Source organism: Xenopus laevis, chromosome 1L (genome assembly GCF_017654675.1).
Source record: "Xenopus laevis strain J_2021 chromosome 1L, Xenopus_laevis_v10.1, whole genome shotgun sequence".
NCBI lineage: Eukaryota > Metazoa > Chordata > Amphibia > Anura > Pipidae > Xenopus > Xenopus laevis.
Genome location: NC_054371.1, coordinates 215,770,898 through 215,842,986, shown reverse-complemented (window position 1 = coordinate 215,842,986; position 72,089 = coordinate 215,770,898). Strand labels below are relative to the sequence as shown.

Here is a 72,089-nt window from a genome sequence, read left to right as displayed (position 1 = left end):
CATGTTTTGCTCGAGGTAACTGGAATTATGGGTTTCATTTGTGTCCACAGATACATATCTAAAAGCTAAGGTCACATGGTCTTGCTCGCTTCATCAGATAAGGCCAACAGGACAAACTCAAAGATTGACTTCTGCATATTAGCAGATCACAAACTACTTCCAAGGAGTATATCTTGTCCTTAAATTAATTCTTGTATACTTTCCAGGTATATACATGCTCCCACTTTTTGTATTTCTGCCCTACACACACCAGCACACGGCATTGAGCCTTTATATGGTCACAGAATTCCTCACTGCCTTCTAAGTCTTTTAATTTACACAGTTCGATACATTATAGTTGCCTTTGGCCTTCTGCCTTTATATACTGGAACATGTGAGTATATCCATATAATACACAATATACATACATGTGTGATACTCAGAGTTCCCTGTATAACTCAGCCTGCAGCCTTATGCCTTAATATGATCACAGAACCCCCCAGTGACTTCTAATATCCTTATCATTTACAGTGGGGGGTACAATATCCCTTATAATAACGAGTGATACTCAGAGTTCCCTGTATAACCCAGCCTGCAGCCTTGTGCCTTTAAATGGTCACAGAACAACCCCTCAGTGACTTCTAATATCCTTATCATTTACAGTAGGGGGTACATTATCCCTTATAATACATGAGTGATACTCAGAGTTCCCTGTATAACTCAGCCTGCAGCCTTATGCCTTAATATGATCACAGAACAACCCCTCAGTGACTTCTAATATCCTTATCATTTACAGTAGGGGGTACATTATCCATTATAATACATGAGTGATACTCAGAGTTCCCTGTATAACTCAGCCTGCAGCCTTGTGCCTTTATGTGGTCACAGAACCCCTCAATGACTTCTAATATCCTTATCATTTACAGTAGGGGGTACATTATCCATTATAATACATGAGTGATCCCTGTATAACTCAGACTGCAGCCTTGTGGTCACAGAACCCCTCAGGGAAGTCTAATTTTACAGTAACGGGTACAATATTCCCTATGTACATTTAACTGCATTATTGTGTATGTGAGTGAGAATATGTAGATTTAGTGTCTGTGTGTTTATTTAGTCTCTTCCAGCAATAGATGCCATGCAGCAGCAGATGAAAGAACCAATCAATAACAATGACAAGGTTTGGGCGCAGGATTCAGGAAAGGCGAGCGTTACATTGGATGAAGTTGTGAGAGTGTTTAAGCATGCTGCTAGTAAAGATGAAGATAACCATAGGTTTTGCCCAGAGGAAAATGACAGAAACAATATGTATAAGGTAATTTTACTTTTGAATGTATAAAAAATTCTCTGGGGATTCTTTATTAGTTTGTCTTAAAGGGATTCTGTCATGATTTTTATGGTGTCGATTTTATTTCTAAATTACACTGTTTATACTGCAAATAGTTCAATCTACAATATACAATTTCATTCCTGAACCAGCAAGTGTATTTTTTTAATTGCAATATTGGTGTGTAGGCTCCATCATTTTGCCTGGTCATGTGATTTCAGAAAGAGCCAGCACTTTAGGATGGAACTGCTTTCTGGCAGGCTTTTGTTTCTCCTACTCAATGTAACTGAATGTGTCACAATGAGACCTGGATTTTACTATTTAGTGCTGTTCTTATATCTACCAGTGAGCTGTTATCTTGTGTAAAGGTGGCCATAGACGCACAGATAATATCACACAATATTTGGTGCTTGTATGGTGGGAAACAAGCCGACCGATATCGGCAGAAGACTTGGATATCGGCTCTTCGATCGGGCTGGACGGAAAATTTTAATCGTGTGCCTTTGAAGGCACCCAAACATCAGCCATTGTTAGTGCTGAATTGTCAGATACAGGTAGAATTCTATTGTTTCTGTCTGTATATCTGACGATTGAGCTCTACACGTGTGTATTGAAACGAATGATCTTTCCTGGAAACATCTTTTCCCAGAAAGATCGTAATGGTTACACCTATGGCCACCTTTAGGGAACTGTTATCTGGTTACCTTCCCATTGTTCTGTTGTTAGGCTGCCCGAGGGGAAGGGAGGTGGGTGATATCACTCCAACTTACAGTACAGCAGTAAAGAGTGACTGAAGTTTATCAGAGCACAAGTCACATGACTGGGGGCAGCTGGGAAACTGACAATATGTCTAGCCCCATGTCAGATTTCAAAGTACAATATGAAAAAAATCTGTTTGCTCTTTTAAAAACTGGATTTCAGTGCAGAATTAACTGAAGCATTTTGAAAAAAAAAAAACATTTTTCCCATTTAATAAAACCAATCAATATCCTAACAAACTGAGCCCAACCTAGATACTGGGGATCATTCTATTATGCACCATGGGGATATGGGCAAATCTAGCCAGTATGGCTGCAGAATTATTGCACTTATAGGGGACCCTACAGGGCTGATCTCACGAAAAATTGCCCTGTGTGGCCCCTGCCTAATACTCAGATATCAGTTTGCAAATCTTTATATTGAATCCTTCTACTGAAGGTAAATGAACTGTAATGCAAGAAATGAAACTGCCTATGTACACACACATGGTTTATTTTTATCAGCTGTCTGACAGTGCTTATGTATCAGCTCTAGGAATCAGTACAGTTATCAAAATGACTTAAAGGGGAAATCCGCCTCTAAATGATCATGTTTAGAATGTCGTAGACTGGTGACTTCCAAACCAGCTGGTAGCAGTTAGAACTCCAGGCCCACTAACAAAAATAAGTCAATATTTTAAGGACCAGAAGGAACAAGAAACGAATTCCCTTTGCAAATGGTCTAGAATACAACTGTATAGTAAATATGTTATTTTGAAAGGGAAACACCACACTTCTGGTTCACTGATAATGTCTGGTATGTGGGGTAACAAATGATAGGCATGCACCAAATCGAGGATCCACAGAACCTGTATTTGTATTCATCAGATTAGTGATTTGCCAAACTCAAACATCTTTGGATGTATGTGATGTATGATGTCTTTTCCCATTTATTATCGCATCATTTATGTTTCGTTTGCATGAAATCTATGGGATTCCTGTTATTGACTCTGTACCTTGTGTTGTTCTTCAGAGCATCAGTCACATATTTGCAGAACTGGCCGCTGAGAAGCAGCAATGTGTAGCTGTTGCGACTCTTATGAGCCACCCCGCATTCCAAGAGCTTCTCGGCAACTGGCGGATCTACAAATTCCCAGTAAGTTCCTCTGCGCAACTGACGCAATAAGACTCAATTACTTGAACCCCAGATGCAAGTGCAAGAGCACTCAGTGGTGCAAAAAAGCACTTGTTTCTGGGGTCTGACCTTGCTCTGCACTTAGCACCATGATGCACAAGTAAGGGACAGAAGGGGGGATATTATGCACCAAGGGCCAAAATCAACAACATTTTCTGGATCAGGGCACAGCTGAGCCCCCCTTTAGGCCAGGTACAAGTGTACCCCCTGTGCCCCCCTGATGGCGGCCCTGTATGTAGAGTCCTGCGTGGAACTAATTTCTAAGACCCAAACCCGCAGCCCGCGACCCAAACCACAACCCGCATATTTACCCACTTTGATCCGCTACCCGGACCCGCAAATGCCTTATCCGTAACCTGACCCGCAACCTGCCGACCACCACCAAACAGGAAGTGATGGTGCTGCGAACCGGAAGTGACGTCATCAAACGTGGGCAGGGCCAGAAACAGTTTTGTAAAACTTTAAAAGGAGTAAAATATAGACAATATAACATAAGATAAGAAATTTAGATGAGACCCGCAACCAGAAGGAATACCCGCACCTGAAAATCCTCCCTTCATTCCACAGGTTGCCTGCTTTTTTTGCGGGTAAACCCGCAGGTACTGACCCGCTGCAGGACTCTACCTGTATGCACCTCCCCCTGCCCACCCTTCATGAGTACAACACTAGGGCTGAGAAAAACACAGCTCTCTGCTTTGCCTATTTACATGCAAAAGTAACTTATTCTCTTTTCTAGGACATTCATAGAATTCTAAACAAGCAGAAAGCACCGCAGGCGAGTGATGGAGAGAATTTGCCTGCGAGTTCAAGATGAAAATAGTCTGCAAAACTAGAGCATTCTGTAAATTGTTATCTATCACTTTACAAACAGCTGCACTGGGCTCCTATGTCTTAGCAGGATTTTACTATATGGGCCAAAGGCAAAATCTGGAACAAATTCGCTTATTTTAGAGTCAATTTGTTTATAAATGTGAAATAACAGTTATTAATAATTATACATTTCCGTGTTTGATTCATCAATTTATCTAAAGGACGTGGGGAGGGATTGGGTTGTCATTGGTTATTGCAGACAGCACGTGCCCTGGAATGGTTTTTACAGTGGGGCCTGGTGCAGTTTCCAGAATTTGATGTTTCTTCTGACATTTCATAATTCCACATAGGGGACCACTCTATGAAGTTTAAAAAGTAAAGAAGTTAATAGTCTAAAGGGGTGTCTAGGGTTGACTAAACTGGCTACAGGATCGGGTACAGAGGGTGGGTGTTAATGGGACATTCTCTACTTGGAGTAAGGTTCTTAGTGGGGTCCCCCAGGGCTCAGTATTGGGTCCACTTTTATTTAACTTGTTCATTAATGACTTAGGGGAGGGTGTTGTAAGTAATGTATCAGTGTTTGCAGATGACACAAAACTATCAGCCCAATTAATTCCATCCAGCATGGGACATCCTTGCAACGTGATCTTGACAAACTGGCAATCTGGGCAGCTAAGTGGCAAATGAGATTTAATGTTGATAAATCTAAAGTCATGCACCTGGGATGTAAAAATATCCACTTATACCCTTAAATGAGAACTAAAGCTTAACCAAAGGAGAAGGTAGAAATGTTGTAGATGATGTTTTGGGATTCTGTACCAGCCCAAGGCAACCACAGCCCTTTAGCAGTAAAGATCTGTGTCTCCAAAGATGCCCCAGTAGCTCCCCATCTTTTTTTCTGCGGATTCACTGCACATGCTCTGTGCTGCTGTCACTTACTGAGCATAGGGACCCACTCACAATATACAGTACACATAGAATAGAAATGTCACAATATAAGGCTGATTAGTAATTAATACAGATAATTACTACATGGCAGCACAGAAACCAGTGCAATTAGCATCAGAATTTAATAATCAGCCCTGTAGCATCATCTTATATTACAGGGGAAGCTCATTTTCTGCTGGATAATTAGTGACGACCCCTAAGCTTAGCTTCTCAACAGCTGCTCAGAGCCCACTGAGCATGTGAGTGTCACAGACACTTTCCAAGATGGTGACCCCCTGTGACAAGTTTGAAGTCCTGGATCATTGCTGCTATTGATAAGCTGAAACTTTAGGCTGGTGCAATAATGTCATTATATAAAATGTGGCTTTTTTAGCCATATTCATTTTTAGGGTTTAGTTCTCCTTTAATGGGACTGCACTAGGCAAATCTATTATGGAAAAGGACCTTGGAGTCCTTGTAGATGATAAACTTGGCTGTAGCAAGCAATGCCATTCAGCAGCATCAAGGGCAAATAAGGTCTTGAGCTGTATTAAAAGGGGCAGAGAGTCACGGGAGGAGGGGTCATTCTTCCACTGTATAGAGCACTGGTAAGGCCCCATCTAGAATATGTTGTACAGTTTTGGTCTCCATCACTCAAACAGGACATTATTGTATTAGAGAGGGTACAGAGAAGGGCAACTAAGCTGGTAAAAGGTATTGAAAATCTTAGCTATGAGGAAAGACTGGCCAAATTGGGGATGTTCACGCTGGAGAAGAGGCGCTTAAGGGGTGATATGATAACTATGTATAAATATATAAGGGGATCATATAATAATCTCTCTAATGCTTTATTTACCAGTAGGTAAAGTAGGAGGACACATGGGCATCCATTGAGATTATAAGATTTATATAGACTTAAAAGGTTGAACTCAATGGACACATCTTTTTTCAACCAAAGTAACTATGTTACTACATTACATCTGTTCTTACCCACCAATTTATCCTGCAGACATATAATGAGCCACTTTCCTTTCTGTGAGAGACTCTATTCTGTGCTCAATGTGCTGCAGATATTGTTTCAGGAGTATGGGCAGTGTTCCCTCTGATTTGTTTCTTGGCTATGTGAGCAAAAACAGTTATTTTGTGCGCACATTTAAACTTCATTGTGCATTTTTCAGAGGGAACATTGATGGTGAGTCATGTACAATCCAAAAAGGTCATCAATCGTTTTTCTAGCTCATTTGAAAGAGTGCAGCCAGATGCAATAGCCTGAGAGTCGATACCTCAGCTTGGAAGACCCTCCATCGCCATGTGCCATTTCCAACATGAAGCAGTTGGATATATAATAGAGAAAACCCAACAACCAAGTGATTTAGGGCTTCCTGGCCTTCCATTTGTGTGGCCAAACACCAAAGAATCTGGTTAGAGAGTCAGATATGATCAGTGGGCAGTATATTAGACCACCTCCTCCTCTCCTTGTTTTTTTTTACAGCCCCTACAATCCTCTCTGGAGTCAAATTATTCCAGGTCCGGACTGGCAATCTGTGTGTTCTGGCAAATGCCAGAGGGGCTGCTGTAAGTTGCCATAGACAGTCACTATTTATTGGGCTGGTGAGGTGCTGTTTGGACCTCTGTGTAGCTGAAATGCCAGGGCCTATTTTGAATCTCAGTCCAGATCTGAATTATTCTATTCATTTTTATTGTGCGGCTCTAATGTCACTACACTCTGGGACTCAATAGTTCTCCATACTTACTTGTCTGTCCTGCCTTTGAAAAATTGAAGTCATGTTAAAAACATCCCCTTAAATCCATGTGCCTCATCCTCCCCTGTGGATAATACAACAACCCCCCAACACATGATTAAACACCTTAGGGGCCCTTAACAACAATTTGCAAATGCTACCAAACCCCAAGAACAAACCCCTAACAGGCTTACATCTCACAGGTAGCATAGGGCAAGCAGAGAATGGCACACACAAGCAGCACTGGGCAAGCAGAGAATGGCACACACAAGCAGCAATGGGCAAGCAGAGAATGGCACATAGGGAGGCAGGACCGGGCCAAGGTATTTTTGCACCCTAGGCAAAGGCTTTAATCAGTGCCCCCCACCCAGTCCTGCATTAACATTTCCCACCCTACCAGTCATATAGCCCCCTGTACCTGTGCCAGCACCTATCATATTGCCCCCATTTGTACCTATGCCAATGGCAGTCAATCCCTCAGGATTATCCAATGTGTCATGCAACTCCTAGATACAGGTGTTACTTGTGAGAGTTGCATGAATGGAAGTGTGAAGTGTTCTGAATCCGCCGGGGTACAGAAGTTAGAACAGCATTGTATGTAGCAGACAGGTGGTGTCGAAGGCCCCCGCCTCTGTTCTGGGATGGTTTCTCCACCTTGACATGAATCACCTCTTTCACTCCTCGTTCAAACCAGCGGTCTTCTTTATCCAAGATTTTTACAAGGTGGTGGTATTTCCATTGTGTATATTGACAGGGCCCCCAGAAATTGCACTTTACACACTGCACTTACATTAGACAACACATATTAAATTTGCCCAGATGCAGTAACTCATCCCAACAAATGAGATGTTTGCTTTTAAATATTTTTCTCATATGTGAATATACAAACTATGGTCCATAGTCGATTCTGTATTTAGCCAAATATTGGTGGAGGATTTGGTATCTGGCCAAACACAAAAATGATGGATGATGTCTCACAATATGAGGAGAGCTTGGAGCTGAAGGGCAGCTGACCAATATATTAAACCTCCTGGGTTTTTTTCAGGATCTTTGAACATTTAGTGATTGTAATCAAAGCATGTTCGGTAGCTCCCAAATAGACTGAAAAGCCGGAGGCTTCAGATAGGGTTCCAGCGTTCTTCTCAACATGTTCTCCAGACGTCTTGATTTAACCACACAGGAGCACATCAGCTAAAGCTCAGGCTGTCTCAAAAACAGCTATAACCCGATCATGGCCCCACGAGCTGCTCTCAAACCACAACATCCTTCTTTGTTAAACAAACTTGCTAGAACCCTTCTCGTTCATCTCAGATGAATTTCTCATTTACTATAGCTTCTTGTTATTGCTCAACGGCTGTGAGTCTTGTTTGCATGAGCCCAGGAGTAGGGTGGGATGATAGAGAATATATTGTCTAAAGATTTTTTTATCCTGCTCAGATTAATAGCCCTAGCAAACCCCACAATAGATGGTGCCCCTCTGTAACTCTGATCACATCAAGACGCGTTATCTGTAGACCTTCCCAACTCATGATGTTTCTCCTGTTAATCCTTAAAGGGGATGTAAATGTAATGCAAAAAAAATAAAATTCCATTTTTACTTTCTTTAATGAAAAAGAAATCTATCTCCAATATACTTTAAAGGGCACCTATCACAGCCAAAATCAAACACTTATTATCAATCTGACCAGTACAACCAAAAAACGTTTAATCAAACTACATATATCGTTTTTTGAAGTTGTTTTAAAAAATCCCTTACTTTGTCAAATGGGTTCTTTCACTGAGGGAGGCCATACTGAGACTATAACATGCAAATTTCAGGAGCATGCTCAGATTGTAGCACTGCCTTGAATATTCTACCCAGAATGCCTAGCTTTAGTAAACTCCTCCACCAGAAGTATCACGAGATTTCCCTATCTTACACATCTTTTGCACATCTATTTACCTAGTTTTTATTTTTACACTGGACTGTTCCTTTAAGCAACAGATAGTTTATATCAAATTAAGTGGCATATTAAAGAATCTCACCGAACTGGAATATATATTTAAGTAAATCTTGCCCTTTTACATCTCTTACCTTGAACCACCATTCTGTGATGGTCTGTGTGATGCCTCAGAGATGGCAGTTTTCTATTTATGATGACACATACTACTAAAAAAGTATAAAATTATGAAAATGATTTATTTACATAAAGCAGGGTTTCACATATGACCTGTTTTATGCAATATCTTTTTATTGAGACCTACATTGTTCGGGGGGTATAGTTTTCCTTTAAAGGATCAACTGGCAGTTAGACAGGTTATATATAGAGTTAGAAGGCTGAACTTGATGAACGTGTGTCTTTTTTCAACCAAACTTATTATGTTACTATGTATTTTAATCCTGCATCAGATTTACTAGGATAATGAAGTTCTACTTAGACTTATTGGAAGAAGCAGAAAAGAAGGGCAATAAAGAGAATTGAATAGGGACCCCTCAATAAGGAACCCTAAATGGATGAAACAAACCTGTAAAACAACTGAAAGAATGTCCCTCAGTTCCAATAGTCACATCCAATGAATGGGGATTATGTAACAATGGTGGGCCATTTGTAGACCTCAATAAATAGGTGAAGAACATTCAAATAAAGGCAATAGATCACTGCTAGTGACGAGTGCAATGGAGTCAGTGGGAATTTTTTTCTGTCATTTTTTTTTTCCATGCAAAAAAAAACCTCAAATATATTTTCCAACGAAACTAAACACAAGGTGAAATTCTCACGTAGATTTGCAAAAAGATGGAAAACAAACATAAGCCCAGTGGGCTTCGCCGTCCCAGACCCACTCCCGCTGAAACACTGGATGTTGACCCCTTACCCCTTCTCCCCCGGCCCTGATCTGCGAAAAGAGAAACCAGAGTTGTGGCAGCTGTGGACCTCACGACTTACACAGTCGCACCACTATCACTATGAGATCAAGAAGACTGAATAATCCTAATGCCCTGCTTCTCGATTCTTTGCTGACTTAGAACAATTCCAACGACAGCTTCTATCAGGTAAATCCAATATATTGTATTTCTAGAAGTACAGGTCTGCTTGCTTCTTCGGCTCTGTTACAGTTTTGTGGCCCAAACTTGTACCGACACCCAGAGATGTCCCCTTATCCTTAGATTTATAACAATCCCTTCCTGCATTTTTTAAGATCTAATTCCTCGTCATAGTCAATGATAACATGAGAATACAGCCTCGAGTATGTGGATCAATATCAACCTCATGACATTGAGATGGGGCCCTGCTTTGGACACCTCAAAGCTTGCAGTGGGTAAAATTTGCCCCATTTGAGTTATCCATAAAAAAAATGCCAAAAATAAAAATGTTGAGCTTCTTTGAACCAGAGAAAAAACCCACCTGTCACCAGCAGTGACAAGAGGTGCCAATGACAGGAGGAAGGTGTGGATTTGGCTCTTCTTCACCAGCTCAAAGACACGTAGAGAACATGGGGGTAATTAACTAAGGGGCGAATTTTCACCTGCGAACACTTCACGCCACTTCGCCAGGCATAAATTCATTGTCACTGCACTTAACAGTGTCGGACTGGCCCACAGCGATACCAGGAAAACTCCCGGTGGGCCCAGGTGTCAGTGGCCCCTCATGCTGCTAAACTTTTGGCCTATTTCATGGTCATTCCCTATTTCTATGGGAACAAAGAGGGTAAATATATGGAATAATAGATTATAGTATGTAAAGAAAAGAGACTAGGAGAATAGAGGTTGAGTGAGGAGAGGAAGAAAGGAGAGGAGAGTGGGCCCCTGGTCTAAGATTAATTGGTGGGCCCCTGGTCAACGTTTTTGGGTGGGCCCCTGGTGCTACACTAAAGCTGGCCATAGACGCAACAATCCGATCGTATGAAGCGTGGATTCGTACGATTTTCGGACTGTGTGTGGAGAGTCCCGACATTTTTCGTCCGGCGGAGATGAGTCGTTTGGACGATCGGACAGGTTCGAAAATTTCTGTCGGCTGCCGGTAATATCTCTGCGTGTATTGCCGATTGTACGATTTTCAGAGGGAGACTGTCACTAGCTTTTGTCGGACATAACTTTCGTACGATTGCTGTCAGGGGCAGAACATCGGCTGATCTGTTCTTTTACTACTTTATTTGATCGGAATGGTTAGTGGCAGGTCAGGAGATGGGAAAGTCAGATTCTACGTTGATTCGTACGATCGGGTCTTTGCCTCTATGTCCAGCTTAATTCACTAAAATGCAAACTTGTGTCTCTGTTGCCGAATGCAGTCGAAGTTTCAATAGGATTAATTCATCAGCGCGAGCATTTCATAGCGATCTTTCACTAGCGTTCATTTCTGCCTAGCGAAGCTTCATTCATACTCTTACGCTAAGGTCAATTTGAATAGGGTGGGTACATAAAGGTTCTATAAACATCTTTATTAGAGATGTTGGTGGAGATGCTTGAAGTGGCCACAAATGTTCAAGGAAACAAAAGAGATCCTCTAATGCTCTAGACATGAGCCCACCCTTAAAAATATGTGGCATGCCCCTCAAATGGTTGGAAAAAAATGTTAACACAAAAATGTTTAATACTTAGAACTTTTGAAGGAAATCCCGCTTTCAAATGTGAAAAAACGCCAACGTTTTTTAGAACTTTTATGACTTTTCATCTTACAGGATATGATGTCACTGACATAAGATTGAGGAAGATGCAGCTTCATCTTATCAGTTCGCCAGGTCTAAGGTGGTGAAGGAAACTCTGGCGAAAGAGAAAACGTTCTGTAAAATTTTCACTTTGTGGAGTAACAATTGTTTGCCTGAGCGAAAAATCGTCTGGCGATAGGGCGCATAACTATGGTATCGCGTTCTATTTTGCTAGCGAATTGTCCTCTAAGCCTCTTAGTAAATTGCCGATCTGCCTGCGGATGGGATTACTGGCAAATTTCCGCTAGCGACGACCACTTTGCCCTTTAGTGAATCTGCCGCCATGTCTTGTGCGTCTAAATATTAGTCATACAGCACTCAGGGCATATTCTCTGCCATCATTTAGGCCCTAAAGGGCAGTGGTAGAGTCCAAGCGATTGCGTGCAAAGCTCTTACATGTTATGTCAATGAGTATCACCATTTCTAAGAATGTGCAAAGTAATGGAGATGCTGAGCTCAGGGTACTCAGAAAAGAGAATATGCAGGAAATATGTCGATTGAAAGATACAACCGACTCTCAGCAATTCTATTTCACTTTCTACACAGGGGGGTCTGATATTATGATTTCTCTTTCTTCCAGTCTCTATAATGGGACTCTTCTTGTTGCCCCTAAGGCTCCAGCAGGAGAAAGTTCCCTCTGCCGCCCAGCAGTGAGATAAAGTCAATACAGAGGTCGGCAAACGCAGACCCCCGAATAGGGAGAGACCGTCGATCCAAAGATGTGTTCTTTCCCCCAATTCTGGATGTCTGGGCCCAAAACGATGCCATGCAACGCTCCCTCCTACTGAGAAGATAATGCGGCACACGTTCAAAGGAGACACAAACACTGTAGGATGGAACGTGGCGTTTGATTGGCTGATGTATTGATACCAGGAGAACTGAAAGCAATGATCTGATTGGTTGCTATGGGTAATGACACAGATGTAATATGTATTGAATGTTAAAGGGATGAGCTTGCAATCATCATCACTGTGCTTTATAGGCCACATCCGACCTTCTGTTTTGGCAGGAATTTTTAATTAAGAAAGGGTCCTGGGTTTGATTCCACCCTGGGCCTTATCTGTAAGAAGTTTATTCTCTCCGTCCAAAAATATTCAGGCCTTCAGGGCAAGGAAACCCTTAATCACAAAATGTTAGACACCCCTTCCCCCATTGAATTTTCCCCAGTTCAGTGCTCTATACCAGAAAAAATTGGGATGTTTAGGGAAATTTCTACAGCTGCGTAACTTGCATTTCCCGGGTGCCTCTCAGATTTAGATTTGTGTATCTGTGGGGATTAGAGTAAACTTCGTATTTTCATCCAAACTACAAGCATGTATTTAAAGGGATACTGTCATGGGAAAACATGTTTTTTCCAAAACACATCAGTTAATAGTGCTGCTCCAGCAGAATTCTGCACTGAAATCCATTTCTCATTAGAGCAAACAGATTTTTTTTATATTCAATTTTGAAATTTGACATGGGGCTAGACATATTGTCAGTTTACCAGCTGCCCCTGTCATGTGACTTGTACCTGCACTTTGGGATGTACTACTTTCTGGCAGGCTATTTCTCCTACTCAATGTAACTGAATGTGTCTCAGTGGGACTTGGCTTTTACTATTGAGTACTTTTCTTAGATCTACCAGGCAACTGTTATCTTGTGTTAGGGAGCTGCTATCTGGTTACCTTCCCATTGTTCTTTTGTTTGGCTGCTGGGGGGGAAGGGGGGAAGGGGGGGGGTGATATCACTCTAACTTGCAGTACAGCAGTAAAGAGTGACTGAAGTTTATCAGAGCACAAGTCACATGACTGGGGGCAGCTGGGAAATATGTCAAGCCCCATGTCAGATTTCAAAATTGAATATAACAAAATCTGTTTGGTCTTTTGAAAAATGGATTTCAGTGTCTTTGCAAAGGACACCTGGGAAATGAAACATGGTGATATGGAGCTGCTGTCGAGGGTCCTAATATTTTGACATATGGGTTTCCTTTTCAATTGGTCTTCATTATATTTTTTTTTATATATAATTTTTTAAATTATTTGCCTTGTTGTTATCGCTGATTTTTATTACTCAAATTTCTATTCAGGCCTCTCCTATTCATAGTCGAGTCTTTTATTCTAGTCAGTGCATGGTTGCTAGGATTATTTGGATCCTATATTCTCAATCTGTCCGTTTCTGCATTGATTTTAATGGCATGTCTGGGTGTCATGGAGTTATTATTGGCCATTTTCTATTGTGATTTTACTGTATTGTCTGTGCTTAACATACTAATTATCCATTTTCTGCAGTAATTATACTGGCGTGTCTGGGGTTAATATGCTCACAGCGGAGATCAAGTTTTGATAAAATGGTATTTAGAGGAATAACCACAAAATGGACATAGTCAAATATTTTGTTGCATTATAGACAGCAGATCTTTTTGTCTCTCTCTTTCTATTTTTCAAATATTAGTAGGTATGTTACTCTTCTGCCTTTTTCCAGTTTTCAAATGTGGGTCACTGACCCTGTCAACCTGAAAAACTATTGCTCTGTGAACTTACGGTGTAATTGATACTTTTTATGCAAAGACTGTTTGACCTGGTTATGAAGACCAAATATTAAGTATGTCTTAAAGATGTTCTCCAACTTTTAGAATGATGTAGAGAGTGATATTCTGAGACAATTTGCAATTGGTTTTCTTTTTTTATTATCTCTGGTTTTTTAGTTATTTCACTTTTACATTTTTAGTCAGAAGCTTCCAGTTTGTAATTTCAGCAGTCTGGTTGCAAATTCCCCTAGCAACCATGCATTGATTTGAATCAGAGACTGGAATATGAATAGGAGAGGCCTGAATAGAAAGAGGAGAAATAAAAAAACCAACACATTTGTGGCCTTACAGAGCATTTGTTTTTAGATGGGGTCAGTGACCCCCATTTGAAAGCTGGAAAGAGTCAGAAGAAGAAGGCAAATAATTCAAAAACTATAAACAATAAATAATGAAGACCAATTGAAAAATTGCTAAACATTTACCATTTTAAAACATACTAAAAGGTAACTTAAAGGGCATGTAAATGCAAAAAAATAAAATCCCATTCCAATATACTTTCATTAAAAAATATGTACCGTTTTTAAAAGAAACCTGAAAGTGAAATTCATTTACTTGCTCTGACTTCTGTGGATAGGAAACTTCAGACGGTCCCTAACTGCTCTGCAGGGAAACAATCATACTTATGAACAGGGGGAGCCCCGCCTTACTTCCCAGCTATGCAGAACTCAAGCAGCTTTGTTTATTTCCTTGTAGAGCAGTCGGTGACGTTGTAGAGATTTGTATTGGATTTTATTTTTGCCTTTACATCCCCTTTACTGTTTCCAGCTGCAGCTGCAGGGACAAAGATCATGGAGCCAGATTTAAACAGATAAACTGGGATTCTATTTGGAGGATTATTTTGCTGCAGCCACTGGTTCTGCAGAGTTGGAGAAAGTTTGTATTAAACAATACAAAAACTATAAAATCCACATTAGATTACATGACAACACAGGACCCAGTGCAGTCTGTATATTCTGATTATTAATCAGTCTTACTGTATCGGCTTCTGGCAGATATTATTTGACTTGTGCTGTTTTGATCATTTATGACGATCACTAAGCAGCCCAGACCACACTGAGCATGTGCACAGTCTTAGTCTTGCAAAGATGTTTAACAAAGTTACAAGATGGTGACCCCCTGTGGCCAACTTTGAAAGCATAAATTATTTGTTTGATTAGGCTTGTGGTGCAGTAAGTTCATGTTTATGTTTAGTATACAAAATACAGCATTTCTAGCCTTATGCTATTTTAAACTTTACTTCCCCTTTAACGGTGACGCACCCTTTGATAAAACAAATCTGTGTAATTTACTACTCAATCCCGGGGTGTGCATGTGCTCCCCATGAGTAGCCCATAGCAACCAATAAGCAGGTTTGTGTATTGATTGAAAGTGACGCATTGACCACCGGTGTAACAGGAACAAAACCTTCGCTCACACGGGCAACCACCCTGTCACAAATACACCGTGATAAAAAGCCGTGTCCCTTACACATTTCCTGCCGACACTTCAGGCTCAGAAACCACAGGATTTCCACTCAGCAGCACTTAAACTAGGCCATAAAGCTAAGCCCTCATTGGTTTTTAACAAGTCTATTGAAAATTCTAGAACATTTTAGTACAACTTGGGGGGGGGGGGGTTGGGGGGAATTGAACCTCAGAGTTCCATGACCTGTATAAAAACACTCGGCCTTCGGCTTCATGCTTTTATATGGTCATGGAACTCCTCGGTGACTTATAATATCCTTATATTTTACAATAGGGGCTACTTTATTCACTATATAAGTACACAGACCATGAAGCCTTATCTTGTGGGGTGAAAAAAATGCCCATGGGTCCCAATAACTACATTGGTCACGTGTTTGCCCCACCATCTCCTCTCCCCCACCCTTGCAGAAGACCCATATATTTGTGGTTTCTATGTATCATTTTTATGAAATGTAACTCCATTAGTCATCTGTTTCTATATTAAGCTGTATTCTGCTCTAATACTGGGGACTTTCTGGCTTCCTACAATGGATAGTCTAGACACCAATACAATGTGCTGATTACGACCAAAGTGGGGAATTGTTGTGGCTGAAACCAGCAGAGAAAAGCCGCCATTGATATTGAGAAAGTTGCTCTGGTGGGAGACTATATCTGTCATCTCTATTTGCCAAATACAGTGTCTCAAAGTTAAGAGTAAACCTTAAAAATAATTGAATATAAAAATTGATAAAAGTGCTATTCTAAGCACTTTTGCAATGTACATTCATTATTTATTTTGTTTTTATTCCAAGATATTAAAGGCTACATGTACTGTTAATATGAATGAATTTTGTTACAACAGCGCCACCTGCTGGTCATTTTCCCACCAGTCTGACCACCAAGTAGTCAAGGAAGTTGTCAGGAGAAAGAAAGAGGCTGCTCTGATGTTCTTCTGTTTAGGAAAGATTTGAGAAAGGTTTATAATTTACTGTCATGGCTGGCATGCTGTCTTATCCAATTGGGTTACTTGTCTGATACAATATCTAGATTGTAACTGGTAGCAACTATGTTCCGAGTAGCAAAACAAATCAAGTCAAGTGGATTTTATTGTCATTTCAGCCATATACAGTAAATACAGTACATAGTAGAAACAAAATGACGTTCCTCCAGAACCCCCCGGTGCTATACAACAACTCTAGTACACGGTCATGCTGGGCAAAGTGGACATTTCAGTTCCTTATGAATATATTCCGTTCAGTCCTTGGGAGTTGAGATACCTGATGGCTTGTGGAAATCGACTGTTTCGCATTCTGGAAGTCAGCGCTCGAATACTGCGGTATCTTTTACAGGATGGCAAGAGGGTAAAGAGATCATGTGCAGGGTGGGTGCTATCCCTGACAATGCTGGTAGCCTTCTGGAGACAGCGGGTGTGGTAAATATCCATAATGGCAGGAAGCGAGACCCCACTGATCTTTTCCACTGTCGTCACCACCCGCTGCAGGATCTTGCGATCTGAAATGGCATTCTTGCTGGTGCCCTTTATACAAACTTGGGTCTAAACCATAAATTCCAAATCTCAGTACAAAGAACTCCCCACCAGTGTTGGACTGGCCCACAGGGATACCAGGAAAACTCCCGGTGGGCTCAGGTGTCAGTGGCCCCTCATGCTGCTAAACTTTAGGCCTATTTCATGGCCATTCCCTATTTCTATTAGAACAAAGAAGCTAAATAGATGGAATAATAGATTATAGTATGTAAAGAAAACCCACTAGGAGAATAGAGGTTGATTAAGGAGATGAAGAATAATAGTACTGAGAGTGGCCCCTGGTCTAGGGCTTTATGGTGGGCCCCTAGTCTAAGGTTTTAGGGTGGGCCCCTGGTGCCCCAGTCTGACACTGCTCCCCACCACTGCAATAATAAGTCATCTCTTATCAGTCTCTTCATCAAATAATACAAAGTTCATTATGATATTGTCTACACATGAGAACTTAGAAATAACGCATATAAAAGCCCATTTTCTTTTGCAGGATATTATGTGATCGTATTCCCTTCTTGTTTCCTTTCCTTTATTATATTATTCCCCTTCTCCTTCCCACCCCATTTCCTGTCCGTACCCCTCATTATCTTCCTCCCCTACTTGCTTGGTTGACTCGGATGCATAACAACAACAATGTCCATCACGCAGAGGGAACTATATTTAGAACTGTCTAATTTGTAAAGTGTATCCCCCAATGACCTTGTCATTTTATTGTTTATCTGCAAAAACAGCCCCCCCCCAAAGGAGGTTGCTTTTTGTTTCAAAGGAAGTGAGAAGACATTCCAGATATCTGCAGATCACCTTGATGTGTTTTAATCTGTGATACTAAACCCTCGGCTGCTGCTGCTGCTGCACACCCACAACCCAACCAAATACACACGCATGGCTTCCTGGGACGTATTCCAGAGCTGCCTTCTTTCATGTTTATATGTGGTTTCCTTTGGTATGAAGAGGGGTTTTTTTTCATATTTGTTTGCAGACTTTGGTTATTGCATGCAAAATTATCTTGCATTGAGCGGCGGCGAGATATGCCACCGGGCTGCTTCATGGCTTCAGACTGGGCTCAGATGGCAGAGCCATAGTGTCATAATAGTTACACTTTCCAAAGTGACATGGAACTGCTAAGTCCAAAAAAATAAATGAAGATCTATGGCCTTCTGAAGCAAGGCAATGTCCTCAACAAGTCAGTGGCTGCCTTAAAGGAGAACTAAACCCTAAAAACGAATGTGACTAAATATGCCATATTTTATATAATGAACTTATTGCACGAGGCTAAAGTCTCAGCTTGTCAATAGCAGCAATGATCCAGGACTTCAAACTTGTCACAGGGGGTCACCATCTTGGAAAGTGTCTGTGACACTCACATGCTCAGTGGGCTCTGATTGGCTGTTGAGAAGCTAAGCTTAGCAAGAGGTAGAGTGGGCCAAGGAGCATGGTAGAATTATACTGCAAGGGCCAGTAAGTTAGGGCATGTAAAGTCTAAATTAGAATAAGGCTAGAAATGCTGTATTTTGTATACTAAATATAAACATGAACTTACTGCACCACAAGTCTAATCAAACAAATAATTTATGCTTTCAAAGTTGGCTACAGGGGGTCACCATCTTGTAACTTTGTTAAACATCTTTGCAAGACTAAGACTGTGCACATGCTCAGTGTGGTCTGGGCTGCTTAGGGATCGTCATAAACAAAGCAGCTTGAGTTCTGCATGGCTGGGAAGTAAGGCGGGGGCTCCCCCTGCTGTTCATAAGTATGATTGTTTCCCTACTCAGCAGTTAGGGACCGTCTGACAATTCCTATCCACAGCAGTAAATGAAGGGAGAATTTCACTGCATACAGTCAGGTTTCTTATAAAAACGGTACACATTTTTTAATTAAAGTATATTGGAGATAGGGTTCTTTTTCATTAAAGAAAGTAAAAATGGGATTTTATTTTTTTACATGCCCTTTAATGCTTTCAATCTATTGGCATGTCTGTAATTAGTTTGTTGTCTATTTTCTGCAGTGATCTTACTGGCATGTCTGGGCTTAATGCAGAGGTTTTGTTTTTTTTTGCAATGATCTTATTGGCATGCCTGATGTTAATGTGGAATAAGCACGCACACCTTTGACACAGGTTGGATAAAATGTGCATGCTCATTCCACAATTTTCCTGCATTTCACCCCAGGCTATGGGTTCGGAGTGCTGCACCCGGGCTACAATCTTCATCGGTGAGTGCCAATAATGCTTACACTGTTTGACTCATTTTGCCGACAATGCTGAGCCCGTAAATGACAGACCTGGGTCCACGTACCAGTTCAGGTCATATATCAGGTGAGCTTTGGTTTTTTTAATAGCAATTTTGAGTTTTAGTGTCCGATTTGAGCCTTTGTGAAGTTAATGTGCTCATGATCCATTTTTCAGTGATCTCACAGACATGTCTGGGGTTAATGTGATCATAATAAATTTCTGCTGTGATATTAATGTTTTTGCTGGAGTTAATATGCTTATTACTTATATGTCTGAGACTATTATTCTTATTATCCATTTTTGCATGGATGAGTAATTATGGCTGGAGAGTGTGGCAAAAAGCCTTAAAATGTTGGCGCAGTGCTAAGCATGTACATGGGGGAGGGGCTATAAAGGATAATAGGGTGGTGCTCACATCGATGGGTGCGCTTATGTGTTTGGTGGACCCCTGGGATAAGATTCTCTGGTGGGTCCCAGTTATCCCAGTCTGACACTGTATACAGTATCTATTTCTGATAAGAGTCTATAGTAGAGTTATCTTGAAAATGTTTCACCCCTGTGAGTGGCAGGGAGTTCCCTGGCAGGTTAAAAACTTATAGGTAAGACAGTCACCCACCAATCAGAAAAAGCAACATATATATTTATATTTTATGGTGATTGGGGTTTAACGTTTAAAAAAAAAAAAAAAACCCTTTATTTTGTTTTGAGCTGGTGTCCCATTAAGGCAGAGAGATGTACCAGGCAGCTGATATTATCTGACAGTTTTGTGGTCTCACTAATAGAGATGAGCTCCGGCGCATTTAAAGTGACAGGATGTCAAGTCAGAACTAAACACAGGACAGATAGATCTCTGACACTGACACTGACTCATAGCTGAAGGCTCAGGGGGAATTTCAACACAGTAAAAAAACAATGACCTTTCACAGATGGCAAATTGGCAGTTAAATGAGTGGCCAGGCGTGCCCCTTGCTAGTCACTCCGAGTCCGAGAAGTGAATGCAAAGCAGCTCTGTCTGCTGAATTTCCATCTTCATTTAACAGCAAAAGACGGTTTAAAGGGGATGTCCCCCGAATAAAATGCAATTCTAAGTAACTATAATTCTCTCATTTCAGTGGTTTTCATATGCTCTGTAAATGGCATTGCTATTGTCATGTACAGTGCTGCATACACAAGCAGCGCCATATACTGTGCGTGTATATATATATATAGACACACAGGTATAGGATCCATTATCTGGAAACCTGTTATCCAGAAAGCTCTGAATTATGGAAAGGTCATCTCCTATAGACTCCATTTTATCCATACAATCTAATTTTTTTAGAAATAATTCAATTTTTTTCCTGTAATAATAAAACAGTAACTTGTACTTGATCCCAACTAAGATATAATTAATCCTTATTGGAAGCAAAACCAGCCTATTGGGTTTATTTGATGTTTACATGATTTTCTAGTAGACTTAAGGCATGAAGATGTATGTAAGTATAACTTTATTTGTAAATCGCTATTAAGGAGCCGCAGCGCTGTACTGTGCATAAAAGTACAATATATATATATATATATATATAACAAACAAGGGAAAGTTGTGCTCACCACTATTTTTTAAAACCATTAGGTTGGGGGTGCAATGAGGCTGTGACCACAAAATACATATAGACAAATACAAGAGTCCTCTGCACTCAACCCATTATCAATATATTTAAGACAGAGACATTTTGTGCATACTGCTACTGAAAAATGCCTTACCCTTTAAACAACACAGGGATTGTTTGTCCATATATTGCAATATATTTAAGCTGGCCAACTACGTCAAAGTCATCCCATATCTGGCCAGTCCTATGCTCAATTTTCCTCTGATTCATTAAGAATTCTATTGCTTCATTATACATTTTACAAAGGGACTAGGTTTTACCTGCAACTTACTTGCTGCTTTCAAAGTAAAACTCCCAAACTTGGCTGCCCTTTTATTAGACACCCAGTGGGATAGCTGGGAAGGGTGGTACAACATTATATATATATATATAAATAGTATACACAGGGAAGACAAATCACTCAATAAATATATACAGAATCATATCAGGACAAAGAGCTTAAGTGCTATGTGGTAAGAGACATAGTGGGAAGGAGGTCCCTGCCCCGTATAGCTCTAAGTCTGAGTATTCTGGATAACAGGTCCCATACCTGTATGTATATATATATATATAATGTTGTAGCTCCCACCCTCTCCAGCTATAGTCAGGTGATCCCACTGGTGTCTAATAAAAGGGCCACCTGGTTTATGTAGAAGAAAGTCTGATGAAATTCTTTTTATCAACTTCTGACATTTTTTTTTTACTCTGTGGAAAATACACAGCACCGCGATTTAAAAGATAATTAGAAAGAAAATTCACTTGTAATGTCAATTTAGTTTCCATTATGATATTGGCAGTTATTCTCTTTGCCGTGAAAGCAATTCTGATGGACTAAGCTATTAATAAAGAAGGTCTCCGCTTGGGACCAAAGATCGATGCTTTCAGATTTACCAACAGATCTGCTCCGTGCCGGAAAACACTTCAGTGAAGAGAAGAAATGGGGCCATGTATAATCGATAGGGATGCACCGAATCCGGGATTCGGTTCGGCCAAGATTCTGCCTTTTTCAGCAGGATTCAGATTTGACCGAATCCAAAATAGTGGATTCGGTGCAACCCTAATAATCGACAAAGTACAAAATACAGGCACAAGCTGTCATAATATAGAAATGACTAAAAAAAAAGGCAGTCTCCGAACACTATTGGAGTTGGCACGCAAGGGGAGGTTGGACACAAGAGCTTACAATCTAGTACATGAGTGGCTAACAGCACCAGGGTGCTAGATTGTAAGCTCAGGTCCAACCCCCTCCCACCATGTGCTACAGCTCCACTTAAATCATTTTAATTGTCATGCAAAGCTGCACAGAGGTTTTGTTTGTATATTTTCAGTGCAGCCCAATATAAGTGATCTTTACAAAGAAGGAAATGTAGCAGAGGTTGGGAGGTGTAGTTGTGAGTGCACCTGAGATACGCCTTTAGTCTCTAGTAGGATTCTGCTGCACTTTGGTTTCTTTTCAATCGCTGCTTTGCCCCTATTGGTTTGTTTACACTTCCCCCTGGTTGTGGTTGCTTCAAAAAGTCTTTGTTGCCTCAGTCGTAGCAGCACAGAGAAGTCACACACATCTCACACACATCCCTACACACATCATGCAACACTCTGCTATTGGGATCCTGCTCCTCCTCCTCGCTGGTCACACGCTGCAACAGAGCGGAGATTCGCCCTACGGTGAGTCGTTAAAACTCCACTATATGTTTATATCATTAACAATGGGTTTATGGGTATTAGACTGTAAGCTCTGCAGGGCAGGGACCTCCTTCCTACTGTGTCTCTTACCAGCATAGCACTCCTTATATAATCTCTGTGTACTGTCTATATTTATTGTATTTATTCTCCAACTTGTCCTCCCTGTGTGTACTTTAATATATATATTGTACAGTATGGGGCCTGATATCTAAAATGTCCGGGACCCGGGTTTTCCAGAATATGAATTTTTCTGTTCTTTGGGTCTTCATGCCTTAAGTCTACTAGAAAATCATGTAAACATTAAATAAACCCAATAGGCTGGTTTTGCCTCCAATAAGGATTAATTATATCTTAGTTGGGATCAAGTACAAGCGACTGTTTTATAATTACAGAGACAAAGGAAATAATTTTTTTTGAAATTTGGATTAATTGGATAAAATGGAGTTTACGGGAGAATGCCTTTCCGTAATTCAGAGCTTTCTGGATAACAGGTTTCCAGATAACAGATCCCATACCTGTACTTTTATTTATATTGTACTTTTATGCACTGTACAGTACTGTGGCTTCTTACCAGCGCTTTATAAATAAAGTAATACATACAAGTCATTCTGATATTATTCCTTTTTGTCCTGACATCAGTGTAAATTCTGTACTACAGTGTTACACTGAGCTACACAGGTGAGGTCTCTATTGGACTATGTTATTCTTGAATGTCAGAGCTTTCTGGATAATAGATCCCATACCTGTATGACTTATATATATATGTCTATCAATACAAACACACATATCAATCTAATGTGAGAATTGAAATATTTAATGCGCAATTTCCATTCGTGAAATTCATTTAATCAAACCATTGGTTTAAATTAACTTTACTGCTATTGGGTGCAGGCTTTGTATTTCTTAAAGGGTTTGTTCCCCTTTAAACAAACTGTTAGAATGATGTAGAGAGGGATATTCTGAGACAATTTGCAATTGGTTTTCATTTTTTATTATTTATGGTTTTTGAGTTATTTATCTTTTTATTCAGCCGCTCTCCAGTTTGTAATGTCAGTAATCTGGTTGCTAGGGTTCAGATTATCCGAGCAACCATTCATTTATTTGAATAAGAGACAGGAATATGAATAGGAGAGACCTGAATGGAAAGAGAAGTAATAAAAAGCAGCCATAACAATACATTTGTAGCTTTACAGAGAATCTGTTTTTAGATGGGGTCAGTGAAAATAAAAAAAATGAAGGCCAATTGAAAAGTTGCTTAGAATAACTCATTTTATAATGTACTAAAAGTTAGCTTAAAGGTGAACCACTCGTTTAAGGTGACTTGATATTATTGGTTCTTAATATGATTAATTAAAAAAAAAAAGAGTATTATTTATAGGTTTGAGCGTAAAAGAAACAACGGGTACAGACTTAGATTTAAGGCGTTATTAGTTGGCGTCTGCGTGAGGTTTCCTGTTGTGTTGCTAACTGGGGAGTCTTTATACCTGTCCCTTTTATGTCTTACCCTCGTTACTGCCAGACACAATGTATAAACACGTCTATATGAAATTATATCAGTTCTGCTATTTGCTCTCTTCAATCCCAGAGGAGGCGCTGTTCCATGCAGCCGATATAAAGTATTGATAGAATTACCCTGCATTTTAAACATTCTATCCATTTAAACTGACAGATACTGTATGTTGTTAATATGAGTTATATTATAATATTTATTATATCCCAGATTAATGTTATTTTAGGTTTGCTATAATGGTATTTTTAAGCATCAGCATATTCTAAGGGGCAGATTTATCAAGGGTCAAAGTGAAAATTTCAATTTTTAAATTCTAGGGAATAGTCCAAATTCGAATCGAATTCAAAAAGAATTCAAAAAATCAAATATAGAAATTTATCATGTACTGTCTCTTTAAAAATTAGACAGACTATTCGCCATCTAAAACCTGCCGAATTGCTGTTTTAGCCTATGGGGGGACCTCCTAGAACCTATTTGGAGTCATTTGGTGGACTTTGAAAAATCAAAGTTTTTTTTTTTTTGAAAAATACTTTGTTTCGAATTTGATCAAATACAGCCTATTAAAAAAAAAACTCCCATCACCTTGAAATTCGATCCTTGATAAATCTGCCCCCTAAATGTCCTAGATTCAATATTGTGATTATAAGCACAGGGGGTGGGCAAACTGCTCTACTAAAATAATAACTGAAAGAAATAAATCAACTTTGTCAAAAGAGATTACTAAGGGACAAGCAGGTAAAATCGGAACATTTTATTATTCTTTTCCGCTTGAGTGAGGGGGAAATGATATGAATAACAAAATAACTGAAAAAAAATTGCCTCCTTTCCTTTCCACTCTTCATAACTATGAAATGTTTTGTTCCCCTTTACTAAGCAGAATTTTGTTAAAGGGGTGATTCAGCTTTAGGTTTAGTATGTTATAGAACGGCCAGTTCTAAGCAACTTTTCAATTGGCCTTCATTAATTATTGTTTTTGAATTATTTGCTTTCTTCTTCTGATTCTTTTCAGCTTTCAAATGGGGGTCACTGACCCCATCTAAAAAAACAAATGCTCTTTAAGGCTACAAATGTATTTTTATTGCTACTTTTTATTACTCATTTTTCTATTCAGGCCTCTCCTATTCATATTCCAGTCTCTTATTCAAATCAATGCAGTTTGTAATTTCGGTAATCTGCTAGGGTCCAAATGAGTGGAATATAAATAGGAGAGGCCTGAATAGAAAGATGAGTAATAAAAAGTAGCAATAACAATAAATTTGTAGCCTTACAGAGCATTTGTTTTTTTAGATGGGGTCAGTGACCCCCATTTGAAAGCTGGAAAGAGTCAGAAGAAGAAGGCAAATAATTCAAAAACAATAATTAATGAAGGCAAATAATTCAAAAACATAAAAAAGAAAAAAGTGAAGGCCAATTGAAAAGTTGCTTGGAATTGTCCATTCTATGACATACTACATGTTAACTTAAAGGTGAACCACGCCTTTAACTCTGAAGGCCAAAAAATGCATTCAATGTTTAAAACAGATTTCTCCGCTGGCGTAGTTTTGTTACAACAGCACCACCTGCTGGTCATTTTCCCACCAGTCTGACCACCAAGTAGTCAAGGAAGTTGTCAGGAGAAAGAAAGAGGCTGCTCTGATGTTTTTCTGCTTAGGAATAACAATTAGAAACCTTTCTCAAATCTTTCCTAAGCAGAAGAGCAGCCTCTGTCTTTCTCCTGACAACTTCCTTGACTACTTGGTGGTCAGACTGGTGGGAAAATGACCAGCAGGTGGCGCTGTTGTAACAAAATTCATTCATGTTAACAGTACATGTATCCTTTAATATCTTGGAATTAAAACAATAAATAATGAATGTTCATTGCAAAAGTGCTTAGAATAGCACCCTCATTAATTTTACATTTATTATCCTATAAATGAGCTTTTTCATCATCATCATTAGCAGTCAAGGGGATGTAGATGGCAACTGTCAATCACAGCAGCCAGTCGTATCTTTCATCAGTTCAGCAATCTGCCAACTTTCTGTCTCATCAAACCACAGAACTGTTTGTGTCTACAAAAACAGATCTTTTTATTCAGTGGCTGTTTATTTTGATTTACAATATATATATATATATATATATATATATATATATATATATATATATATATATATATATATATATATTTATTTATTTTAAAACAAAATAAACAGCCACTGAATAAAAAGATATTTATATATATATATATATATATATATATATATATATATATATATATATATATATATATATATATATATATATATATATATATAGCTTCTTATCACTTGGTGAACTGTATATTTCTTAACTGCGCCCCCTTTATGCAACCTGATACCGTAAAGGGGTGGTTCACCTTTAAGTTAACTTTTAGTATGTTATAAAATGGTCAGTTCTAAGCAACTTTTCAATTGGTCTTCATTATTTGTTTTTAATAATTTTTTAATTATTTGTCTTTTTCTTCTGACTCTTTCCAGCTTTCAAATGGGGGTCACTGACCCCATCTTAAAAAAAAAAAACACATGCTCTGTAAAACTACACATTTATGGCTGTTGCTGCTCGTGATTACTCATCTTTCTATTTAGGTCCTCTTCTATTCATATTCCAGTCTCTTATCAAATCAATTCATTGTTGCTAGGGTAATTTGGACCCAAGCAATGATTGCTGAAATTGCAAACTGGAGAGCTGCTGAATAAAAAGCTAAATAACTCAAAAACCACAAATAATAAAAAATGAAAACCAATTGCAAATTGTCTCAGAATATCACTCTCTACATCATACTAACAGTTAATAATTCACAAACTATGAAAAAAGAAAAATGAAGACCAGTTGAAAATTTGCTTAGAATTTGCCATTCTATAACATGCTAAAAGTTAACTTAAAGGTGAACCATCCCTTTAATAATCATAAACACCTCGAAACTCTTGCACGGGATAAAGCAATGCTTCTCCTCTGTACCCCAGAAAATAACAGACAGGGTTTTTTTTCTAGAACCCAGAAAATAAGTGAAGCAATAGCTTTATCTTATATAATGTAAAGAGAGCCCCAATGCCTGAGTGTTACAAGGACAAGGCAAATTCCTCATTTTAGAATTAAGACTTTTTTCATTTTAAGTTTCCCCAATAATTGCCAATGCGAATTACAACCGCAATACCTGAATTATAGTGAAATACAGCAAAATTAATGAATACAAATTTTTGAATGAGAGATGCTTTAAAACATGGAAGGTCTGAGTTAAACTGAACAAAAATAAGTGTTGGAAATTCTGTTCTAGTATCTCATGTACAATCTGCAGATGGGAGATACGAGAGACGCTTGATACATAGACTCGGGGGACGGGAAAGTGAATAAGGTGACAGGGGGCAGCCCAGATACAGCTGCACAACTCCCAATCCCCTGTGTCAGCTCTTGTGGTTTGATAAATGTGTCACAGCACTGGGCAAGGACATTTCACAAGAAGGAGGAGATAACACGGGCTACAGAGATAATGAACAGAAACAGAGACAGAAATATCCAGGAAATTAGTATTTACCATGACACAAACATGGGCTAAAAGAGATAAAGGGCTTATGCCACATTTTAGCTGATTAATATAGGGGTTTTATGTTTCTTTTAAAAAAAAAAAAAAAAAACTTTACAAGAGAATACAGATATGGGACCTGTTATCCAGAATGCTTGGGACCTGGGGTTTTACGGATAAGGGATTTTTAAGTACTTTGGATCTCCATATCTCCAAGTCTGCTAGAAAATCATGTAAAATTAAATGAACCCAATAGGCTGGTTTTGCCTCCAATAAGGATTAATTATATCTTAGTTGAGATCAAGTACAAGCTACTGTTTTATTATTACAGAGAAAACAGGAAATACTTTTTTTAAAATTTGAATTATTTTATTAAAATGGAGTCTATGGGAGATGGGCTTCACGTAGTTCAGAGCTTTCTGGATAACATGTTTCCAGATGACAGAAAAGGGGCTTATGTCTTTAATTATAATGTATTCTTTTAGTGTAGGGATGTGATAATTTAGACACCCTCACATAATATTGGCAGGCACATCCTAAAGGTTTTAGACAACTAAATGGGTCCTAATAGGGACTTGTGTCATTGCTCTGCTTATGTAAGCCCCTGTAATTCTCACAGTGTACACTAGATGACACTGTGCTATAGTATAAAGGTCTAGGAGACCATGCGGTCTGGGTCCATTACTTAAGCCCTTACCAAGCAGGCAGGAAGGGAATGGGTAGTGGAACCTAGGTGCTTCGGCTGTAGTAAAGTGGATAGCTATTCTCTTTCATAGATCACTCAATTTATTATAGCACTACATTAGTAAAACCAAGCAATCCTTCAGCTAGTAGCATTTACTGGATATCTGAAAGCTAGTATCTGACTGGTTTCTATGGGTTACTAGACCCAGAGCATGTTTTAAAACATTACCTAAGGAGTCTTATGTGAAGCTCAGTTCAGACTGTTCTTTTGGATCCTTATATTAAAATGTCTGTTGGCTGAAACTGGTGGGATGTGGTACTGCAACTAATAATCCATTGTTGTTTTTCATTATATTTTATCTAATACATCTAGGGTTGCCACCCATCCGGTTTTGACCCAGACAGCCTGGTTTTCATTAGGGCTGCTGGAGTCAAGACAGTTTGCCTGGTTTTCCAAATAAGGAAAACCAGGCAGGATCCCCCTTGATTGACATAGCAATGAGCCAATTGCTTATCTCTATGTCATAGCCCCGTCCCACAACATCTCTGACCCCTCCCACAACATCACCAGCCCGCCCTGTTGCATCACTAACAGACCCCTGTGATGTCACCATCCCACCCCCTCCCCGGATCGTGGGCCACCCCTTATTTTATTGGTTAGAGGACATACCATCCCTCCCCCAATCACAGAGTTGTCTAGTTGCACTCATGGTGAAGGTGCTGGCATCTTGGGGACTTTTTTGGAGAGGCTTTAGATGCCTTCCTCTGGATCATCCAGGCGCAAGTTTTATTAAGACTTTGAAAAGGTCCAATATAATGGACGTGCGTGTGTTGACTACTTGGTGGTCAGACTGGTGGGAAAATGACCAGCAGGTGGCGCTGTTGTAGCAAAATTTATTCATGTTAACAGTACATGTATCCTTTAATATCTTGGGATTAAACATAAATAAATAAATAATGAATCTACATTGCAGAAGTGCTTAGAATAGCACCCTCATTCATTTTACATTCACTTATTTTTAAGGTTTACTTAACCTTTAAGTAGAACAAATGAATAAACAGCAGAAGACAATTTTTACGTGTCTGACCACAAATTTCTGTTTGGCCACTCAGAGGATGAAGAAGTTGATGCAGAGACCAATGTTGACTTCAGCTGTTTCACTAAACTCCACATAAGAAAGATGAGTTTCCTTCTTTGCAATCTGACCACTCAAAGACCTCTGAATTCTTTGCAGTATCAGCTCAGAGTCTGGTAAGTTGCATTTACTCTTTTTCTATTGCACAAATATGACATTTTCGACCAATTGACCTAAAGCCACCAATACAGGGAAATTTGTTCTGAATTTGCTATTAATCCTCAAATCTATGTGCGTCTACTGCAACTGCCTCTATATTGTTCTTCTCTTCAAGTGAATTATTGTAAATCATCATGAAACTTCTAGGGGCTAGGAATGGGCATATTTTTTCACGTTGTTTCGCCGCGGAATTGACGCCCATAGACTTGTATGGCGTTGTGCGACAAAAAAATAAAGATGCGCGTCAAAAAAACAAAATCGTCGCGTGACAAGATTTATTTGATGTCCATAGACTTTAACGGGCGTCGGCGATTTTTGACAAAACGAAACGGGTCAAATTCGCCCATCCTTACTAGGGGCAGATTTATCAAGGGTCGAATTTCGAATATGAAAAAACCTCGAAATTCGAATTCAAAAAGACCAACCGAAATTAAATCAAAGGTTTTTTTGGCCGAATAGGTCAGTTTTTGATCAAAAAGGTCCGTTTTCGATCGAATTTGAATTGTATGATTCAAAGTTTTTCCTAAAAAAGTCCATTAATTGACTCCAAATAGCTTCTAGGAGGTCCCCCATATGCTAAAACAGCAATTCGGCAGGTTTTAGATGGCAAATGGTCAAAGTCGAATTTTTAAAGCGACAGTACATGATAAGTTTAGAAATTCGAATCAAATTTGGACTATTCCCTAGTCGATGTACACAAAAATTAGCTCGAAATTCGAATTTTCACTTTGATAAATCTGCCCCCTAGGTTAAAATACTGAAATATTAAAATTGTAACAAATGTAACAAAATTCAATAATGTTAACAGTACATGTATCCTTTAATATCTTGGAATTAAAAAAAATAAATAATGAATGTACATTGCAAAAGTGCTTAGAATAGCACCCTCATTAATTTTATATTCACTTATTTTTAAGGTTTACTTATCCTTTAATATCAGCAGCCTTTTGATATTTGCCCTAATTACCGTATAACAGTATAGCCTTGAACTAATCTTATCAGGAGTGGTGAGTCACACGAAGATTATGAATGAGAATTTAAGTTACAGATTGCACCTGAATGATGTTTCTATGGAAAGATGAGAATCAGGACGACGCCTTGAGTTTAAAATCTGTAATAAAGAAAACAAGAAGTTAATTAACACAATACCAGTGATTCAGATGTTGAAAATGAGTCAGAGCGGTGTAATGAACGCTGCAACAAAATGAAATCATTGGATGAAACTTTTAAGGGTCAGGGCAGATTAGTCGCCCAATGACAAATCTCCTTTTCTTCGGGGTGACTAATCTCTCTGAACTGCTGGAGGGATGGCACTCGGATCGCTTCGTTTTTACGAGGAAACTTTGGGTGACTTTGGAAAACAAAGTGCCATCCAGCCGGCGATTTACATTTTAGCCAATGGGAAGGCAGTTCAGAGAGATTATTCGCCCCGAAGAAGAGGAGATTTGTTGCCGGGTGACTAATCTCCCCGAATCTGCCTCTGTGCCCTGACCCTTAGGTCAAGGGGCTTATTGATTAAAGGTCAAATTTTTCTTGTCAGGCCTTTTGCCTCGAAAATTCCGAACTTTTCCGGGATTTAAAATTGCGATTACTTCAAACCCGAAAATACTCCACCTAAAACCTGTTGAAGTCATGTAGAAGTCAATGGCAAATGTCCCCTTTATAATGGGCAGGAAGTTACCAGGTGGAGAAGAAAGTTGGTAGAATTAAAAGAATGGGCCAGAGTCCTCCTTACCATAGTCCTTCCTTGATATGGCAGGATTCCTTCTTTGGGTGAAGGAGATACAGAACATGATTGCACTGAGATGCATTGCAACTGACTAGGGTTAAAGGAGAACTAAACCCTAAAAATGAATATGGCTAAAAATTACATATTTTATATACTGAACTTATTGCACCAGCCTAAAGTTTCAGCTTGTCAATAGCAGCAATGATCCAGGACTTCAAACTTGTCACAGGGGGTCACCATCTTGGAAAGTGTCTGTGACACTCACATGCTCAGTGGGCTCTGATTGGCTGTTGAGAAGCTAAGCTTAGGGGTCGTCACTAATTATCCAGCAGAAAATGAGGTTGGTCTGTAATATAAGCTGATGCTACAGGTTTGCTGATTATTAAATTCTGATGCTAATTGCACTGGTTTCTGTGCTGCCATGAAGTAATTATGTGTATTAATTACTAATCAGCCTTATATTGTGACATTTCTATTCTATGTGTACTGTATATTGTGAGTGGGTCCCTAAGCTCAGTAAGTGACAGCAGCATAGAGCATGTGCAGTGAATCAGCAGAAAAGAAGATGGGGAGCTACTGGGGCATCTTTGGAGACACAGATCTTTACTGCTAAAGGGCTGTGGTTGCCTTGGGCTGGTACAGAAACCCAACACGTAATGTACAACATTTCTAGCTTACTCTCTAGTTAAGCTTTAGTTCTCCTTAAAGTCAGTTGACTGCTTAGGATGGCAACAGTGGAACATGTATTGTTTGGGGGGCTGATCAGAGTGAGCATGTAGTGTTTTGGATAAAGTTAGGTCTGGAAACTTGTGATACACTCATTGTAGGGGTGGTGAGCTGTCAAAAGAGAATGGCAAGAGTAGGGGTCACTTAATGGTGTGGGAGTAAGCAATAAGGTAAGAAATGTGAGCTGCTGCCAGGGAAGATATGCACCATATTTTGGAAGAGCAATGATGATGCGACAGTACCGAGGCTGAAGCCTGAAGGTTAGGGGTGGATTCACTATTGAATGGGGGTTTAGAATTCACTGTTTAGGGAGCAAATAGGATATTCTGCTGGTAGAGAAGGTATATGCGAAAAGCAAGAAAACACTGGCACAACTTGGGTTACTTCTAGCAGGGAAACCCCTTGCTCATTTATTGCGGATACAACGTTTCGGGGCGTGACCCCTTTGTCAAGCATGGGAAGGTATATGCACCACAGAAGGCGTGGGCAGTTAGAATCCTCTGGAATGGCGTGAGAGCCAATATATTTGGAGAGGATGCAGTGCTGGGGATGGGAAGAAATGAATTACTTTTTAAAGCCAGGGAGAACTGATGATATTAAATCATCCTTTCCAAGTCTTACCCGAAGGCATGGGCTCCGTTGCCCAAGTGTCCCAGGCTCGGCCCAAAAACAGCATGAGCGGGTGGGTCCACCTTTGCTGAAGCTAGGATGAGCCCCACCATCCCCGCCCTCCCAAAGGGGGTTAGAGCCGTTTGGACTCCCCTTCGCCGAAGCTAGGGGGAGTCCTGTCTAACCTGGGTTCTGCCGAAGCTTCTCCCAGGGCATGTCATGGCCTGGGGTCCAGCCAAAGGGACAAGGACAAGAAAGAGGCTGCTCTGATGTTCTTCTGCTTAGGAAAGATTTGAGAAAGGTTCCGATTTTATTTCCTAAGCAGAAGAACATCAGAGCAGCCTCTTTCTTTCTCCTGACAACTTCCTTGACTACTTGGTGGTCAGACTGGTGGGAAAATGACCAGCAGGTGGCGCTGTTGTAACAAAATTCATTCATATTAACAGTACATGTATCCTTTAATATCTTGAAATTAAAATAAATAAATAATGAATATACATTGCAGAAGTGCTTAGAATAGCACCCTCATTAATTTTATATTCACTTATTTAAACATTTAAATTTGGAATGAATCTAAAATTCACCAATTCTGATTTTTCTAACTGGGCCTTTAATTTCTCTTTCCCTTTGAAAGTCTTAGCTGTCATTTACTGTCGTTACAGTCAGGTGGTTAATATATCAAACTGTATGAACATGAAGAAAGAAAAGGGAGTGTATTCTGTGCACAGTCCGATGGATAAATACAATGTCTGTCTAACTAAAACAGGAATGAATGACAGCTGCAGATGTTACCAAGCAAAAGACATAGGTAAGTTATTAATAATTGTCATTTAATTGACTTTGGGTTGCCCCCATGGCTACACAGCAGCTTGTTTATATAAACTATAGTAGTACTTATCTGTTATCTACTGTGTATCCTGTGCTTGAATGGCTGCCCCCATGGCTACACAGCAGCTTGTTTATATAAACTATAGTAGTACTTATCTGTTATCTACTGTGTATCCTGTGCTTGAATGGCTGCCCCCACGGCTATACAGCAGCTTGTTTATATAAACTATAGTAGTACTTATCTGTTATCTACTGTGTATCCTGTGCTTGAATGGCTGCCCCCATGGCTACACAGCAGCTTGTTTATATAAACTATAGTAGTATTTCTGAACAAACACACCAGTTTTACCAGTGCAGGGCAACACTACATTATATATATGTATTACTTTAAAATACTTTATTTTTGTTATTGTTCATTTAAAGCAGTGATCTCCAACCCATTGGCTCATGAGTTACGTTACTCACCAAACCCCTTGGATGTTGTTCCCATTGGCCTCAAAGCAGGGGCTTATTTTTCAATTCCTGGCTTGGAGGTATGGGCATCCACAGATCCCCCATCTGTGGATGCCCATACCTCCAAGCCACCCCTCCTGGACTTGTATATTATAATAAAGGATATTCGCCTGCCATATGTATATGGGGTGCCGTTTGTCCCAAATACATTCTGTATACAAAACTATCCCTAATACACAGAATGAATGTCTCTGATGTTATATAAGTATTTGTGACCATACACAGATAAAAAATATACAAAAGACTTATTTCTATTAAAGAATGAAAACAAAGTCTGGTTAATGGAGTTTGTGATATAATGACATCCTTTTGTGCACTAACCAGATTTTTCGAAGGATCGAACGATTCGAAGGATTTTAATCCATCGATCGAAGGATTATCCTTTGTTCATAAAATTGTTAGCAAGCCTATGGGGACCTTCCCCATAGGCTAACATTGGCCTCGGTAGGTTTTAGGTGGCGAACTAGGGGGTAGAAGATTTTTTAAAGAGACAGTACTTCAACTATCGAACAGTCGGACGATTTTTAGTTCGAATCGTTCAATTCGAAGTCGAAGGTCGTAGTCGAAGGTCGAAGTAGCCAATTCGATGGTCGAAGCAGCCAAAAAAAACATTCGAAATTCGAACTATTTTTCCTCTATTCCTTCATTCCAACTTAGTGAATGGGCCCCTAAATGTATAAACATAGATTCTATACTAGTGACATTTTGCTGTGCACAACCTCTTCCTGTGGTTGTTACTCTACTTTATGTACAGTAGAATCCCCCATTTTACATTTTTTAAAAACCAGAATAAATGGCGTAAAGTCAGGGAAATGTATTATGCATTATACATATATTGGCGGGACCACAAAAAATGGTGTAACATACAGAAAAACTTAAAAAAAGGGTATGTAAAATGGAGGTGTCAAAATATGGGTACAAGTAATTTGTGTAATATGTTTTCTTCCTTGTCCCCGCTGAAAATGTTTCTGCGGATCCCCATGCTTGGAGGCAAGTTTTGGTTGTATAACAAGCAGGTGTAATACCAAACTGAGCCTCCTGTAGTCTGTCAGTCCATATCGGGTCTACCAATAGCCAATCACAGTCCTTATTTTGCTAATTTTTTATGCGTTGTGTTGCTCCCCAACTCTTTTTATATCTGCATGTTGCTCACAGGTAAAAAAAAAAAAGGTTTGGGATCACTACTTTAAAGGAATGAATGATCTTGTCAATCTTGTTAGTCTCATAAAAACTCAATAGAAGTATATGGAGAAATGTGGAGATCAGTAATTCTCTCTAAGTTGAATCTGGGCCTTATTAAGTTGTCGTGAGATAAAACAGGCCACATTCAATTCTATGGCAAAAACATATCTTGGTTAATCATGAAAAACCCCAATAGAAATCTATGGAGAAATTTGGAATTGAATTTGGAGATTCGTTTTTCTCACTGATGGAGCAGATGTGAAAAATGTTTCTCTGAATGTTCTATTCTAAGGGGCAGATTTATCAAGGGTCGAATTTCGAAGTAGAAAAAGCTTCGAAATTTGACCATTGAATTGGAATACTTCGACTTTGAATATTGAAGTCAAAGTTTTTTTACACTGAATTTGGCCATATCCGGTCGAAGTAAAATCGTGCGATCGATTCAAAGTATTTCATCCATCGATCGAAACGATTTTTCTTCGACTTCCAAAAACCTAGAAAAATGCTCTAGAAGGTCCCCATAGGCTAACATAGCACTTCGGCAGGTTTAATTTGGCGAAGTATTGAAGTCAAAGCTTTTTTAAAGAGACAGTTCGAATATTCGAACGATTTTACTTCGAATCGAATTCGAAGTCGTTGTATCCTATTCGATGGTCGAAGTATCCAAAAAAAATCTTTGAATTTCAAATTTTTTTACTTTGAAAATTCCCTCGAATTCACTTCGACCCTTGGTAAATCTGCCCCTAAATGTCCCTGTAGAACTATAGGGTCATACTTAGTTCAATGAGAAAAACTTGGTTTCTCATGGGTTATCACATGAAAACGTAATAGATGTCTATGGGAAATTATGGATTTAGGAGATACATTTTACGTATTCAGTTACATTCTAAAAATGTCATGGTTTATCACATGAAAAATCAATAGATAGAGACAGGAGATAAGCTTTTCTCATTAAATTGGCCTCTATGTCCAAAACAAAGAATTGTGAAATTAAGGGTCACATTCAACTTGATGAAAAAAATTATTTCATGATTTATTATGTAGAAACGTCATTATAGTCTATAGGAAAATCTGGAGCTGAAGTAGATCAGTCTTTCTCACCTAACTGAAAATGTCCCAAAATGTACTGTAAATTATAATATGAAATATATATTTTGTACAGACGAATTATCATTTGTAAATACAAAAACATTTTTTGTGGTCACAAAATAATTTTTATCTTCACAAAATTGATTTTGTTGCCATTTCTGAATTACAAAATCATGTGAACAAAATCATAAATGTAGGCAGGCGCCAAAGGATATTTGTGTTCACTGAATTTATTTTCTGTTGACAAAATCCATTTTGTGACTAAAAGGTGATTCTGTGTGCTCACAGAATTTCTTTGTACGTTAACATTTTTTTTGTAATCATGAAATGTATTTTGTGACCAAAACAAAAAAAAGTTTGACCTGCATAAAAATCAGTGCATGAATTTTGAATTTACAAGATGCATTATAATTGCTGAGCGGTAAATGACGCTGCAGTTGTGTGTAAATTTGTCACCTGAATGTTGTGATTTCAGTTCAGCCTGACATTCCAACAAACCTCAATGTCACTTACGACAAGCCTGAAAGAGAATACAGAATTTCATATGAGTACAAAGACCCAGGCTACCTAGAAACGGATTTACTATTCCAGATAAACATACGCAAGGAAAATGAGGAATGGCCAGTGAGTATATAAATAACAATTATACTACAAAGGGGCAAGTATTAAATAGTATTATAGGCTAATGGCAGGTGATTCAGGGTGTTTTGTTAGCCAAGCAATTGCCAGCTTTGGAGGCAACAAAACCCTTCGAATGTCTGCAGCAATCACCTGTGCACTTGTAATTAGGGGGCACATTTACTAAGGGTCGAATTTCGAAGTGGTAAAACTTAAAAATTCGAACCATCGAATTGTAGAAATTCGATAGTCGAAGGTTTTTTTTGATTGAATTTAGCCGTTTTCGATCGAATTCAAATCGTTCGTTCGATCATAGAAATCGTTGGAATCGGGAAAAAAAAACCTCGACTTCTAAAAACGTAGTCAAATACTGGATATAGGTTCTAGGAGGTCCCCATAGGCTAACAGGTTTAAGGTGGCGAAGTGTCAAAGTTTTTTAAAGAAACAGTACTTCGATTTTCGAAATCGAATTTTGACCTATTCGATGGTCGAAGTACCCAAAAATTACTTTGAAATTCGAAGTTTTTGAATTTGAAAATTCACTTTGAATTCACTTCACCCTTAGTAAATGGGCCCCTAGGTATATTATCGTAGGTCTGACATTACCCCTCAAGTGCTATGTAGAAAAATGGGTGCTAATTTGCTTCAGCAAAAACGTCATAGAGAATACATCTGTGCCTTGCTACTATACGTGGTTTATTATTAATATTAACACATTTTAGCATTTCAGTTGGGGTTAGACATTAATCAAGGGTTCCACCTGTATGCAGCACCCACCAGCATTTATAGTTGCAAGTGTAGTTGTGGACCCATGAGCAGGGCCGCCATTAGAAATCACGGGGCCCCGTACAACAAAATTTTTGGGGCCCCCTGGGCCCCGCCCACACTAACGACCAAGCTCCACCCCATATGCCGCCCACTCCACATCGCAGTTAAAAGACCACACAGACATCATCGCTAAAAAAGTAACCCCCCCACACAAGTTATAAAAAGCTATTGATGGTCAGGGCCCCCTTATAAAAGATTGGGGCCCCAAAAAAAACAATGTAAAAAAAAATGTTTTTTTAAAAAAAACATTGGTGGCAGGGGCCCCCTTATAAGTTAAAAACAAATTGGGGCCCCAAAAAAAAATTTTTTTAAAAATTTTTTTGAAAAAAAAAAAAGTGGCAGGGGCCCCCTTACAAGATGAAAAAAATTGGGGCCCCAAAAAATTAAAAAAAAAAAAAATTAAAAAAAATGTTTTTTTAAAAAAAAAATGTTTTTTTTAAAAAAAATGTTTTTTTTAAAAAAAATGTTTTTTTAAAAAAAAATGTTTTTTTAAAAAAAAAATGTTTTTTTTAAAAAAAAATGTTTTTTTTAAAAAAAAATGTTTTTTTTAAAAAAAAATGTTTTTTTTAAAAAAAATGTTTTTTTTTTAAAAAAAATGTTTTTTTTAAAAAAAAATGTTTTTTTTAAAAAAAAATGTTTTTTTTAAAAAAAAATGTTTTTTTTAAAAAAAAACATTGGTGGCAGGGGTCCCCTTATAAGTTAAAAACAAATTGGGGCCCCAAAAAATTAAAAAAAAAAAAAAGTTTTTTTAAAAAAAACATTGGTGTCAGGGGCCCCCTTACAAGTTAAAAAAAATTGGGGCCCCAAAAAATTTTTTTTACAAAAAGATTGGTGGCAGGGGCCTATAGAATATTAAAATAATACATTGGTGGCCAGGGGATTAAAAAAAAAAAAAAATATACAAACTGGTGTTCAGTAGAATTGAACTCATGGCTTCACTACTTCAACTTCGCCTCCTTTCGTGACTTCGGGTCTTTGCGCCGCTTCAGGACTTCGGCTTCGGCTGTTTTCGTGACTTCGGGTCTTTTCGGCGCTTCGTGACTTCGGGTCTTTTCAGCGCTTCGTGACTTCGGGTCTTTCCGTGACTTCGGGTCTTTTCGGCGGATCGGCTTCGGCTTTTCGGCACTTCCGCATTCGGCAACTTAGAGGGAGGACGTACGGCTCGGGCGCTCGTAAGGGGGGCCCGGATCTTCAAAAAATGCAGCGCTGCCGGGCCCCCCTTCATGTCCGGGCCCGGTACGCTTGTCCCCCCTGTCCCCCCCTGATGGCGGCCCTGCCCATGAGTACCCGCAGTCAGTTGGGTTTAAAACCCACAGTGCCCTATATCACTAAGTACAGAGCAAATGCGCCAAAATGTTGGGCCATACTCTTCGCTCTCACAATGAACAACAAAAAGCTTCCAGCCAGACTTAGAAAACTTTCAGTGTAATTGTGCCCAGTTGTAGATGACAAATTATGCCAGACACAACTGCAATAACTCAGAAAAAGGCCAACAAAACCGCCAGCAGTTCAGCAGTCATTTCAGCCTCACACTGGTGAAATCCCTTTCTGAAATGAGGGTAGTATCCCTTTAAAAAGAAAAAATCGGACAGACTTACTGTTTAGTGAAGATGGAGCCAAAATATTATATAAAAATGAAAAATCTTTGTTAGGACATGCTTAAGCCCAGTGATCCCCATCCAGTAGCTCGTGAGTAACATGTTGCTCCCCAAACCCTTGTATGTTGCTCTCAGTGGCCTCCAAGTAGGTGCTTATTTTTGAATTCCAGGCTTGGAGGCAAGTTTTGGTTGCATAAAAAACAGATGTACTGCTAAACAGAGCCTCCTATAGGCTGCCGGTCCACACAGGGGCTACCAATAGTCAATCACAGCCCTTATTTGGCTCCATCCAGGAACATTTTTCATGCTTGTGTTGCTCCTCAACTCTTTTTACATCTGAATGTTGCTCACGGGTGAGAAAGGTTAGGGATCCCTGCATTAACCTAATGCGTTTCATGTCAAGGTTGAGCACTTACTCATAGGCTATTTTGTTTTTGAAATTACTAAATGATGTATAACCCTTGGACTGGGGGTACTCTGGGATGTGACTACTGTCTATAACCTTTTTGACTCTATTGAACAAGACATTTTTGAACTTAATTGGATGTTGGACTATTGTCAAAAATGTGGAAGCACGCACCACAGCAATACTTTATATCTATTTAGTGTCAGGGAGCCGGGAGCTCCCTCCAGGGAGGTTGTCTGGATCAAGGAGGAAGCCCTCTTGAGGGAACAAGGTCGCGGTATCCAAAGGGTTAAACGGAGAATAGTCAGGATCAGGCAAGAGTCCACAGGCAGGCAGAATACAATCAAAGTCCAAAGTCCAGGCAAAGGGTCAGGATACAAGGCAGGAACAATATTAGGCAATAAGGCACACAGGAAACCCAGGATGTGCTTCAGGAAAGTAATCCTATTCTTGGGCGCCATTCTGGCGTCTAGTTGGAGTTTTTATTTTCAAATTTGGCGCCATTCTGACGTCATTGACGCTCTTGCGCCGACGTCGGCGCGCTGACGTCATCGCCCGGCGCCGCTACCCACGTGGCGGCCATGGGCGCCGCCATTTTGGGAGCGACGCCGGCGAAGATGGACGCGCCGCCCGGAGCTCCTGGGCCTGCTCCGGGCGGCGATCGTTACAGTACCCCCCCCCTCACGGGGGGCCTCTGGACCACCAGGACTTGGCTTCTGGGGAAACTTGGAATGGAACTCCCTTACCAGACGAGGAGCGTGAACATCACGGTGTCCTTCCCAGGAGCATTCTTCAGGGCCAAAGCCCTTCCACTGAATGAGGTACTGAAGGGACCCTCTGGAGATTCTGGAGTCTAGGATTTTCTCCACCTCGTACTCGAGTTGACCCTCCACTGAGATGGCAGGAGGAGGAGACTGACCGCCAGAGAACCGGTTGGTGATGGCGGGTTTCACCAGAGACACGTGGAACACGTTGGGGATTCTCATCTCTGGTGGAAGCTGGAGTCTGACAGCCACAGGGTTGATTATCTCCAAGATGGGAAATGGTCCCACGAATTTTGGACCCAACTTGGGAGATGGTATCTTCAACCGGATATTCCTGGAAGAGAGCCAGACATTATCACCCACCTTGTAGAGAGGAGAGGATCTTCGACGACGATCCGCGAAAGTCTTATGAACAAGAGCACTCTTCTCTAGGTTCAACTTGGTCGCAGCCCAAATAGCAGACATATGGGCTGCGGAGTCGTCAGCAGCCGGGACGTCAGATAGCACAAAGTCTTGGGGAAAAGCTTGAGGATGCTGACCATACACCGACATGAACGGAGACCTTCCTGTAGAGGAATGACAAGCATTATTATGAGCGAATTCCGCCCATGGGAGGAGATCAGACCAGTCATCCTGGCAGAGGGATACGTGGTTCCTTAGGAACTGTTCCAGGGCTTGGTTGACACGTTCAGCTGCCCCATTCGTTTGCGGGTGGTATGCAGATGAAAACTGAAGAACAATTCCCAGGTCTTTGCATAAGGAACGCCAGAACTTGGCAGTAAACTGGGTGCCTCTATCGGAGACGATCTCCACCGGGAAACCATGCAGGCGGAAGATGTACTGGATAAAAAGCTGGGACAACTCCACCGCAGAGGGCAACTTCTTCAGAGGGATGAAATGGGCCATTTTGGAGAAGCGATCAATAACAACCCAGATCACAGTATTCCCACCGGAGGGAGGAAGTTCGACAATAAAGTCCATAGAGAGGTGCGTCCATGGACGAGAGGGTACCGGCAAAGGCTGTAACAACCCACTGGGGCGGGAATGGCTAGGCTTAGAAGTGGCGCAGACATTACAAGCAGCCACAAAGTCCTTTACATCCTTGCGGATATCAGGCCACCAGACTAGGCGCCTCAAGAGTTCAAGGGTCTTAGCCGAACCAGGATGTCCAGCTTGCCTGGAGCAGTGGGTTTGTTGCAGGATGGCCAGGCGAAGTTCTGGAGGGACGAAGGCCATGCCAATCGGAGTATCTTGAGGAGCCGAGGACTGCCCAGCCAGAATCTGGTCGGCAAATTGGGGATACAGAGAGGCAATGATCTTGACTGGTGGAATGATTGGTTCCTGTCTCTCAGGGTCACGGTCCACCGGAGTGAAGCTACGAGACAAGGCGTCGGCCTTCAGATTTTTGGAACCTGGGCGATAAGTCAAAACAAAGTTAAATCGGGAAAAGAAAAGGGCCCACCTGGCTTGTCTGGGATTTAGCCTCTTGAGGGACTGTATGAACTCCAGATTCTTGTGATCAGTGAAAATCTGGACAGGAATTTCAGAACCCTCCAGGAGGTGACGCCATTCTTCAAGGGCAAGCTTGACTGCCAAGAGTTCTCGATTCCCGACGTCATAGTTCTGCTCTGCGGATGAGAACTTCTTGGAGAAAAACGCACAGGGGTGCAATTTTCCATCAGAGGAATGTCTCTGAGACAGGATAGCTCCGGCTCCGACTTCAGAAGCATCAACTTCGATGCAGAAGGGTAGTGCAGGATTGGGATGTCGAAGAACAGGAGCGGACGTGAAGGCCTCTTTCAAGGACTGAAAAGCTTCTATAGCAGATGGAGGCCACAGGCTGGGTTTACCCCCTTTTCGGATGAGGGCCAGGATAGGTGCAATGCGGGAAGAGAACCCCCGGATGAACTGTCGATAATAATTAGCAAATCCGATGAATCTCTGGATTGCTTTGGTACTCAGTGGGAGAGGCCACTCCTGGATGGCCGACACTTTCACGGGGTCCATCTCAAATCCCTCTGGAGAGATAATGTATCCTAGGAAGGGGATCTTGGATACCTCGAAAACACACTTCTCCAACTTGGCGAAGAGAGAGTTCTTCCTCAGACGAGAGAGTACCTCCTTCACCTGGGAGCGATGACTTTCAAGGTCCTTGGAAAAGATCAGGATGTCGTCCAAGTACACGACTACGAACCTTCCTAGGAGATCTCGGAACACATCATTCACAAACTCCTGGAAGACGGCAGGGGCATTGCATAGGCCGAAGGGCATAACGAGATATTCATAGTGCCCATCCCGAGTGTTGAATGCCGTCTTCCATTCGTCACCCTCCCGGATGCGAATGAGGTTGTAGGCCCCCCGGAGATCCAACTTGGAGAAAATCTTTGCCCCTTTCAGCTGGTCAAAGAGCTCGGCAATCAGGGGCAGAGGGTATCTGTTTTTCACGGTGATCTTATTCAGACCCCGATAGTCTATACAAGGCCGAAGGCCTCCGTCCTTCTTCTCCATGAAGAAGAACCCAGCGCCCCAACTTGTACAGATAGTTCCGCCGTGAACTTTGTGACGAATTCAAACTCCAGGGGTTTGTCATCTATGGCAGTAATTCGCAGGGGAGAAGACAATGGAAGCAGAGGAATCTTCATGCGTTCGGCAAAAAAGGCATCCATGAAATTGCCATCCGCTCCGGAGTCGAGGAAGGCCCTTTCGAAGATAGATTTACTTGCCAGGTGAATCTGCAAAGGAAGGAGAAGCCTGCGTGAATTTTCTTGATACTTCTCCAGAGAACCTCGAGTGATGCCCCCTACATGAGAAACCTGAGACATACCTCGGGGTACAAAACTCTTGGCTTTGGCAGGACAGGCGTTGGCAAAATGGGAATGCCCACCACAGTATAAACAGAGACCTGCCATACGTCTTCGGAGTCTTTCCTGCTCGGAGAGGCGAGTCTTTCCTACTTGCATGGGTTCCTCCAAGGGAGACGTCGACACATGGGTCACAGGAACAGCGGGTGTTTGCAGAATCGGCCTTTGAAAGCGAGGGGCCAACATGGGAAAAAATCGTCTACTGCGCTCTCTCTCCACCTGGTGCTCTCTGAGACGAGTGTCCACCTTAATGGATAGAGCGATCAACCCTTCCAGGGTGTCAGGAGTCTCTCTGGAGACGAGATCATCTTTGATGCGGATGGATAGGCCTTGGTAGTATACAGCCTTGTAAGCGTCATCACACCAGGAAGTCTCCGCCATCAGTGTTCGGAAGTCTATAGCATACTCATTGACACTGCGGCTTCCTTGCCGGAGCTGCAAGAGACGGGCAGGGGCGTTCGTAACCCGACCTGGAGCATCAAAGACTATACGAAAAGCTTGGAGAAAGTCTTTAACATCAAAAGTCAGCGGGGAATTCTTCTCCCAAAGAGACGTTGCCCACTCCAGTGGCTTGCCTTCCAATCGAGACATCACATACCCCACCTTGGAACGCTCGCTTGGAAACTGTGTGGGTTGGAACTCAAATTGAATTTGGCATTGCGTGGCAAATCCCCTGCAGGCTTGTGGGTCCCCACTGAAACGAGGGGGAGGTGGAATGCGAGGCTCACCTGTCGGGTAGCTTGTGTTCGTGGGGGCTGCCGCCATGGGGGGATCCCCAGTAGGTGGAGCAGTGGAGGACGCAGAAGGCACTTGAGCCAGCAGGACATCGAGTGCTTGCCCAATGCGAACCTGCTGGTTTTCGTAGTCCTCCATGCGGGATGCCAGTCCGCAGAGCGCTCGTCCGACATGAGGTGTGGCTTCCTCAGAAGGATCCATGGCCCAAGAATAATGTCAGGGAGCCGGGAGCTCCCTCCAGGGAGGTTGTCTGGATCAAGGAGGAAGCCCTCTTGAGGGAACAAGGTCGCGGTATCCAAAGGGTTAAACGGAGAATAGTCAGGATCAGGCAAGAGTCCACAGGCAGGCAGAATACAATCAAAGTCCAAAGTCCAGGCAAAGGGTCAGGATACAAGGCAGGAACAATATTAGGCAATAAGGCACACAGGAAACCCAGGATATGCTTCAGGAAAGTAATCCTATTCTTGGGCGCCATTCTGGCGTCTAGTTGGAGTTTTTATTTTCAAATTTGGCGCCATTCTGACGTCATTGACGCTCTTGCGCCGACGTCGGCGCGCTGACGTCATCGCCCGGCGCCGCTACCCACGTGGCGGCCATGGGCGCCGCCATTTTGGGAGCGACGCCGGCGAAGATGGACGCGCCGCCCGGAGCTCCTGGGCCTGCTCCGGGCGGCGATCGTTACATTTAGTATCCCTTTAACACTGGGAGTTGGTGTTCAGAACTTCTTGCTTGCCCATTGATAGCCATATAATATATATAGTGTCGGACTGGGCCACCCAAAAAACCTTAGACCAGGGGCCCTCAGTACTATTATTCCTCCTCTCCTCACTCAACCTCTATTCTCCTAGTCTCTTTTCTTTACATACTATAATCTATTATTCCATTTATTTAGCCTCTTTGTTCTTATAGAAATAGGTAATGGCCATGAAATAGGCCAAATGTTTAGCAGCATGAGGGGCCACTGACACCTGGGCCCACCGGGAGTTTTCCTGGTATCCCAGTGGGCCAGTCCGACACTGAATATATACATTAAGGGGCCGATTCACTAACTTCAAATGAAGGATTCAAAGTAAAAAAAACTTCGAATTTCGAAGTGTTTTTTGGGCTACTTCGTCCATCGAATGGGCTACTACAACCTTCGACTACAACTACGACTAAAAATCGTTCGACCATTCGATAGTCGAAGTACTGTCTCTTTAAGAAAAAAATTTGACGCCCTAGTTCGCCATCTAAAAGCTACCGAACTCAATGTTAGCCTATGGGGAAGGTCCCCATAGGCTTGGCTAACTTTTTTTGATCGAAGGATATTCCTTCGATTGTTGGATTAAAATCCTTCGATTCAAAGGATTTTATCGTTCGATTCGAAGGATTTTTATCGTTCGATCGAAGGAATAATCCTTCGATCGCACTATTTGCGCTAAAATCCTTCGACTTTGATATTCGAAGTCGAAGGATTTTAATTCCCAGTCGAATATCGAGGGTCAATTAACCCTCGATATTCGACCCTTTGTGAATCGACCCCTAAATGTGAGCCAAACTCGTTTTCATGGCAAACCCCCTGTCCAGACTGATTTCTACATTTGTTTTTATTACAGGAATGTGATTCTTCTCCAAGTGCAGTAAAGATAAATACTGGACCAAAGGTAATTAGAAGATAACTGCATGTAAATAGAATATTTTTTTTTTCTACACGACATTAATTGCCCAAAAAAAGTCACCAAAAGTATTAAAGACAGGCATCGTCCCACTCCCTACTATCATTTCCTTTGCCTGACGACAGTGTTCATTATTGACCAGATGAGGTCCATACAGATAAATCTGTCTAATGACTTAGCAGGTAAACACTCTCTGAAGCTTCTTTCCTAGTAACCAACACCAAGTGCAACAGGTGGAAATTGTGAAATCACAAATCAGTGATTTCCACCTATTGAGCTTGGTGTTGGTTACTAGGAAAGAAGTTTCAGAGAGTGTTTACCTGCTAAGTCATTAGACAGATAAATTTGTAGTGGCGTAATTAGATGTCACTGGGCCCCATAGCAAATTCAATTTAGGGCCCCAAAATTTTGGTAAATTCTTAAAATCGTTCATTAAAAGATAAGTTAACCTTAAAAATAAGTGAATGTAAAATTGATGAGGGAGCTATTCTAAGAACTTTTGCAATGTACATTCATTATCGTATTTATTTAAATTATAAGATATTAAAGGATACATGTACTGTCATTTTCCCACCAGTCTGACCACCAAGTAGTCAAGGAAGTTGTCAGGAGAAAGAAAGAGGCTGCTCTGATGTTCTTATGCTTAGGAAAAAAATTAGAAACCTTTCTCAAATCTTTCCTAAGCAGAAGAACATCAGAGCAGCCTCTTTCTTTCTCCTGACACTTTCCTTGACTACTTGGTGGTCAGACTGGTGGGAAAATGACCAGCAGGTGGCGCTGTTGTAACAAAATTCATTCATATTAACAGTACATGTATCCTTTAATATCTTAGAATTAATAAAATAAAATAATGAATGTACATTGCAAAAGTGCTTAGAATAGCACCCTCATTAATTTTACATTCAATTATTTTTAAGGTTTACTTATCCTTTAAGCTGCCATACTTTGAACAAGGTAAGTTTGTTCTAACGAAATTCCACCATCTGTTTCTGCTCTCTCTCCTGATTAGGCCACACCAGTCTGACCAATATAATATGCAAAGTCGAAGTAGGATGGAGCACACAATATAGCAGCTTTTACTGCAAAAGATTTATTGAGCACAACATGTTTCGGATCTTCATGGATCCTTTTTCGACTGAAGCTGCCATACTTACCTAATTTAAATTTTTTGTTTTGCACATAGTGCATAAAAACTGCTCTTAATGCAGTCAATATTCCGGAGCGAAATCTTGTTCCCTCTGAAACATATGAGGCTAGAGTCAGAGTGCAGCCTAATGGGTATTTCTACAAAGGACCATGGAGTTCATGGAGTGAAACTGCCAGTTTTAACACCAGCTTTATAAAGAATCCACCAACAGTTACAGGTAACAACTAACATTCATTTATTGATTACAAGTTAGGCAAAAAAAAGCTTCTGAATGAAGACGGATGCTGGGTATTAGCACACGCACACGTATTTCTTATAGATGCAGTGTAGGCCATACCTCCCAACATTTGAAAATCATGACCATTTTGTGGCCACACCCCCCCCTAAATATCATGTCCATTTTATAAAATTTGGCAGGTTATGGAAAGTTTTAATACATTTATGGGGGTTTTTAGGCTCATGTTTTATGTGTTATTACACTTTTGCTAATTAAGGTGAATTGCCCTTTAAGCTGTGAGGCGCAGATCTCCCAAGAGACCTGATTATCTTAAATTGTATCTTTGCTTATCGTAAATTGTTACAAATGAATCTACGTGCAGGTGCTGAGTATTGTTGGCTCTCTGCCAAAAAGCCTCTTATTTAATTAAGTTTTAGAAACGTTGTATCTTTTTATTTTGTAGTCCTATTACTTTCGGATGCTTGTGCAGTTATACAGAAATGTACTAAAATGTTTGTGTACATTGACAGGTATAACTATGCCGGTGATTATATTGGCTGTCATCAGTTTCTTTCTGTGCTTAGCTGGGATCTTCATCATTACCCTGTTTTGGAAAAGCAGGTATGTACACTTATTATATATATCTGTGAATGACTGCCCATGGTCCATGCACTGGATCTGTTACCTATATTGTGTCCTCCAGTAAAGGAGTAGTTTGCTTTAAAATAACTAAAGTAAGGTGTAGGCAACATAATCCGTAGACCAGTGGCTTAACAGACCCCAGAGTCGCAGGGGCCCCAGACCCGGACTGTGGGGTTGTTTTCTCTAACGCTAATAAAAAAAAAACCTCCTCCCGCTCTCCAGCCGCTCTCTTACCTGCGGCAAGGAAAGGGGACACAAGTGGGGCAGGAGTGGGTGGAGTTGAGATGGGGAGTGGGCGTGATGGAGGCTGGTTGTAGGTGGGGTGGGGTGCACTTGGCCCCTCTGAAGATTTTTCTGCAGGTGGCCCGGCGCACCCTAGTTACACCACTGTTGCAGACAGTTGGTCCTCAACCTTTTTTTACCAATGAGCCACATTCAAATATAAAGCACAAGTATGAAAAAGGTTCCTTGGTGGTGCAAAATAAGGGCTGTGATTGGCTATTTGATAGCTTCTATATGGACTTGCAGCCTACCAGGTTTTTCTACAACCACAACTTGCCTCAAAGCCTGGAATTCAAAAATAATCACCTGTTTAGAGGCCACTGGCAGCAATATCCAAAGGGTTAATTAATAACATGTCGCTAATGAGCCACTGGTTGGGGATCATTGCCTTAGACAAAATGAATGTGACATTGTGCAATTGGCAGAAGTCTAATAAGTCAAAAACCATACAAAGCAAATAATGAAGACCAAGAAAGTTTCTTAGAATGTAGTTGGTCCACCTAACATATTAATGTTAAAGTGAATTTCAATTTAAAATATGTTTCCATTAGTAAGGCAAAGTAAGGAGAGACTAGGATGTATAAAAGGAGAACCAAAGCATGCTGTCCAGCCCAGACCCTTCACAGGTCACCCTCTAACTACCCTGCAGCCGCCAGGAACAGTGATAGATGCTATTTGACCCCTGTGATGTGGTTTGGGGGGTGCCCAGTGGAGGGGGTTGGTCTATTTGACAGGCTGATGTTCTCCTTTAACACTAGGGATGCACCGAATCCAGGATTCGGTTCAGGATTCAGCCTTTTTCAGCAGTATTCGGATTCAGCCGAATCCTTCTGCCCAGCCAAACCAAATCTGAATTTGCATATGCAAATTAGGGAAGGACGGGAAGGAAATTGCGTGAGTTTTTGTCACAAAACAAGGAAGTAAAAAATGTTTCCTCTTCCCACCCCTAATATGCACATGCAAATTCGGTTTCGGTATTCTGCGAAGGATTTGGGGGTTCGGCTGAATCCAAAATAGTGGATTTGGTGCATCCCTATTTAACATATCCTAGTTTGTTCTTACTTTGTCCTCCCAGTGAAAACGCATAATTTAACTAGGGATGCACTGAAACTATAATTTTTTGGATTCAAAAAAATATTAAATCCTTCACAAAATATGTATCTGAATATCAAACCAAAACCCTAAATTAGCATATTTTAATCTGATCTGATTTTCAATCTCCTTTTTCAGAATAAAACCTATTGTGTGGCCAGAGATTCCAAATCACAAAAGCACACTGGAAAAGTTTTGTAAGAAACCACAAGAGGTAGGTGCCTTGGTGGCCATAGGATAAAACATAAACTGGAGAGTAGTGCTGTAGTAGCGGGACCCGTGGGTCAGGTGGGTTTGGGCCAACTTCCACACAATATTCATGGGCAGGTTTGGGCTGAACTTGCACTTACTCCGGCTGTGACCTTTCAGTACCCCAATTCCAAGTCCAGTTGCAGCTTTTTGTAGACTTTTGTGTGCCCTGCCCCTTTCCATGATGTCAGAGCAGGGCGGGTCAGGCGCCGGTCTATAAATGCAGTGCAAATGTGTAAGGGCAATATGTATAACATTTTTATTAATAAACATTTGCCCACATTTTAAAACAAAAAATATGTATTGCAATTGATACAACAGGCCTGGATTTGGGGAAAGGCCACAAAGGCCTGGGCATAGGGTGGCACATTTTTCAGGGTGGCATTTTGCCCATCTGTAATTCCTCACTCCTAAACACATCCGGGGCATTGGGGACTGTACACTCCTGAGATTATGGCAGTTATTTGAATTTCTCGCACCCAATCCTCTGTGCTCCAGATGTCTGTAGGAACTAGTGAGCCTCATAAACCCGTGCATACATGGCGGATAGTGGAGCATTAAAGGCAATGGCAACAAGCAAGCTCATAATATATATATAAACACTAGTGATGGGCGAATTTATTCGCCAGGCGCGAATTCGCGCGATTCGCCGCCAGCGAATAAATTCGCGAAACGCCCGCAAAAATTTGCGGCAAAAACGGGCACCGGCGTCAAAAACGGACGCCGGCGTCAAAAACGAGACGCCGGCGCAAATTCGCCCATCACTAATAAACACACATACTATATAAAGAACCACATACTATATAAAGAACCACATACTTCCTTCCTAAGGTTACTTACTATTTGCTGCCCCAAATGAGTGAGGAGGAGCTTATGTTCCATCCACCCACCAAGACCGGGTGTTTGGAGATTAAATATACAACCTAAAATGATAAACAGCTATCACAGGATGGTTTGTAAAAAGGATTTTCTCTAGGGATGCACCGAATCCAAGATTCGCAGGGCTGGATTTACATAGCGGGCACCCCTAGGCCCATTGTCGTTCATCGCCCTCGTCCCATCCCTTTTATTTACTTAAATTTTCATCATCGGAACCAGAGCAATGGGGAAAACTATCGTATCTCATGCGCATCCCCAGAGTTTCTGAACCAGTGTGGGTGTGGTTGGGTAACATGCTGCCCCTAAAATCCAGCCGCCCTAGGCCCGGCCTTGGTGGCCTCTCAACAAACCCGTGCCTGAGGATTCGGTTCGGGATTCGGCCTTTTTCAGCAGGATTCGGCAGAATCCTTCTGCCCGGCCAAACCAAAACCGAATTTGCATATGCAAATAAGGCGCAGGGAGGGCAATCTTGTGACTTTTTGTCACAAAACAAGGAAGTAAAAATGTTTTCCCCTTCCCCCACATAATTTGCATATGCAAATTTGGTTTTGGTATTCTGCGAATCTTTCACAAAGGATTCAGGGGGTTCGGCTGAATCCAAAATAGTGGATTCGGTGCATCCCTTATTTTCTCAGAATGAGTTTTATAACAGGGTTGCTTTCCAACTTTTTTGTCTTTTAGCACCGTCACATCAGCTTTAACCCAAGCCTTTTTGAAGATTTTCCTATCAATAAAGTTGATGATATCAAGGCACAGGAACACAAGGAAGACTGTTTCAGTGTTTCGCAAGAAGTAAAAAACATAACTTGTTCAAGACAAGATGGATCTGGAGAAGAAAATCGTTTTCTATTGGACCAACACGGCCGATTGCCATGTGTGGATATTGAAGCATTGTCTCGCTTCGGGAGCCAGAGTGTTCTACCCAACAACCTAGTCAACATTACCGTCTCCAATGGGATGCATAGCAATTGTTTAAAAGGCACTCCTGTGATAACCCAAAATGTCCCAACTCCTTCTTGTGAAGGCTTCTTTGCTGGCAAGAATGACCAAAATAACCCTTCCACCATATTGTCCTTTGGCTTACCAAACTATGAAAATAAAGAAAAGCCCACAATGCCATTATGTCGAGAAGAAGCCTACATTTCAATGTCAGCCTTTAAAACGCCTGGAAGTACCACTAATGCACACTGTTAATCAGTAACCAGCTGGCCTTGTATTGATGTCACTGGATCTATGATGTCACAGAAATCAAAGAAAGAAGTAAGGTAGTAGAATGGATTGATTTGTCAGCTCAGGTTACCAACAAGCAAAATCTTTGAAATCAACAAGGCAAATAAGCAGCTTTGTTGTCAGGATTTGTGGCATCATCTCACAACCCAAATCTTCACCACACTGTAGATTTTAGGGAAAAGTTATTGGCTGATACATTAGATAGCTTTAAGAAGGGGTTGGATGGTGTTTAGCAAGTGAGGGAATACAGGGTTATGGAAGATAGCTCATAGTACAAGTTGATCCAGGGACTAGTCCATCATTTTGGAGTCAGGAAGGAATTTTTTCTTGGAGAGGCTTCAGGAGGGTTTTTTTTTTGCCTTCCTCTGGATCAACTGGCAGTTAGGCAGGTTATATATATGGACTTAAAAGGTTGAACTTGATGGACGTGTCTTTTTCTTACTATGTTACTATGAGCTTGTGGCCATAAAGGCTGAAAGATGACAAGCCAACCGTCTCAAGGTAACCACAATACTGGTCTTCAGTAAGGATTACAATTTTATATAATGTATGAGGAGTAACCCTGGCCAAAATGGACAGTTGAATTCATTTTAATAGACAGTGGGGAGAAAGTCACACAATAGGTGTTATCCTTCTAATTAGGAACGACTAACAACCAATGAGCTATAACCTCTGATCGGTCAACTGTGTATAAAATAACGAAAGCAAAATTCTGGCTGCTATAGGGTTACTAAAACCGCAGAAGATTAACATCTTTGTGAAAATCATGCTATAAAGGCCTGATGCCTTAATTTTTATCCTAGTACTCATTGGGGTATATTTATTAAAGAGTGAAGTTAGAGATCGCCTCAGTCCACTAGCGTGAAATACCGCCTCTCTCCATTAATTTCTATGGAATTTTTCACAGGCGTATTTATCAAAGGGTGAAAGTGAAAGTTCACCATTAGATAAATTTGCCTTTAAAAGTCCCATAGAAATGAATGGAGAGAGGCGGTATTTCACTCTAGAGGACTGTGGTAATCTATAACTTCACTCTTTAATAAATATACCCCTAGTTGTATTTAAGAAACATTAAGGCTCATTCACTTAACTGGTGCAAAGTGCAATGTTTAGATGCAAATATCCTTGTTTTTTTTTACCCACAATTTCCCTGGAACTCCCACAAAATTCCATGTGCCATGTGCAGTGCTGGGGAGAACCACAGAGGGGTATATTTATCAAAGAGTGAAGTTAGAGATCTCCACAGTCCTCTAGAGTGAAATTCCGCTACTCTCCGTTCTGAATTTTGCCGCTGAACATTTTGGTGCTGCCATTTTCAAAATGCGCATCACTTCCACCCTGCGCTTCGTCTTTACTGCGCATGCGCCTTCTTCATGACCCACACGTGACAACAGACCTCAGTTATATGTGGATTTTACTGAACGTTACCTCTTGCGCCAGACTTGCCTTCGCCACCTCAGACCAGGCGAAGTGCAATAGAGTAGATAGGAGTTCCTCAAAATTTAGTTGAAAATTTTTCGAAGCCCAAAAAAACACTGGTGTCTTTTCCTTTTTTTTAGGGTGATAGGCTGCAAAAGAACATAATTTTTTTGGGGGTAACCTGCTTCCCCCCTACATTTCCTAAAATATGGCACATAAACTACACAGTGGGCTCATGTGTAGGGCAATATAACAACTCTATTTTATTTTATTAAGGTTCCCTGGACCTGTAGTGTAATGTATTTGCTGCAACATATACGTCCATAGTACATTAACTTTCCGCCGTATGCAAATTAGCCAACGTTAGCGCAACTTCGCTCTGCTTGCTGAATTAATGCTAGTGCAACTTCGCCAGCAATCGGCGCCCTGGACGCAACTTCGCATGTTAGTTAATTAGCGTTGTCTGAGCAAATTTTCGCCTGGCGAAGTGTTTTGCTGCCTGCGAAGCCGTCGCTGACGAATTTTCACTGCTTAGAAAATTTGCCCCTTAGAGCTTAAGTATTTTTTTTGCTTTCCTTTAAGTACTCTTTTAAAAATCCCATAGAAATGAATGGAAAGTGGTGGAATTTCACTCTAGGGAACTGTGGCGACCTCTAACTTCACTCTTTGATAAATAAAGCCCTAAGTTGGGTGGTGTGCACACAGTGCTAGCTAGGAGCTGTGAGAAGGAGGAGGAGGAAAATAATTGTTGTCTTGGCTGTTCTTTATGTAAAGTTTACAGTATGCACTGGCTGTGTGTGCAGATAACCGTTGCATAGTGTTAATCTTCACCAGTGCTGCTCCTATAGACACTACATGAGCGGTGTCTGTCCAGACGAAAGTCTCCATTGTATTCTGCAGCATTCTCTAAACCCCAGAACTGCTCAACTTCACCCTGATTCAGAGAGGCAAATCCTGCTGCACTATAATGTAATTGGTCTTTCCCTGGCGGAGCTTCTTTTAAAGTTGGTGGCAGAACACACTCAAACATTTACTTTGAAATGTTACTGCTCCTTTACAACAGGAGAGGTACTGGCATTCATTAATCTACACTTCTGCATTGGTCATGAATTCAGCATTTATCCTGCTAGGTGTTCTGGGAGCATGTTATACACACACACATACTGTATATATATCGTAAATAAAGCTGGCACTGCATTTATTCTTGTAAGTGCTCTGGTGACATTAAACAAGATGTTGGCATGGCATTTATTCTGCTATGTGTTTTGGTAGCATCAAAAATGATGTTTGCACTGCATTTATACTGAATTGTACTCTGGTAGTTTGCTCTGTATTCTTTCTGCTATATGTCCCGGGCATTAAATATGAAAATGTTTTGGGGGATTCTAAATATAAAATGAGAATTATATGTATCCTATTTCGTGCTATGGAGGTACTGTACCATTGGCACTGCATTTCTTCTGCTTTGTATTCCGGGAGCATTAAGTGTAAAGTTAGCACTGCATTTATTCTACTACCGTATATACTCGAGTATAAGCCGAGTTTTTCAGCCCCCAAAATATGCTGAAAAACTCTACCTCGGCTTATACTCGGGCCAAGCACAAAAACGGTCGCCGGCGTCTAAGAATAGTCGCCGGCGCCCAAGAATAGTCGCCGGCTTCCAAGAATAGTTTCCAAGAATATTCGCCGGCGTCCAAGATTGGTCGCTGGCATCCAAAAACGAGACGCCAGCACCTCCAATGGGAGCAGAAACCCTCAATTTTTTGATTGAAACTTACCAGAAGCTGCTGCATTTCTCACCCTAGGCTTATACTTGAGTCAATAAGCTTTCCCAGTTTTTGGAGGTAAAATTAGGTACCTCGGCTTATACTCGGGACAGCTTATACTCGAGTGTATACGGTATGTGCTCTGGGTACTTTAAAAATGAACATAGCGCTGCATTTATTCTGTTACGCAGTCTGGGGGCATTAAACATGAAGTTAGCGCTGCATTCATACTGCTATGTGTTCTCATGGCATTAAACCTAGAGTTGGTTCTGCAATTATTCTGCCATGTGTTATGGGGGCTTTAAACATCAAGTTGTCACTGTATTTATACTGTCATTTGTTTGACTTGCAATAATGGGCTTGACCTTCAGTTGGTGTAGTTCAACTATAAAGGAGCCGTGGCCTAATTCATTCTCAAAATCTAGTAACATAAAGCTACACTCAAGTTGTAAGGAATGCATATGAATAGCATCTAAGCATGAACAATTTTAAGTCAATGTAAGCACTTTGTACCTAGGTTTGTAAATGAGCCTTATTATTGCTTATTATAACCACGTAATAAATAGGGATGTAGCGAACTGTTCGCCGGCGAACTTGTTCGCGCGAACTTCGACTGTTCGCGTCCACCGAATGTTCGCGAACGTCGCGCGACGTTCGCATTTTGAGTTCGCGTTCGATTTGAATACAAATCGTTCGACCATTCGAATTCCTTCGACCGCTAAAAATCGAACGATTTCCATTCGTTCGAACGATTGTAAGCATTCGATCGAATGAAAAGCATTCGATCGAATGCTTCGATCGTTCGATTCGAATGAAAATCGTTCGATCAAACGATTAAAATCCTTCGATCGTTTGAATCGAACGATTTTAGCGGGTGTTCGAAGTTCGCGAACTGTTCGCGAACGTTCGCATTTTTTGCCGGTGTTCGCGAACGGCGTTCGCGAACTTCAAATCGACAGTTCGCTACATCCCTAGTAATAAATGGAATCATTTTCACCATTTTATAAAATATAAGCATATTAGAAGTCACGGGAGAGTTCTATGACCATATAAGGCACAAGGGTGTATAAGATTTTATGTTGTTCACGGAACTCTGAGGTGTCTCCTCTCATATTTTACAAGGGATAAATCATTTTACAATACAATAAGGGGGTTATTTCTCAAGCTCCGAATTTATCTCAGTATTTCTAAGATGCAACTCCGAATTCCCCAATGGACCTTATTTATCATAACAAAAAAATAGATTCAGGCAAAAATCTGAAAACTTCGGACCTTTTCCGAAAAAGTCAGAATTTTTCCACAAAAACCACAAATTTTTCAGAATTTTTAGTCCAAAATCATCGGATATCGGTACAGACAGCAGCACAGACACTGGGACCTTCCCCATTGAGAGAGCTTTGAGATGCCAGACCATCGGACTTTAATAAATACATTTTTTTTTCTTGGTCTAAACAATCCGAATTTTTTGGATTTCGGGTATTCGGAGCTTGATAAATAACCCCCTAAGTGTGACCTAATTAACATCCCTAAGCACCATGTATATGGATATATTTGACAATATATTAATGTTACCCGAATAATATTACTCAGGTATTATTAAAAAGCAACGTACCTTTGTGGTGAACTGCTATAAACAACTGTGTGAAAGTGAAGGAATCAATGATTATTCATACATTACTCACAGGGGAAAAAAACTTATGTTGCAAAAGATAATCAGATAAGATTCAAAAATAATTTTTCCCATGAATAAGTGAATAAGTAATTACCCCAAACAAGTGCGGTGAGGTTTCCTCTTTTACTTTCCAGTTGACTAAAGATATTTATCAGAGCCAAACAAAAACGTATATATGAGGTCACTGTTCCATGCCAGCCTTTTACTGCTGCTCACTTGTCAGTAAGTTTGAGTACAGGATTTCCCCATAGATTTCAATTGACTTTTCATTAGATAAACAATGAGGTTTACTCATATTACCCCAACTTAAATGTAAAACTTTACATAAATGTAAAACTCCCACCCAATCTGGAGCCAACAACCTTTCATTCTGCCTCAATTTTTCCTGTATGTAGATGCAAATGACTTTACATTAATTAGAGCTTTTTTTCCCAACAATAGGCTAACACAATGGCAAGTGAATTCAGGCATTTGCTAGTAAATGTTTGAGATTTTGCTGTATTTTAGCTAGGGATGCACCGAATCCAAGATTCGGCCTTTTTCAGCAGGATTCGGATTCGGCCGAATCCTTCTGCCCGGCCGAACCGAATACAAATTTGCATATGCAAATTAGGGGTGGGGGGAAAATCTCACAAAACAAGGAAGTAACATTTTTTCTCCCCTTCCCATCCCTAATTTGCATATGCAAATTAGGATTCAGATTCAGTTCGGTATTCGGCCGAATCTTTTGCAAAGGATTCGGGGGTTCGGCAGATTCTGTGCATCCTTAATTTTATCTGACCTGTAATGGAACTGGAAATAAAAGTGGCACTTCTGGCAATTGATTCATTTATGGTTTGTGATTCACATTTATGTTAACTTCTAGGGGGTTATTTACTAAACTCCGAATGCAAAAATCACAAAAAATTTGTGATTTTTTTAAATAAAATCGGACTTTTAAAAGATCACAAATTTTTCTAAATGTATTAAACCCCGAGGATGGAAAAGTCCGAATCAGAAAATCCGGCATCTCAGACCGGTCGAGGTTGCATATAAGTCAATGGGAGAAGTCCCAATGATTTTTTGATGTGCGCTAGGTTTCATGTGATACCCCGGAGTTTTCAGGTGAAAAATCCCCAAAAAATTGTGAAATTCATGAAAATCTGAGGAAAAAAATCCAAAAAAACAAATCTTGATTTTTTTTCCCGCAAAGCAAATTTTCGGGAAAATGTAATAATAAATAAGCGTAAAAAACCCGAGCGGATTTGATCGGAGTTTGTAGCAGAAAATATTGAGATAAATTCGGACTTTGATAAATAACCCCCCTAGTATGTTAAAGAATGGCTAATTTTAAGCAACTATAGTTTTTTAATTACGTATTTGCCTTCTTCTTCTGACTCTTTCCAACTTCCAAATGGGGCTCCCCGACCTCCTCTAAACTATTCGATTCAGGCCCTTTCCTATTCATGTCCCAATCCTCATTCAAAAAAGTGCATGGTTGCTAGGGTAATTTGGGCCCTAGCAATCAGACTGCCAAAGCTGCAAACTGCAGAGCTGCTGGATAAAAAGCTAAATAACTCACAAATCACAAACAATAAAAAAAATGAGAACCAATTGCAAATTGTCTCAATATCATCATAAAAGTTAACTCAAAGGTGAACAACCCCTTTAAATGTTATTTGTATGCAACAAGCCTGCCGTGTGATGGAGCTATGGTCTTTGACAACGATTAACTGCAGCCAACTGGTGATTATGGGTACTACAAGTGACAAAAGAGATCATTCACAACAAAGAAGTGTGTAACTATGGATACACGGACACTGGAGATGGCTGTAACGCAACAATAATCAGATCAGATGAAATCGACTAAATGGACTTGTACAGAATAACTGACAAAGGCAAGTGTTGGAGCAGCCGCAGCCATGATGAAAAGGAATAGAGACGTGCCAATGTAGATACTGCTGCTGCCACAACTCCCCTGTGTGAACATGGAGAGTCTGCTGCTATTTATCCATATTAACCATATTCTTTATGCTGCATTTATTGCCTTCCTAATATTGCACACATATAAAATACTTTATTTCATGTATATTGTTTCGTATATCGGTTGGACTATGAATGTAATAAACCACTGACTTGTGTCATACTCACCTTGGACTATAATGTTGTTTTGTTTGTTGTTTTAAGCTTCTGCATACAACAAGTGACTCTTTTTATGGCGTGAGTGCAGAATGGGCTTCTTTCTCATCACCCTGCCATACAGATGTTCTTTGTGCAAATTGTGCTGAATTGTAAAACGATGTACAGATACACCTGCATCTGCAGCAAGATGTTCTTGCAGGTCTTTGGAGATGATCTTTGGGTTGTCTGTAACCATTCTCACAATCCTCTGCATATGCCAATCCTGTATTTTTCTTGGCCTGCCAGACCTGGGTTTTACAGCAACTGTGCCTGTGGCCTTCCATTTCCTGATTACATTCCTTACAGTTGAAACTGACAGTTTAAACCTCTGAGATAGCTTTTTGTAGCCTTCCCCTAAACCATGATACTGAGCAATCTTTGTTTTCAGATCTTTTGAGAGTTGCTTTGAGGATCCCAAACTGTCACTCTTCAGAGGAGAGTCAAACAGAAGCACAACTTGCAGTTGGTCACCGTAAATACCTTTTCTCATGATTGGACACACCTACCTATGAATTTCAAGGCTTAATGGGCCAATCCAACCCATTTGGTGTTGCCAGTAATCAGTATTGAGCAGTTACATACATTCAAATTGGCAAAATTACAAGGGTACCCACATTTTTGCACAGCCAGTTTTTTCACACTTGATTTAATATCATACAACTGAATACTGCTTCACTAAACATCTTTGTTCAGAAAACACCCCAGTACTCAGATGTTTCTGGGAAATGAAAGACATACCACTGTTATCTTTTTTGTTGAAAGTAGAGTAAATTATTATGCAAGCTGAGTGGGGTTCCCAAACTTTTTCATATGACTGTAAATGGAGGTCACTAACCCCCATCTAAAAACAAATGCTCTATAAGGCTACGTAATTATTGAAATTGCTACTTTGTATTACTCTCTCTAGTATTAATCTTTCTAGTCAGGCTTCTCCTATTTCTATCTCTTATACAAATCAAGACATGGTTGCTAGGGTAATTTGGACCCTAGCAACCAGATGGCTGAAATTACAAACTGGAGAGCGGCCAAAAAAAAGCTAAAAAACTCAAAAAACACAAATAATAAAAAATGAAAACCAATTGTAAATTATGTCAGAATATCACGCTCTAGATTATACTAAAAGTTAACTCAAAGGTGAACAACTCCTTTAATGGTTTCAGTATGAGAAAGGCAACTGATTGGATTCAACAATCAAGACCAAACATCTTAATGGCTGTATTGAGTGAAATAAAGAAGTGAAACTGGGTATAAATAATTACAGGGGTAATGCAATAGAATGTGCAACTTTTTACCAGGTCAAGCAACCAATCAGCAGTTACTGTGAAAATACTGCAATTGCCCCCATCAAACCCCTTCTGGTGACCCACAGTAACCAATCAGTGCATTGTATTTACTGGTCAACTGTTTGAAACTAAATATCTGATTACAATACCTAGGAGAACTTTGTACAGGTATGAGATCTGTTATCCGGAAACCATTATCCAGAAAGCTCCTAATTACGGAAAGGCCGTCTCCCATAGACTCCATTTAATCCAAATTATCCAAATTTTTAAAAATGATTTCCCTTTTTTCTGTAATAATAAAACAGTTCCTTGTACTTGATCCCAACCAAGATATAATTAAAGGGGTGGTTCACCTTTAAGGTAACTTGTATTATGTTATAGAATGGCCAATTCTAAGCAACTTTTCAATTGGTCTTCATTATTTTTTCTTTATATATAGTTTTATCGTTATTTGCCTTTTTTTCTGACTATGGGCTTCTCAAATGGGCGTTGCTGACCCCTTCTAAAAAAAAACAATGCTCTGTAAGGCTACACATGTATTGTTACTTTTTATTACTTATCTTTCTATTCAGGCCTCTCCTATTCATATTCCAGTCTCTTATTCAAATCAATGCATAGTTACTAGGGTAGTTTGGACCCTAGTTACCAGATTGCTCAAGATACAAATTGAAGAGCTGCTGAATAATAAGCAAAATAACTCAAAAACCACAAATAATAAAAAATTGTCCCAGAATATCACTCTCTATATCATATTAAAAGTTATGAACAACCCCTTTAATCTGTATTTATTTATTTATTTATTTAGTTTACATGATTTTCTAGTAGACTTAAGGTATGCAGATCCAAATTCTGGAAAGATCCATTATCTTGAAAACCCCAGGTCCTAGGCATTCTGGATAACAGGTCCCATAGCTGTACCTTTTATTACATAACCCAGCAAGACTATAATGACACATCTCAAACCAGAGCATTGTCTTGATACAGTAACTTATCTTTGCCTCAATCAAACCCTCTACCCAGAATAATGAGTCAAAGAGTAATAAATCCAGCCACAAACTTGAGAAAAAGCAAACAGTTGTACAGTACCGGCTGGATATCCTGGTCGCAATCAAACCACACACCCAGCGCCCAATTCATAACTCGCCTGCAGAACTATAACCACCAGGGTAAGAAAAGGAACCAAAGGTCAGATTTCTGTTGGTTACTTGAAGGTTTACCACAAGGAAGCAATATATTCTGCAAACTCAGGCACATAAAAGAAAAAACAAAAATTGCTCAACATAAAATGACCATTTTAATATAAAAAAAAAAGATTATTTATATGGACAGTTCAACACTTAAATGAGGGGAAAATACAGATTAAACAGTTACTGCTGGTTCTGAAATATCTTCAGAAATGTAGTGTAAAGCACTGGAGATAGTCTGTGAATTCTAACTGTGAAATATGTGATATGTAACATGTAATATGTGAATAAGTTTTATACTGACAGTTACAGGTACAGGAAAATGTCCCAATCTCAAATAATATATTGTAGCTTTATATATATATATATATATATATATATATATATATATACACACACAAGAAAAAAAACTTAGAGGTTTTTTAAGGCCACATTTTAGTATGAATTAATAATATAGAGACCCATGCTATTGTGTAAGATTATTTTAAAAAATGTAAAAAGAGAAAGACCAAAATCTATGATCAATATAAGGCACATGGGTATTCCCATAACTCTTAGGGGGTTATTTATCAAGGTCTGAATTTTTCTAAGTATTTTTAACTTAAAAATCCGATCAACTCCGACTGCCTGAATGGACCTTATTTATGAAGAAAAAAGCCTGAAAAAGATAGGGTCGGAAAAACTTCGGAGCTTTCCCCAAAAACTCTGAATTGTTGGGAGTTTTCCACAAAAACTACGTGTTTTTTGCTCCGAATCCCAGAAAATTCTCTGGTGTTGGTACGGACATGAGCGCAGACACTAGGACCTTCCCAGTTGACATATACAGGACCTCGAGAGCTTTGAGATGCCGGATTTTCGGAGTAGGACTTTTAAGACCATCGTTTTGTTTTTTTTAATCCGGAAACTATGAATTATTCTTATTATGGATATTCAGAGCATAATAAATAACCCCCTAACTGTTTAATATGGAGTCCAACTCGGTTGGTTTGATTTATAAGCATTTAATCATTAATGATCATACTGATAATTGAATAAGGATTATTGCTCTTTATTTTTTAATTGATATATGGTATGGGACCTGTTATCCGGAAACCCGTTATCCATAAAGCTCTAAATAACGGTAAGGCCATCTCCCATTGTCTACATTTTAATAAAATATTTCACATTTTTAAAAATGATTCCCCTTTTCTCTGTAACAATAATAAAACAGTACCTTGTACTTGATCCCAACTAAGATATCCTGCATTCTTATTGGAGGCAAAATCCTGTTGGGTATAATTAATATTTAAATTAATGCTCAGGTATGGAGATCCAAATTAAAGCTAGACCCCTTATCCAGAAAATCCCAGGTCCCAAGTATTCTGTATATGCAATGATTAGGACCTGAGGTTTTCCATGAAAGGGGCATTCTATAATTAGGATTAACAAAGGGACGTGTACTAAATAGAGTTCCAATTATTTAAAAAAAAAAAAAAAATAGTATTGTATTGTATTTAGGGTTGCCACCTTGTGGCCTGTCTAACTCTGTGCAGGGGGTGGGGCCGTTGCATAATGTGGGTGGGGTCATGACATCAGGGGCAGGGCTATGACGCCGATCGCCACTTCAATCATAGGGAATCCGGCCCGGTTTTCCTAATTTGGAAAACCAGGCAGAAGTTTTGACCCGGACAGCCCTTCAAAAACCAGTGGCAACTCTAATTGTATTGTAGAGCCACTAATATTAATTAGTGCAGCTTAGTCACCAACAAATGCAAGGTACTCGGGCAATGGCCTTTGTGTATTTCAGAGTTTACTGAATAATGTTTTCTAGATAAGAGATCCCATACCTTATAGAGACATTACTAACCAGCAGTTTGCTAACTAATAACAAAAGTCAGATTTTCTCGAATTATCTCACCTTCTGTGTTTTTAAACTGTTTTGATGGAAGGTTCTTATCATCCACGAGGGGAACTGTCACTGACATAAAAATACTAAACTATTGTGGCTGTTCAGTATATTTGTTCATAAATATTCTCTATTATTTTCTTTCTCACAGTTGTCCCTCTCTCTCTCTCTACATTAGGGATACACAGAATCCAGGATTTGGTTCAAGATTCAGCCTTTTTCAGCAGAATTTGAATTCGGACGAATACTTGTGCCTGGCCAAACCGAATCCTAATTTGCATATGTAAGAAACAAGGAAGTAAAAAAATCCCCTTTTTCCTTTCCTGCCCCTATTTTGCGAATGCAAATTAGGATTCAGTTCGGTATTTGGCCAAATCTTTTGCAAAGGATTCGGCCGAATCCCAAATAGTGGATTCAGTGCATCCCAACTCATATATATGTATATATAACAATTCATACGTGTTGCTCAAAGTAACAAACAAACAATACGCTCATGAAATGGACAGGTTTCAAATGCTCTAATTGGCTGGTTCACGCATGAACAAGCCATTTTTAATGCACTAGTGACCCACAGAATGATATTTGAGATTAATATCTCAAAAGCTATAAAACCAAAAAAACTTTTTTTAAAAAAAAGTTATTAAAGGGGTGGTTCACCTTCAAGTTAACTTTTAGTATGTTGTTGAATGGCTAATTCTAAGCAACTTTTCAACTGGTCTTCATTTTTTTTTAATATATTTTGAATTATTTGCCTTCTACTTCCCATTCTTTCCAGCTTTCAAATGGGGGTCACTGACCCCATCTAAAAACAAAAGCTCTGTAAGGCTACACATGTATTGCTATTGCTTCTTTTTATTGCTCATGTTTCTATTCAGGCCTCTCCTATTCATATTCCAATCTGTGCGTGGTTGCTAGGGTAATTTGGACCCTAGCAACCAGACTGCTGAGCTGCTGAATACACAAATAATAAAAAACAATTGCAAATTGTCTCAGACTATCACTCTACATCATACTAAAAGTTAATTCAATAGTGAACAACCCCTTTAAGCATCAGCTATAGTTTAGTATTTTTGTATGGTTTATATAAATTACAGATCCTCTTTAAATGTAGCAACCATACCAACCATACTCAATGTAATAAATTCTAAGGCACTGCTACTGTTGCTAAAAGAATAACTGCAGACTCCAGACCTGGGTATTTTACTAGGCACTTATATATTGCACAGTTATTGTCTTTTAAATTACTGTAAGATCTACAGTGTTTAATATATATTAAAATGATGATGTTTAAAATGATTGCACCCATACATATTACAGTATGAGTCCTTTCCACTGTCCCTACCTACAAAAGCAGAGATTATGAAGGTACTGCAGGTCCATAATGCTTCTAAAGGCATATATTTCCATTTAAAATGTTATATTCTGAAGTTTGGGTTGATGATATAAAAGTGACAGTATTAAAGGGGTTGTTCACCTTTGAGTTAACTTTTAGTATGATGTAGAGAGTGATATTCTGAGACAATTTGCAATTTGTTTTCATTTTTTATTACCGTATATACTCGTGTATAAGCCGACCCGTGTATAAGCCGAGGTACCTAATTTACCTAAGAAAACTGGAAAAATGTATTGACTCGTGTATAAGCCTAGGGGCCCCATGTCAGATTTCAAAATGTGAATGTGTAAATGTGTAATCATGTTTTATGGCATAGAAATCTATCTAAAACTATTTAAAAGAGCCTCCCCATAATTCCATCAGCAGGAACATGATGGAGTCCACTTGTAGAGCTTGTACAACAAAGTTAATAAAACGTGATGTGAATGGCAGTGTGAAAGGGGCTTGCAGGGCTTGGAAACAGATTTCAAATTCTCTTGGCAGTGCTTCCTGTTGCTATAGAGTGTTATTCCTGCTGCTATTGGCGACTCGTGGTGTGGAATGGATTTTCTCATACAAGCTGATGTTGATTTCCTTATTTTTTTACTTGAGTTTGTACATTGACATACAGTGTGTGTGTGTTTGTGTGTATATACAGTATACACGCGGGCCCTGAGGGGGTGCACCCCCCAGTAGTTCTACCCCTTCTTTTTTGATCTAAAAACATTTGCCCATTAGTCTTCTTTTTAAACTACCAGTCCTGCAAGGCCTGCACATGCTGTTAGACTCCTGAATAGATTTATTGCAGTGTTGTAGTTGCATTGTGTCATGTGACTATTATAGAATATGAAGGCTATAATTAATTTCAGTCATCAAGGTCATGATATACCTGCGGCCCCAGCAGGACTGGGCTCTGAGCCAAATGGAACTGATTAATGAAGCTCTTTCATGCAGATTTAGCTTCTCAGACGTTAACACGTGACCTGGCGCTGTCACTGTTATAATATCGCCCTTGGGTTCGATTGGCTGAGAGAAATGCAGACCTACCAAAATTGTAGTAGAGATGAGCAAAAGGATGAGGCCAGTTTTTCAATTCAGCACAAACTTGTTAGTTTTAGGAGTTATTAAATCATTTGACAAAGGGGAGGGGAATATTGTTTTGTCTTACGATTCACAACAGGGGAAGAGATAAACATGCTGCCAGGAGGCAATACTTTATCATGCTAATTCTAGGTGCCCCAGCAGGACTGTCTGTGACTGACTGTGTCGCCGCCCGGAGCAGGTCCAGGAGCTCCGGGCGGCGCGTCCTTCCCTGCCGGCGTTCGCTCCCAAAATGGCGGCGCCCATGGCCGCCACGTGGGTAGCGGCGCCGGCCGCTACCCACGTGGCGGCCATGGGCGCCGCCATTTTGGGAGCGAACGCCGGCAGGGAAGGACGCGCCGCCCGGAGCTCCTGGACCTGCTCCGGGCGGCGACACAGTCAGTCACAGACAGTCCTGCTGGGGCCGCGGAAGGAGGTATGACCCGCGTATAAGCCAAGTTTGAGTTTTTCAGCACATTTTGGGTGCTGAAAAACTCGGCTTATACGCGAGTATATACGGTATTTGTGGTTTTTGAGTTATTTAGCTTATTTCAGCAATCTGGTTGCTAGGGTCCAAATTACCCTAGCAACCATGCATTGATTTGAATAAGAGACTGGAATATGAATAGGAGAGGACTGAATAGAAAGATGAGTAATAAAAAGGAGCAATAATAGAACATTTGCAGCTTTACAGAGCATTTGTTTTTAGATGGGATCAGTGACCCCCATTTGAAAACTGGAAAGAATCAGTAGAACACAGCAAATAATTAAACAAAACATAAAAAATAAATAATTAAGACCAATTGAAAAGTTGCTTACAATTGGCCATTCTATAACATACTAAAAGGTAACTGAAAGGTGAACCACTGCTTTAAGCTGGCCATACATATGGAGATTAGCGATATACCGAATCCAGGATTCGGTTTGGGATTCGACCAGGAATCTGCCTTTTTCAGCAGGATTCGGCCGAATCCTTCTCCCAGGCCGAACCAAATCCACATATGCAAATTAGGGGTGGGGAAGGAAATCACATGACTTTTTTGTCACAAAAGGAAGTGAAAAAAAATTCCCCTTTCCCACCCCTAATTTGCATATGCAAATTAGGATTAGGTTCGTTATTCGGCCTAATCTTTCGCGAAGGATTCGGGGGTTCGGCCGAATCCAAAATAGTGGATTCGGTGCATCCCTAATGGAGATCTAACTGAACCTGATAGGAGGAGGCAGGGGATGAAGCCTAGAGTAGGAGTCGCCGTTAACCAGTTAGTGTCCATTCTCCAAGCTGCAGGATCTTCATCCCCATGGTGCCTGTGTCCCCCAATCTATGCAAGAGAAATCGGGCTGATCTGATCAGTGAGCCCTAGGGCTCAACGTTCGGATCATAAAGGGAGAAAACGCGTGGTTGGATCGGGGACCACATCAACAAATCAATGCAGTCCTCGATCCGACAGGATTTTTAAGGCCAGCCAATCGACATCTGACTTTTGGCCAGATATCAATCAGGAAATTGCATCGGAGGGCACCATACACTGGGCAATAAACTGTCGACTTTATATATCTGCCCTTGCATGTGGGCCTTTAGTTCTCTAGCCCTTGTGTGGCCAGGGTCGTAATTAATGACACCTTATATTTTCAGAGTTAATTTTGTCATCTTTTTGTCTTCTGGTTTTTCATTGAAACTCCTGGCTGCTTGCTAGGGTTTTGTTCTATATGTCCTGATACTCCAAGGCACTGTAATTATGGAAAACATTTGCATACTGTATATATAAATTTTATAACTTGCTATTATGTATAAATGTTCACGTGCAGTATTAACTGTCCATTTCAGTCAGCAGCAGCTTCTATAAAACGGTGGTTGTTTCTTTTTTTCCTGGAGGTCACTACTTCCAGTTCAATCCGTTATGCAGACAAACAGAAGAGTAACCATAAAAGGTGTATTAAAACCAAGCACCTATCACAACTTCCAGGCATTCCTCATCATCAGGACAAAGTAGGCGTCACTGTCAATAGATGCGCTAACACCACTGTAATAGTTCTGAAATTCGTCTTTTGTCACCTGGAAAGAGAAAACGAGGCATTATTTGCTATTTACAATTATAGCACAGGATATGAAACTTCATGGGGTTGTTCACCTTTTAGTATGTTCTAGAACGGCGAATTCTAAGCAACTGATGCCTCTTGCATCTGAGCAAGCATAACTGTAATGCTCAGGTTGGTGAGTGGAAGAATAAAAGGGAAAATCATCCAAAAACCATAAAAACTAGAAACGCCCCATTTAAAATGTTCTAGGAATAACATTATCTATATTATACTATATATTAAATTTAGGTAAACATCAATATTCAATACATAAATCGTTGGCTATGAGAGACAATCACAGAAATACACGATGAGCTAACTGCACTAATCCATTCTCTCCAGTCCAAGGGCTATAACACAAGTTGTAACGGTCTGCAATAAAATATTTAAATCATGTTCCATTATTTATCATGTTCTACCAGTCCATTTACCAAAGACCCACCACCTTTAGAAGTAAAATTGGTGCGATGTTAGTAATTATTATAATACATGCCTTAAAAAGAGTAAAAACATATATAGGAACATAAAACCCATTTTTAACATCATTCTATATTATCGTTTGTGCACTAGATAAACCCTGAGTTGTTATAGGGTGCAGTTTTGGCTATTAACTAAGTAGGGATTCTTTGAGCTAATGGATGATACTGATGAGGGGTGTATTTTATTCAATCACAACGACCACTGTATGTTACCGAGTGTCTTTACAATACTATTGCTACTGTACTGTAAACCTTTCAGAAGAAATTAACTTTAAATTGAGCCTGTTAGGCTGGAATCCATTCATGTTTTGTTCTTATAAAAGGAACGAAGAAAACAGGTACCGGCACACAGGTGCAATTCAAGTAGGGGACTATCCCCTTACGTGTTTATTAAGTCGACACAACGTTTCGGGGGCAATTCCCCTTGGGAGGGGATAGTCCCCTACTTGAATTGCACCTATTTGCCGGTACCTGTTTTCTTCGTTCCTGCTGTGTTGCGTAAGTGCCGATTTCCTAGGGTCCGAGCACCGGGTCAAGTACTCCATAGGGCTCGGGTGTGCACGTGAGGGTGTTTGCATATTGTTCTTATAAAAGTCACTAGTGATATGCAGGCTGGCCTTAAACCCGTGGGTCGGGAGGGTTCGGGCTGGCTACTGCGAAAAATCTCTGGGTCTCTCCCTTCCGCTCTCCCCGACTGCAACCTCACACTTCTGGCTTCCATCCCGTCAATTTATAGACTCGCCCTTGCCCCGCCCCTTTTGTGATGTCAAAGTAAGGTGGGCGGGTCTATAAATAGATGGGACGGAGTTAGGATTGGGAGGGTGCAGGTGCTGGGTGTGTAGGAGTCGAGGAAAACTCAACCTGCACTTTACTAATGTGCACACAAGCTGGACAAAGAAAGATCTGCTTTTTTGGCTCACAAATATTCAGATTTAGGCAATATATGATGAACTGAACCAGGGTGATTTGATCTTTCAACCCACAGGCTAAACATCAAATCAAATAAGGCCCCTGCACAAACGATGGTCAAAGCCTGCAATCCAATGGCCATGTTGTATTGAGACAATAGGATTTGTCCCAGGCCCGACTCATATTTAAAGGAACAGTAACATCAAAAAATGAAAGCGTTTTAAAGTAATACAAATATAATGCAGTGTTGCCCTGCACTGGTAAAACTAGTGTGTTTGCTTCAGAAACACTACTATTGTTTATATAAATAAGCTGCCATGTGTAGCCATTCAAAAGAGAAAAGGCTCAGGTTACACAGCAGATAAGCTCTGTAGAACATAATGGTGTTATCTGTTATCCACTATTTAACCTGTGCCATATAGGTAGGCCATATATCAGTTTCCGCCATTGCTACACAGCAGCTTGTTTATGTGAACTATAGTAGTGATACTGAAGCAAAACACATCCGTTTAACCTGTGCAGGGCAACACTACATTATATTTTCATTACTTTTAAACACTTCGATTTTTTGGCGTTACTGTTCCTTTAATGTGGCTGTAATCAGATCTTGAATGGGAAGGCAAACATTTTGGGGCCATACACAGGACGATATGTTGATGATTGTTTAAAAACATGCCGGGTTAACAACTGATCTGTCGATCTATGGCCACCTTCATCATGCAGATCCAAACATTTTTCTTTTTAATAAAAATAAAGGGACTGCTTTATCATTAATCGGTATCTTTTTGCAAGTGGTACTGCTGCAAACGGCACATAACAAAAAAACGGATCTTTTTCCTATGTAACGATTTATTAACACATTAACGATTAGTTTCTGAATCGTTTATCCCCACATGGCTGCATTCAGGAGGGTGTTAATACTCAATGAAACTGCTGAGCTGCACTGATTACTAACACCCAATGGAAGTGAATGGGTTTGATTGCTCAGAGCAGTTGAACACATTCTGACAAACTGGCACGTGTATCTGATTTAATAAATGGGACAAATAGTTAAAAAAACTGACTGTAAGGAAACTGTTACTAAATAGGAAAAAAGAAACTGCCTTGAATCCTCCTGGATTCCCCTGTTCGATCTCTAATATATCTACTGCTCATTTTCTTATTCTTCGAGTGCATATTTTTAAGGTTTTGAAATGCTCTTGTAGCAAAACCTTTGGAAAAATGACAGTGGAAATTATAACAATTAAATAAAGGTTAGTGAAAAATGTGAGTGTAATAGAGTCCAAATAAAAGTGTGTTGAAGTTATATGCAATACAGCAATTTAATAAGAGAAATACAGGCAGAGCACATTTAGGGGCCTATTTTTCAAGGGTCGGATTTCGAATTTGAAAAATGCAGAAATTAGAATTTTTTTAATTCAAAAATTCACGTCGACCTTTGATAAATCTGCCCAGCAGAAACAGTTATAACAGTTGGTTAATTTGTAAAAGTCAGAGAAATTTGTATTTCTAAGTAAAAGTGCCTGTATTTCAAATATTCACTTGATTGTGATATAACAAAGAAAAACCCCAGAAAGTTGTGCTTTGCCTTAATTGAATTCCATACACTTAGAGCTTCCAGGCATTTTTCATCATGGTAATGAAGTAGACATCAGTATCAATGGAAGCACTGACGCCTGCATAGTAGTTCGTGAATTCCTCCGGTGTAACCTATTTTGGTGAAAAAAGTGCAAGAGTAAATGTAAAATGCTGTTTTTGAAATATATTGCAAAGAGGAAACCCTGTCATGCCATAAGGTTGTAACTGTGGCTCCACTCGAATATGTATTAGGTGCAATCAAACGGAATGCATTTTCTTTTTATTAAAGGATAAGTAAACCTAAAAAATAAGTGAATGTAAATTTAATGAGGGTGCTATTCTAAGCACTTTTGCAATGTACATTCATTATTTATCTTTTTATAATTCCAAGATATTAAAGGATACATGTACTGTTAACGTGAATGAATTTTGTTACACCAGCGCCACCTGCTGGTCATTTTCCCACCAGTCTGACCACCAAGTAGTCAAGGAAGTTGTCAGGAGAAAGAAAGATGCTGCTCTGATGTTCTTCTGCTTAGGAAAGATTTGAGAAAGGTTTCTAATTGTTTTCCTAATCAGAAGAACATCAGAGCAGCCTCTTTTTTTCTCCTGACAACTTCATTAGTTATCCTTTAATTACAGGTCCTGGAATGGACTTGATAACACATACTGAGGCAGCATAAGCATCTTCTTCTAGCTGGAACTCTTTGTATAGTATCATGTTTCTACTACATGATGTATGCACAAATCCAAAATGGAAGCCATTCTGACTGGTTACCCAGGATAAGACACAATCCAAATAAAAAGCAAGGCTTCAGCAGTCAATTATATTCTTCACAGAAGACTCTCTACCCAAAATTCAGGATAAAATTGACTTTCCTTTTTACAATTTCATTGTTATTTACTATAATAAACACATGCAAGTGATGTTCCTATAGACATTCATTTGAAGATCTTTCCGTAATTTGAATCTTCATAATCTTAAGTGTACTAGAAAATCATGTAAACATTAAATAAACCCAATAGGCTGGTTTTGCTTCCAATAAGGATTAATTATATCTTAGTTGGGATCAAGTACAAGGTACTGTTTTATTATTACAGAGAAAAAGGAAATACTTTTTAAAAATCTGCATTTTTTGATTATAACAGTCTATGGAAGACGGCCTTTCTGTAATTCGGGGCTTTATGGATAAAGGGTTTCCGGATAACGGATCCCATACCTGTACCTAATTTTTTAATGGTTTTGACTGGGCTGCAGCTGGCAAAAAAACACTTGGCAGATGTGAAATACGTAAAAAAAAAAAATATTCACTGGATTCACTGGAACAGGGGGGAAAAAGTAGGATAATATTAACATCCCTGTCCAATTCAAGTTCAGCCATATTAAAAAATATATTTTAAAATAAAGACAAAGTAAAGTTTATTTTGTACATATCCAAAACTCAGCACATCTAGGAAAACCTGAGCATTTGCATGGATTGTCCTGCAACATAATATTTTCAGTTAATACCAAGTAAATACAGACTAATTAGATCATCCTACAACACTATTGTTATCCCAAACCGCCATAAGGATTGGTCTGGGATATGATAATTTTTTGGATGTTGCTGAATAAATTATCTATAGTATAAAAGGAACAGAGAAGATAAAAATGAAGGGGATATGAGGATTTAAAAAGAAAAAAAAAAACATACTCGATGGGTGTTTTTTTGAAGCACTAGGGTAAGAGCACTATGTACTAACTGTTTGCCATAAGCACCGCGCTCTCTAGTACCTCAAGTCCCCTGGCAACTTTGGTTTGTGTATTCTTAAAGGAACAGTTCAGTGTAATGA

General features: G+C 40.1%; 2 protein-coding genes across 3 annotated transcripts in view; one reads left to right on the top strand and one right to left on the bottom strand.

The window, feature by feature from the left end:
- The first annotated feature begins 22,363 nt into the window (after nt 1-22,363).
- LOC121395633 (interleukin-7 receptor subunit alpha-like) lies at nt 22,364-51,652 on the top strand. Its single transcript, XM_041569633.1, has 9 exons — nt 22,364-22,471; nt 29,333-29,471; nt 33,241-33,386; nt 36,666-36,814; nt 45,596-45,643; nt 46,839-47,019; nt 47,550-47,640; nt 49,174-49,249; nt 50,845-51,652. The coding sequence occupies exons 1-9, from the start codon at nt 22,393-22,395 to the stop codon at nt 51,355-51,357; spliced, it is 1,422 nt and encodes a 473-aa protein (XP_041425567.1). The 5' UTR covers nt 22,364-22,392; the 3' UTR covers nt 51,358-51,652.
- Nucleotides 51,653-66,915: 15,263 nt separating this feature from the next.
- The window catches only part of capsl.L (calcyphosine like L homeolog), a 16,651-nt gene continuing 11,477 nt past the window's right edge, over nt 66,916-72,089 (bottom strand). The window contains exons 5-6 of one of the 2 annotated variants that reach the window (XM_018266409.2): nt 70,285-70,388; nt 66,916-67,267 (exon numbers count right to left, since the gene is read on the bottom strand). In XM_018266409.2, the coding sequence (XP_018121898.1) occupies nt 70,287-70,388 (102 nt within the window). In that variant the 3' untranslated portion in view covers nt 66,916-67,267; nt 70,285-70,286. The remainder of the gene's footprint in view (nt 67,268-70,284; nt 70,389-72,089) is intronic. The other variant, XM_041569625.1, reaches the window with a different exon arrangement.

Bases quoted from the DNA above. Each gene is read 5' to 3' on its own strand.
- LOC121395633 (XM_041569633.1), top strand. From the start codon at position 22,393: ATGCAACACTCTGCTATTGGGATCCTGCTCCTCCTCCTCGCTGGTCAC. The intron at 22,472-29,332 runs GTGAGTCGTTAA...TTGGCCACTCAG, and splicing joins GAGCGGAGATTCGCCCTACG to AGGATGAAGAAGTTGATGCA. The intron at 29,472-33,240 runs GTAAGTTGCATT...CTGTCGTTACAG, and splicing joins CAGTATCAGCTCAGAGTCTG to TCAGGTGGTTAATATATCAA.